We start from the raw sequence: 58,458 nt of genomic DNA on the forward strand, positions 1-58,458 counted from the left end.
CCGTGACGATTTGAAGACGGGAAACAGTTGGAGAGACTTTGATGGCCGGCCGTTCCACCGCTGTTGTTATTGTTACGTCGTCCTATGATTCCGTTTTTGGTGGTGACGGCGTCGTTCTCTGATTCCGTTTTTGGCGATGAAGGCGCCGTTTAATGATTCTACGGCTCCGTTAAGCATAACATTGGTTTGGCTCCGATCTAAGATGGATCTGGATTTCTCTTTATTGGGGAAGAGATCAGGAAAACAAAAAAAGAAACCGGATCCGGATATCCGCGATTATCCGGGATTTTGGACGGATATTCGATACCCGGATATCCGAGGTGGTCGGAGGCGGATTCGGATATTAAAACTCCATATCCGCCGGATACGGAGCTGGATCCGGATACCTCCAAAAACACCGGATATCCGGATCCGTCTCAGGGCTAGTATAAATGTTAATTTTTTTTTTTTTTTTTTTTTTTTTTTTTTTTTTTTGTAAGATGTCCATTAGATGTTCATGATCCAGGTTAGTTTACATTTTTTTGTAAATAAAATTTTTAAAAATTTTAGTTGAATTATAATTTCTTATACTTTCTGGGTATCAAACATTTTGATAATATATAAAAATATTACAAATGAGCATGGAAATAGAGAGTGCCGAAGAAAAAACCAGACATACTTATGATAACACAAAATCAAATTCTAGAAAGCGTAAGCACGACCAAATGACAAGTCAAGTTAGAAAGAAAAGATCTACTAAAGATAACTTATTTAGTCTTTGATGACTTTCTAATCTGTATATACAAATTTTTAAAAACATAATGTATAACAGTCACTTTTATAGTGATCAGGAATCTGCCAAAAAAAAAAGAAAACGCAAGAAATTTATAAAATTAGTGTTTAACCTAAAGAAGAGAACATCAAAAGGTGAGATATTATTATCACCTGTTTCACCACATCGACTTCGTTTTCGCTGTTGTTTATTGAAGAACATGATGGTACCGATTCATAGACATAAGTGGGAAATCAAATAGAGGGGGATGCAGCCTGGAAGGAGAGCAGCCGACACGGTGGAATGGGATAGATTGGGAGAGACCAACATAAAATCCTCTGTTCTATATTTTATTAATTTTCTGAACTTTTTGTAGTTTAATTGAATTGCTTTGATTGAATAGCTGATGAGTGTACAAGTTTTTGTCTATATGCATTCTTAGTCTGTTACGTTTTGATTTTTTTTTTCTTTTCCAAAGAGGAATATGTGATTTGAAGCAAATGTTACAAATCCATGTATCAAATGTGTTAGTAGGAAATAAGGCAATCAAGATTAACCCATTAAAAGGGAGGAAAGAAGGGGGTCTTTTGAGGGAAAACGTGAGACCAACATGCATGTAACTGTGAAAAACATTATAGCCAAATATATATCTCTAAAAGTTGTAGCTGAAGAATGTGAGTTACTCTATACTAACCAATTAGGTTTGATTGGTTGGTCATATAAAACTTGGTTTTGTACATATCTAAAAGTGAGAGAAAAAAACATACACAAGCATAAGTGAAATTTTATATATGGTTAAAAGTAATGTTCATAGTAAATCATTTGTATACAAACTTCACTTGCTACAGCATCGGAATATTGATTTTGATTTGTGAATCAATAATCTATGGAAAGAGAAATCGCATATCAAAGTAAAGGGGAAACGAAACTCAGTCCAGCCATTTACTCCGATCCCAATCTTCGACCTTCTTTCGACAAGTGGCATTTAGTATTTTCTCGATACAGTAAATAAACCAAGAGAGAAGCAGCCTCGTATGTATTTCGATTGATAATGATCAACAACAAAGACAATTTCTAATAGCGAATTAAGAAAAGATACCAATATATATCACCATATGGTTGGAGACAAACATAAGTGAAATGTTATATATGGTTAAAAGTAATGTTCATAATAAATCAAGCTCTAAAAAAGACTCACTTTTGTGTGTGACAACATAAAATATAATAACATTGAAATGAATCTTTGGCTTTTTAATCAGCAGAAAGCAATAGCAAGAAGTGAAAATAATCAAATTGATTGAGAAAAAAATAATTTAGGATGAATTACAAATGTTAAATTTCAATTTAGGATTTCACCTTCCCGTGCGACAACGCACAGGTCCCTTTCCTAGTTCATATAAAAGAAAAAAAAAATACAAAAAGACTAAAAACCTTTAAGTCAACAAAATTTATAGGGATAAACAAAAGTCTATATTTAATTTTTAATTTTTAAATGGTGGCCTTGTCAAATAATTTATTGTTTGCTCGGGTTATAATTGAGTTGACTCGTTTCTAGCAGTGTTTGCATCTCTAAGGTGAAAACCAAACCAAACTTTGCCATAAACTGAGAACCAGAGGTAGGAACCAGTTCCAGTTGGCTGATACGCAACCCAAAACAAAAAAAAAACAGAAAGATGGGGGAGGCAATACCGAAGGCAGTGAAAGATATGTGGGACAAATGGAACATCCGTGGTCTTGTCATATTCAGTCTTGTACTTCAGGCAATCCTTGTTCTTCTCTCACCAAATCGAAAACGAACACAAAGGGGACTTATTCAATTTCTCATCTGGTCTGCTTACCTTTTAGCCAATTGGTCGGCTGATTATGCTGTGGGTCAAATCTCAGATAGTTCAGGAGACAAGCCTGAACCACAGGAGTCGCCCAAGACAAACGAGCTCGTAGCGTTCTGGACAATGTTCCTTCTGTTGCACCTTGGTGGTCCTGACACAATCACAGCTCTTGCTCTGGAGGATAATGAGCTCTGGCTCAGGAGTTTGTTTGGTCTGATGTGCCAATTCATTGCTACTCTATACATATTCTTGCTATCAATACCCAACCGCCTCTGGGAACCAACAACACTCATGCTTGTGGCTGGAGTCCTCAAGTATGTTGAGAGGATAGGAGGAATGCGTGCAGCTAGTCTCGAGAGGTTCAAGAAATTGATGCCTGGGGAGCCCGAACCTGGAGTCGACTACTCGAGTTTCATGGAGGAATACAAGATCAGGGAGATTTCAAGAGAGCATAGCGAGTTTGTCAGGGTCGAGGAGCCAGAGGAAAGGCAACGTGAAGTAAGGCCACATGTTTTAACACAGCTCCATGCTATTCAATATGGTTATAAGTACTTCAATATCTACAAAGGTCTTGTAGTTGATTTTCTGTATAGCTCTGAGCACTGGATAGAGAGCAAGGAATTTTTTCAGTCACTGGAGGCGGTTGAAGCTTTGAGTATTCTGGAGGTAGAGCTCAGCTTCATCTATGGCACTCTATTCACCAAAGTTGACATCCTTCACACTTGGACTGGAGTTACTTTCCGCTTTATATCCTTGGGATGCCTATTTTCATCCCTCTCCATCTTCAAGACATCTAGGAAAGATGAATATGATGGTTTTGATGTGGGCCTTACTTATGCTTTGATCCTTGGTGGAATCGCCTTTGATTTCATTTCCATCGCCATGTTCTATGTATCTGACTGGACGTTTGCTAGAATGAGTAAGCCTAAGGAGGAGGTGGACGATCCGAATAACTGGCTCGAAGAATTTCTCACTTGGTTCCTCCGTTTCAAGGAACTGAAGTGGAACAAGTGCATGTGTCACGAGAAAGAATATCCCTCTCACATGATACTTGACCGACTCTTCATATTTCGCAGATGGTCTGAGTACGTATATGGATATAACCTGATTGGCTCCTCTCTAAGGATAAAACCAAAGAGAATCCACCACACCAAGGGTTACATACACAAAACCTTTGACACAATCATTCGAAGCTTATACATAGATCGTGCCATCGGTATCATCATCCGAGAAACAGTTCTCCTTTACATAGCCTTGAATCACATCTATGAGAAGATATATCTATACATCAGTTACATGTTCATCGAGAATCGGGTAATGTATTATGTTCTCGATCCTCCTCTCAGGCTTTTGAATTATTTTAGATTCTGGTTTGTAATACCTTTGATCAAGTATCTCTGGGAGTTCTTTAGCATTACGGACCAGCTGAATGAGATCATCTTTACATCTCGAGAACGCCTCACCACAGAACTTTGGCAAGTCATATTTGAGGAGGTTCAGAATAAATGCCGCTTTGTTCTTGGCTCGGAAAGTTCCAGCTATATATATTCAGCTAGAGGTGGCTGGATTCTGCGAGACATGAAAATCGATGAATACTACGAGAACTTGCTGCCATATATTACTGACGTGGATTACGATCAGAGCATCCTGGTATGGCACATTGCTACTGAGCTCTTACACCAAACAGACGATAACAATGCAAGACATGACGTATACAGAGAGGTCGGCAAAACCCTTTCAGACTACATGATGTACCTCGTAATCGTGAAGCCTTCTCTGATGTCAACAGTTTCAGGAATTGATAAGTTAAGATTCAAAGCGGCAATAGCAGAAATCAAAAGATTACAAGAGGCTAAAAAGCTGTTTGAGAGGACCCCTGTTGAAGGTTCAAGAGATGCAAAGACGGCCTGTAATGCAATTCTAGACTACTATAAGGCGGATGGGCAAGGAAATGAGAATCCCCAAGGGTATCGAAGCAAGTCTGTTCTGTTCCAAGCGAGCATGCTAGCGCAGGAGCTTCAGCGGATAGAAATTCAGATAAGCAATAAGAAAATGTGGGAAGTAGTGAGCAAAGTCTGGGTGGAGATGCTTAGTTATGCAGCAAAGCACTGTGATCCTAAACAACATGCAGCTCAACTCAACATAGGTGGTGAACTGATAAGTTTCGTTTGGCTTTTGATGGCTCATTTTGGTCTCGGACATCAATTCAGGACCACCAAGGAAGATTCTAGAGCCAGACTCGTTTTGGACAAGACCACTACCTCTTGCCTTGTGTAACACCTTTTCCTGGTCTTTTTTGTATGCGACATCTTTCGCTATTATTGTTGAATAAGAATACAGCACTGTAACAATCTGCTAAACCCTTACTCGTTCGGCCTTTCTTGCTCCAATGTCAAACCAGATAATCTGAAAATAGCTTCAAACACGCTTTACTCTTGAATTGTTATTGCTTGCTGAAAGAAAAGGAAAAAAAAAAAAAAAACAGAGGGTTTAGGACTCAGGAGCCAAATCATGAACTTATACAAACAGAGCATTCATTTTTACCAAAAAAAAAAAAAAAAAAAAAAAAAAAAACAGAACATTCATCGACAGTATACAAAAGTGGGATCTCAGAAAACAAATGTCTGGTCATTAGTTCAATGACCACACACGCATAGTGAAGTGAACTGAATAAATAATTTGGTCATACAACGAGGGCCAACAGTTATCATTAATCCTCAATAACATGTGTTAGCAAAATTTCAACCATATAATAAAAAAAAGTTTTATCAGCCATTTTAAATGTGGGAGCGTTCAACTGACTCATTGCCTGATGTGAGTCATACTCATACACTCACAGAAACTGTTGAGCTGAGCTTAAGGAATCTCCGCCCTAAAATCTTGTCAAGATCAGATTTACCTGCAGGGAAATGGGTTTAGTGGTTTGATCTAATCGTGTGAAGTCAACCATCGCATTTTGCTTCTCTCTCCTCCGCAGTCCCCTATTTTATATATAAAGAATGACTTTTTTTTCATTATTTGGTCATTGAAGATATGTAAACAATTAAAGGAGTTGCGTACGCTTATTCAAGGTCTCTATCTCTCTCTCTGGAGCTACAAGAGGCAAAGGTATTATTGCATTATTATTTTTCTTACATGGTTTCTGCAGATTCCAAATCATCGATCTATCTATTTTCGTCTTTTCAATTAGGCTGTTTTCAAGATTTGGAGGCAGGATCGATTCAGTGTGTTTTGCTTTGAGAGCTGGTGAAGAAAAGGGGTTTGATGGCTTCCCAGAACAATCCACATCTGTCGTCTCCTCCAAAACATGATCCAAAGGAAACTGTCCAATTAATGTTGGGCCTCGTGAATGAGTTGCACAAACATGCGTCTGATAAATTGGAACATCGTTTACCTAGAAGCAACAACGAAGAAGGGTCTGAGACTACTATCCGAATAGTTTCATCTCGTGGGGAGGAACAGTTGATTCCGATGCTACAACATCATCTTGGACTGCTCGAACGTAAGCTGATAAGGCTGCAGAAACTTCGTGAAGAAGTCCATGAAGAGGTCTCTGAACATCTTCGTCCTCTTAAGGCAATTCTTAAGCAAGTGAAGTCCTCCACGCCTTTTCCTCGATTGAGCAACGAGGTGAGATTAGGTTTACGTGGCATCACCACGAAGGTGTCTGATTTAGTGGCCAAAGTTCCACAGTTGCCTGACAAGCCGACAAGACAGCTGAAAGCATTGTCATTATATTCTCATTCTCCGGAAAACTTCGGAGATAATAATGGCAACCGCATTATCCACCTTCCAGGCCTCCACGAAAATGCAGAAGCTCTCACCAAGTTGAAGGCTTTTAGACAAGTGGAAAAGGAATTTATGGAGCTTGCGATTGAAAATAAAATGTGCCTTTTGAGTTTCGCTGTCTTCCCGGAGAACAGAGAAGTTCATAGAACGATGTTGATGTATTGGTGGATAGGAGAAGGGTTTATTCCTGTTGAAGGAGCTGAAGAATCTGTGAGAGAAGCTCTTCAAGTATTCACTGACAAAAAGTTGGTTGAACCAGTGGAAGAGAGGCGCAAAGTGGCTCCAAGCAGCTATAAGATGAACCCTTTTGTGCATTCTTCAGTTATTCATCTCTCAAAGGAGATTGGACTTTTTGATATCTATCGTAAAGGGTCTAAGCCACGCATGAAACAATCAGAGATGGGAAAGGTCTGCCTTGTGGAGGGGTCATCAGCCCAGCCAGAGGCCAAAGCTAGGAAAATGGAATCAGCAGATCGAATAGAAACTGTATTAAACGTTTCCGAGAGATATCCAGAATTCGCATTCAAATGGTTCTCGGAGCTTCTACCCAAAATGCTACAAAAGCCTGTGTTCAAGTCACTCCACGTCTTCTATCTGGGGAGATGGGAAAGAACTCAGAAGCGAAACATCGAGGTACCGAATCCTGAGATTATGACATCTTTGAATTTTATGCCCCACCTGAGACTCCTAAGTTTTCAAGGGATCTCAACAATTAGAAAGCTCAACCGTTCAGTTTGTAAGCTACACAAGCTGATCGTCTTGGACCTCAGGGAGTGCTCTGACCTAACGCAACTTCCAGAAAAGATAGAGTCACTCCACAGTTTGGTCTACTTGGATATGACTGGATGCTATATGTTGGAACATATTCCCATGAGGTTGGCTGCACTGAACAATTTAGAGGTTCTCAAGGGGTTTGTGGTTAGCGACACCGCCTATGAGGGTGTTGCGTGCACACTGAGATTGCTGAAGAGGTTGAAGAAGCTAAGAAAGCTCAGCATTGAAATACACAGGGATGATCTCGGTGTGCACCAATTGATGGAGGATCTTGTAAAGCTCAAAGCATTGACAAGTTTGAAGGTGACATGGAGGAAGAATCTAAACACAGTCCGTGCTGGGAAGCCTGATGATTTCAAAAAGATTGAGAGTCTTCCTGATCAGTTAAAAAAGCTGAGTCTGCAGCGGTTTCCGCACGAACAGCTTCCTACTTGGATTCATCCCCACAAACTGCTTCACCTGAAAAAGCTTCATATTGGAGGAGGAAGATTGCTCAAGGGTTTTGGTGCCTTGCCGGAGAAGGCAACAGAATGTTCTGTTGAAACATTACGTCTCACGTCACTCCCAAGGCTAAGGATCGGGTGGATTGAGCTGAAAAAACTCTACTTCCCAAATCTGACCTTTCTTGAGAAGTATGACTGTCCAAAAATTAGTCTCACTCCCTGCGATGGAAATGGAATCTGGAGATCCGACCAAGACGACCAATGATGTGCTCGAACACAGACAGGTCCAACGGTGTACGGGAGCAATCTAATCTAACCGGAGCAACCTGATAGAATGTTCGGTAAATTAATTGATTTGGTATCTATATTTGTGAGAGAATTTGAAGTATTTTATAATTGTGTTGTTTTCTATGCTTTAATTTTGGGGTGTGGGTGTTTTCGGATTGAAAGACAGTAGATCTCCGTATTGTGTTGAATAATCGGATTTGTTAAGGAACAATGAATTTGTATAGCTAAGCGTGTTTCATATAAAATATAGTGGTTTTATGATAAGTGATTTACTCGAAAATAATTCTCAGCAGTCAGCACCATACAATACGAGTAAAAAAAACTAAAAAGTAAAACAGAGTACGAAAGAAACTCATGGTAATATGTGTACGCAGTTTGAATAGTTGACAACAACTCTTTCCAATTTTCTCAAAGTGGTTCGATTAGCCGTTGCAAAGTTCATTATAAAAAAGTTAAAAACGAAATCGAACAAGTACTTTCTATACTAGTATCACTTTGTTTAAGCGAATCTATACTATTAAAAGGAAAGCACTTTTAATAATTAAACATAGATTAAGATATCATTACATGAAAATATGTGGATCTCGGATTGGCCCAGTATATTCCTATTCGGATTGTGAATAATGTGACTAAGAGGATGGGTTCTAAATCCGTATCCAAACATATACAATCATTTAAATTTATTACCATAAGAATCAGACTCTTCAATTTGAAAAAATATATATGTAAACATATTTAATTTCGTAATATATTTTGAGATACTTCTGGAAACAAAAATTTATTTTTAATATAATGATAACTATTTGATTGGGTAAGAATTGGTCAAATCTAATTTGTTATCATAAATTACGTGGTTAATTTAAGGAAACAAATATTGGTTTATTAAAAATGGAAATAGATGACGTTAGATTTTCAAATTTGTTCAAAAAAATTATAATATTTTATGGAAATAAAAAAATAATTATAAACAAGAAAAAAACTAATGAAATATCTTTAAAAGGAATATGCTCTTCAATATTGATTTCAAGTCGATTAATAAGAAAGTACTACAAAAATATATTTAAATTACAGGCAATATATACATATCCGTAAACTATTATTTTAAAACTTATGAAAATATTTTAATGTTTAGTTAAATAACGGATCTACAAAATCCTATTTTTGTGTAAATTCTAATTTTAAAAATATTAAGTTTAATAAAAATAAATAACGATTAAAAGTTGAAATTAAAATCTGTAATAAATTTTTATCGACTGTGGTTTGAAATTAATTGTAGATAATTTAAAGAATTAATAATTGATATTATATTTCCGATATCCTGAAAATTTTAATAAGATTTGTTGTTATACTTATAAATTAAAGATATTCTTTTAGTCATGTAACAAATATTAAAACAAAATATGGGTAAATATATGATGACGAAATTTGTGGAAACCATCAACGAACAATTAGGAAATTTATGCAATATTTATGGCAAAAAATATCTTAACAATAAATGAAAAATTTCAAACAGATATCTAACTTTTTCCCATACCATTTTCCTATATATATAACGTAATATTTGTGTTTAAGCCTTGAATATATACATATTTTTTTGTTTCAATTTTGATAGCACATATTTTTTTTGTTCTTTTTGCTAATTGTAGTAGAATCTAATTTGAGTTTTTATGCTGATTTCAGCGTTCAAATGGAGCATGAGACGGTTGTTTCTCCACTTGTGTGTCACTATCTCTTCAAACCAATGGTACTTTAATCTATTAATTCTTAAGTTTTCTTATTTTTTTTGGTGGATTTTATATTATGGTGAGTTGATCTTTATTTTACCTAACACACCTTTTGAATGGAAAAACTTAAAAATCGAGCTCTTATTAAATCATCAAAAATATTAATCATGATATATAGAAGATCTGGAAGAGTTGTTGATAGAAAATGGATCCTCAAACCGACTCATCGAGCTAAATGATAATTTTTGTACTTTCCTGAATTTTAAAATTCTTGGTTGAATTGTCTATTAAACCAAAGAAAAAACCAGGATACAGTTTATACTTTGATGTAGGGAGATGTTATTGCAGGGAAGATTTGGGCAGGTCGCAACATATTGATGTTTGATTGTGCAAGGGAAAGAGAATTATTGCAGAGATTGGATGTTAACCATCCGAGCCAAAAGGTGCCATCGATTATTTGGATTGCTGGTGATATGAATTAGTACAAACAACTAAACATTTCAAAATGTTAATATTTTCATGAGCGGAATGTTAAATGATGTAATTTTGTCTCTTTGATTTTGTTTAAAGGTGATTTTGTATATTATTAATTTGTGTGTTTTGTTATTGAAGATGGAAAACTTTGCCTCGATATTTTGGACTCGGAATCTAACTCATGTGAATGTGATACACATAAATATTAAGAATTTAATTGTTTGGTATATTTCTATTTTTTATTTAAGATAGATAATAATAAGGGTGTGTTTATGCATGGTTTTAGCCATGGAAAATGTTGGATCACACAAGAATCAAGTACAAAAAAGATATAACTAAACTATACTAATTAATCTTATTACGACAAATAGAAAAAAAAACAAAAAAAAAAGAAGAGAATTTTTAGATTATATTGACTTTTTCAATTATGAAAATAGTTATTATATTTGTAATATATAATCTAACCACAATATACTATTTTGAAAATAGCATATTCTTTATATTTTTTTTTTCTGATTTTAGATTCATTCACTATCTAAAAAAATGGAAATATTATCAGTTTTCAAAAATATTAATTTAAATTATATATTTTATATACTATGTTCATAGGTGAAAATAATTTATTTATACTATTATTTTTAATTATAGTTGTCTTTACATATAATAAATACAAATATGATCATTCTTTTTGTATAAATGGAATTTAAAACAAATCGAATATTAAACTGATATGGATCTGGATTATGAACGTTAATATTCTTTAAAATTTTTTAATATGTTTACAGACATTATCCCACACATATATAAAATATAATAATTCTAATAGCAAACTAAGTTTTTGAAATCAATTCTGCACGTACGTGCGGATCCGAATCTAGTTGACTTTGCGTTTCGATACAGTTAATATATTGGATGAGGATATGATATTTCTTTTTGTCTTTTCTTATGGGAAATTTGATATTGTCGCCGTCGGCAAAACGTGGCCAGCTTGCTTTTTTTTTTTTTTTTTTACAAATAACATCTCAAATTGCCAACTAGAATTTCACATCATTATAGACGACTTTCATATTTTCTTTTCTAGTCCTAGAAGACAAACATCATACTAGTATATGTTTTAATATTATAAAAATATTACAAATTGCTAAAAACGACAAAGCATTTACGTTTTTTTTTCTAAGAAAAAATCAACTACTCGTAACTCGTGTTATATTTAATTCTAGATCAAGTTGATTTGAGTACAACTCATGCATTTGTGTGAGAAAAACTTATTAAAGTTTCTATTCTTCTGACTTTGTATTGCTTTAGCTCTACATTTCATTTACTTTCCAAATACCTACGACACAAAAACGTCATTTTTACCAAAGAAAAACTTCAAATTTGAAACTTTTTAATAAATACAAAGAATTCGTGTATACTGTATACTGTTAAATCAATCGGTTCTTCAAATCACAAAGAGAGCATTATTATTAATGGTAAGCATTTTGAATTTAAGCATGAGGAGGTTGGAAAAGAAAGATACCAGGTTTGACAGATTTCTCAATTGGCTCCTCAGTTTCAGGGAACTGAAGTGGCAGAAGTGCATATGTCACGAGCAAGAACAACTCTGTCAGACGGTGACTATATTTCAGCGATTGTCTGAGCTAGTACATATATGCATGCATACCAAATACAACCTGATTGGCTCCTCGTCCCTGAAGATAATTAACACCTAATAGAATCCACCACCACACGTACGGATTACAAACACAGTTCCTTTTGCCATCCGAGAGATAGATAGTCTTAGTTTCCATAACCAGACATTAATATATCCGGGTCGAGGCTGCGAGATATGCAGATCAGATCGAGGATCCTTACGAGAAACTCCTGATGAGTGCCATTATGCCAAAGAGATGAATTACGATCAACTGAGCCTCGCACCAAACAGAAGCATGACAATTCAGCAAGAAATGTCAGATGCAAAACCATTCCAGACTACATGATATACCTCTTAGTCACACAGCCCTCACTGATGTCAACAGTTGCCGAATAAGCTGCTGTTTTCAGAGGACGCATATTGAGGATACAATAGATGCAAAGATGGCATGTGTAGCAAGTTGCTACTAGCAACTAAGAATTCCTATAAGGAAGTCGAGCAAACAAATGAGAACACCAAAAGATATTAACGAGGCTAATGTGGAAAGTAGTGGAGCAAAATGTGGGTGGAAATGCTTTGCTACGCAGCAACTCACTGAGACTCTAAACAACATGCAGCTTCAACTCAACAAAGATGGTGGATTGATCAACTCATTCTGGACACGGATCGAGCAATCCATGACAACCAAGGAAGAACCTATCGCCACACTGATTCTTACCAAAACCACCTCTTGCCTCCCTTGTGTTACATATTGTTTTTCTCGTCTTTTGTCTTGAACATCTTTTGGCTGTTGTCCACTAATCACAAACCAACTTCTAGAACTCTTCTCAGTTCTTCTAATCCCTAATTTTCTCGTAAACAATTCCTTTACTGGCTAGTGGCTACGCATTTTTCGTGCTCCTGCTCCATATTCAAAACAGACAGAGGATCCGAAGTAGCTTTTGCTAACCTTTGTAGCTCTAATTCAAACCAAAGAATCCGAATTGAACATCCGATTAGTCATGAATTGTTTTAGGGCTTAACCTGAATCGTCACTATCACCAGACAGTATCGTGTGCTACCACTTTCTTTGAGATTTCGCGAACTTGGTTCCAGCCTTCCAGATTCGAGTATAAATGGTGGTGACGAATCTGAACAACTTTTAGGGTTTAGAACGCCGGACTCCGAGAGAACTCACACATCGAACGCCGGCGAAGGATTACAATATACAGTAGTGAGATCGATTATATGCTGCCGTACTTTGGTTTAGTAAACCGAGTTCATATTATACCGGTTATGTCTGTCCGGTCCGGTTCTTATTTTTTTTTTTAATCTGGAACGATGAGTGGTTCATACTTCATACTTCATACATAGTGTTCGTCTGGGGAAAAAAGAAATCGAACGAAGAGTGTTTGTTTGCACTTGGGGGATCGAATTGAAATAGCAAATCCATTTTAATTAATGGTACAAATTTACAAGTTTTGTTCTTTTTGTAGGTATTGTTCTGTTTCTTTGGTTTATCCAAGATTTTTTCCCTAGGTTTCAGCTGGAATTGGTTTATTGATTACTACTTAGTTGGATGGTTCCTCATCCTGACAAGATTTCGAATTTTTATGCGGCTTTTGAGAGAATAGGTTGGAAAAATTGGAGCTTTATCTTTTTGTTGGTGATGATGGTGATAATGTTGAATATCCAAATTGGTTCAGCTTCTAAATTCAGTGTGCATTTGGATTTGTTTTAATTTCAGTGGGTATTGAAAGATTCTGTTTTTTCAAATCTTTAATTACGTTTTTCAGGTCTTGATGATCATTAAAGGTATATTTAGGAGATATGAGAAATGGAATCCTGTTCATCCTACTTATGGAGCTTTTTGGGGTATGGGGATTGGGATTGGTTGTGGCGTCGGATGGGGACCTGGTTTTGGCCCTGAGGTCATTGGCTATGTAGGTGCAGGCTGTGGTGTTGGTTTTAGTGTTGGCATTACACTTGCTGGTCTTGGCATTGGTCTCCCCACAAATCTTCTTCTTGCTGCTCCTTATAACTGTATATACTACCTACTCTCTTTCTCGCACACACGCATTTCTTCAAATATATATATATGTATTCACAGTACCAAGTAATCTTTCATGTCTCAAGTTTCTTAAACTTCAGGTTTTATGCAACACGAATGCACTTGTCATTTTAGTAATGAATATGTCTCCTGAACCTTTTTCATATTTTCTCTTTAGCTGTGGAAGCAACTAGAAAGGGCGCTTTCAAGCTGTTTGGTAAAAATCTCTCAACCTATGATTTCATGCCTCAAATTGGGGGGTTGCAGAGACAAGTTAGCGAGATGTGCTCTGGTTTTAACAAGAAGCCTCACATGGATTATGAGTTTGACATAAAAAGTTTTCCTTTGTTCATTTCACATGATTGTGGAAAATTTGGGAGTCATCTTCTCCATGTGCGCAAAGGTACATATAACTAGTCTTAACATTCTTCTCTATCCGTTTTCGTTGTCATTGATTAGATAAGTTAGTCTTAGTATATCAAAATAGAAGCTGGAATCAGGCCTTCTAGTCTGAGCATTTGCTTGCCTCTATGTTAGATATAACTAACTTGCACTCCAACACTCTTCAGTCGCATGCTAATGCATCTCTAAATTGGAAATGTTTCTGTTATTCACTACAAATCCCTATATTATTTAGAACAAAGTGTATAAAGAACATTTAGATTTATCATTTTTCTTTGCAGGTTCGGAGGACAATAAATCACCACGACGATCTTAAGCATCTGAGACAGACACTTCTAGATTGTTATTATGATTGGCATATGTGATTGTGACTATGAAATATTCAGCATAAATCAGAACCTTGTGTCTTACAGTTACAGGGAGATATGTATAAGAGGTTAAGGATTTGAACAGTGGCATTCATAGACAGTTCAGAGTAGTTGTTACACAAAAGGATAAAAAAAGACCAGAGGTGTAGTTAATGTTACACCACAGGTTTATGCTTTGCCCTTAATCAAATAATATCTTTTCTCTTTTGTTCTTTCCATTTGCTTTATTCCTTACTTCTGGAGATAAATAATTTGCAGACAAAGATAATTCTTCTGAATATATACAATTTTGACATGTATACTTATATATGTGTCACCCCAAAGTGAAAGCTGCAGACTTTGGAAGCCTGAGATTCCTCCCATTTTAGTTTTTCTTTTCTCAGATCACAGGACGAGCCTATGGATCAAGCTAAGAAGTCTACATCTGAAATTGATGAGAAGCTCGACACAATCAAGTTATCTTTTGATACAGAATATGCGAAATGGTTGTCTAGAAATCAGAGTGGATCTTTCTCTAAGCATGGAAACCTGTCCATAGATGGCGATTCATCACCAACTCGCAACAGTAGCAGCAGCACCACCATTAAAAAAAGGCGGCCTAAGGCGAACCGCGTGGAGACAAGCTCTGAGCTTCCGGATCACAAAATTTATGGCTTCGTAAACGAGACCTTGTTCTTGAAGAACTTCTTGCTGAAGCAAAAGGAATCCAAAGAGTTCAAAACTCTAGCGATTGTGGGGAAATACGGAGTTGGGAAGACGACGTTGTGTCAGGATGTGTTCAACAACGAAGAAGTGAAACAAGCTTATTCCCCGAGGATATGGGTGTCTATGTACAGCAAAGAAACAAAAGAAGAAGAAGATCCCAAGATAGATGTTGTGACGAGGATCTTGAGATCACTTGGAGTTGAAGATGAGATGTTAGAACACATCAAAACAGAAGCAGAAGAAGAGAAGAGAATCAAAGATGAAGCTGGGGAAACAGAGGAAGAGACAGTTAAAGAGAAGGAGCTATCTCGATTATTGTATGCTCTTTACTCAAATCTGTTAGGGAAGAAGTATCTGATCGTGTTAGACGATGTTTGGGAAGACAACGAGTGGGATCAAAGGCTCGATGATGAGAAGAATCAACAGGAAAAATCACATCTTTCTTGTGGGTTTCCTAAAGGGTCTGGTGGGAGAGTTATTATGACTAGCAGAGACGAGAGATTGGCGAAGGAGATAGTTGGAGAAGAAGAGAATCTGCAGCATTTGTTTCCGAGATCTGATGCAGAGAGCGTGTGGGAGATGTACAAAGATGCAGTAAAAGCAGCATTGAAGATAGAAGTGAAACCGAGGTATCCGGGAAGATTCAAACAAGAGCTTATGGATAAGTCTTGTGGTATTCCTTTAGCTGCTCGAATGCTGGCTAAGATTGAGCCTGTGAAAATGGATGAAACTGGAGATATGGAGAGGAAGAAAAGCTTCTAACTTCTAAAGCAATGTATCTACAAATTGTTCTGTAATCTAAGGATACATTTGAAGATTACTATTTAAAATTGTTTTATTGTCCTGAAAAAACTGTTATGTAGTTGTGACTTATGGGAGTGTAAAACTTTGACATTTGAAAATAAAGAATGTAAAATAGTTTCAGTATAAATGTGTCAAATTCTAAGATAACACTTTTCACATATGTTACGTACGTACCCTTATAATCATAATTTATATAGTGTCAATGCCTCTCTAGAATAAATAACGATATATAAGAGTAATAGGTGCGTCTGTGGTGATTAGAAATCTCATAACAAAACTGAGCTCACTCTCTGTCGATTAGAATTCTACTATAATCAAATTATGCGTCTAAAAACCAATCACTAATTTCGATGTCCAGTTAAAACAAGAGAAACTTAATTGAACCATACACAAACAAATTTACTTCCATCGTTACCATACCTTTTTGAAAAGATATCTGAACATATTGTAAGGCAGAACAACAACAACACGACATTTGTTGTTTCGGTCCAGCAGAAGAAAGTGGGCTTGGACAACATTAGGCCCATCAAGATTTTGAGTATTGAAAACTTTCCCAACGGTAACAGAGCACTCTCCTTGTCACCATGTGAGTCAGTTCGTACAGTCAAGCCAGCTCACACAACGATCCAAATACACAACAGATATGCTCCCCTTGGATCAACAACTCTCTGCAGATGATGACATGTGTTGGGGACAATCAGTCTTGTAAAACCTAGAGCTTGTCATATATATAAGGCAATGTGATGTAACAAGTTTCTTAAGCAATAAAGTTATAATCTTGAGCCGCTTCACTCTCACCTACTAGGGTTTATCACCCTCTGCTTTCATGGTATCAGAGCGTCGGTAATACGGTCATGGCTCCTGAAGATTCGTTTTCCTCATCTCCTCTTTCTATCTCTCAAGTGGTGACTCTGAAGCTAACAGAGTCCAACTACCTCCAATGGAAAACTCAGTTCGAGTCCTTCTTGTCTCCTCAAATGCTGCTTGGTTACGTTAATAGGTCGATACCTCGTCCAGCGTCAACAAGATCGGTTACTAGTACCGACGGTGTTACAGAAGAACCCAACCCGGAGTTTTCGAAATGGATTCGCAATGACCAACTGGTCATAGCTTGGATATTGGGATCTCTCTCTGAAGCAGCCATTAGAGTTGTTTATGGTCTGCAGTCTGCTCAAGAGGTATGGTCTGCTCTTGCTAAGAAGTTTAATAGGGTGTCTACCTCTAGAAAGTTTGAACTGCAGAACAAGTTACGTGCCTGTCTTAAGTCTGGTAGATTTATGGAGGATTATCTTAGTGAACTCAAACAAGTGTTTGACCAGCTTGACTCAATAGGCTTCCCAATGAGTGATCTTGAGAAAATCCATGGCTTACTCTTTGGTCTTGGTAAAGAATACGAAACTGTAGCCATTGTGATTGAACACTCTATGGATTCGATTCCTCCTCCCTGTTATGAAGATGTTGTCTTCAAAGTCATTGTCTTTGATGACAAACTAAAGGCTTACTCATCAGTTCCTGCTGTCGTGCCACACCTTGCGTTCCAAGCTGAGAAACAACAACACTATGATAGAGGTGGGGGTTCGAACAACAACAACAGAGGTGGACGTGGTGGATACAGAGGTAGAGGAAACTATTCAACAAGAGGTCGTGGTTTTCACCAGCATAACAACAAATGCCGTGTTGTTGTTGTTCTGCCTTACACATATCACAAACTTTCAGTTTTTAGAGACTACAAATTTAATAAGAGTTCATAAATCATGTAATTTCGTTTCTAAATTTTTAGAAACTCTTCATATACCTACAAGTTGTAGTAGTAATTTTCAAAAAATTTGGATTTAAATGATGGGATTTTGGTCAATTATGCCACTTTCATTCAAAAATTTCTCCTAAATGCCATTTTCTTATTTTCTCTTCTAAAATGCCATTATTGTGGAGTAAGGAGAGGACGAAAAGACCATTTTATCCTCTCGTTAAATCTCGTAAAATTGAGGAAAAGTAGTGGCGGGGGAATTCAAAATCGGCGACATTAATGATGAAAAGACCTGCATTAATTGCAAGATGGACAGAAATTTTACGAGATTATATTGTAGTAAAAGGAGTTTTCTGTAGTTAATGCTGCCTTTCTCTTTCTAAAACTAAGCTTTCCACTTTCCTAATCTCAAACAGATCTGAAGAAGAGGGTAGGTGAAAGAAGGTGGAATTGGTTGTCGGAAAAGTGTCGGTATGTAACCTTCTTGCATTTAATATGGTCGGTTATCCTAAAATGGTGTTCTTGCATTAAATCTGGCCAACTGCAAATTAACTTGCATTGATTGTGTTAAAACATGATTCTCTTTCCATTAATGATGCAGATGTACGAGAGAGTGTGTCTCCTGCTGGGTGAGTGGACATGTTCAGACATTGGTGTGTGGAAGTTTTCTGTCCGTCATGGACAAATGGCAAGATATTTGTCTATCGAGAAAGATACAACGTTTGCGGGGATCAAGGCCAAGATTGCAGAGGTTTTGGGTGTCGAAGAAGAGGAAAGCAACATTGAGTTAAGCTTTTGGCACCCAGGAGACACAATTGTCTTTACACAAGGTAAGATGCCTCCAGTTTCAGTAGACAGTGATGTTGAGTTTCAACAGTGTAAAGTGAAGAATGAAGAGTGTGGTGGACTGTATTTGTATGTTTCCCTGAAGAAGAACGAGACCGACGAGGGAGGACATAATATTTTGTCCACCGGTCCGAAGATAAACACGACTGGAATGTTGGTAGAACCAGATGGACAAGACGATATGGCATCTGCTGGAGATCTTTTTTTGTCTACTGACTGTGGACATAATGGAGATGCTAATGGGTTGTCTACCCCAGCCTTTGAAAACAGTGTATGTCCATCTCGCGGAGAAGTCCCCGATGAATTGTTGTTAGAATGTCTGAAAAATTTTGAAGATAGCCATCATGCGGAGATGGGGCACAAGGAATCAGAAGCAGGTGATAAGCATGGGAAGAGAAAAGTCGTTGCAGTCGAGAAAGGATACGGAGCGGGAAGTGGTCCATCGGGTACCTTCGAAGAATTGCCATGTATCGAAGACTCGGAAGACTATGATTTTGACGAGTGGTCAGAACGGATTAACAAAGAATATCCACCAGAATGGGATCCTTACAAGGGTAGGGTGGAGAGGACAATGGATCCCATTGGTTTTGGGTTAGGAATAGAGCTAGATGAGGAGTTGCCGAACGAGGGCGTTAAACGTAATGATGTGATTCATACTACCGGGATGGAAATAGTGCCACACAATCCAGCGGTGATAGATTACGGACCACCAGTGCCTTTTGAGGACATTTTACGTGGTGTTACTACAGGGATGGATGATGCACCACCAGTGCGTGACAATGCTGTAGGGCAACCTTCTGAATTTATCGGCAGTGGCTTGGAGGAGATGGACTCTGGGTTGGGCGTTAGTGAACGGAGGATCATGGAGATGGACTATTTACGGAGTAATAGAGCAATAATAAGGGAAGACGATCCTCATCTACTGAATGATGCTCCTCCAGTGCATGACAATATGAGAGGAGCCCCAGAGGAAGAAAGGAATATGGATCTTAAAATGGCGAGGGACGGTCTTTATGTGGGGCGAATATTTGCAAACAAAAAGGAGATGCATAAAATGCTGTCCCTATATGCGATAACAAGGCTGTTTAGTTTCCGGATAAGTAAGTCTGATCCAGGCAGAGTTATAGCGAATTGCGTAGACAAGAACTGTGGCTGGAGAGTGTATGCAACAACCCATGCCAATTCGTCTAACTTGGAAATAAAGACATTAACATTGAAGCACAGTTGTGATGTCGGGGCAAGGTCGAGATATGGAGAGAAAGCAACTGCTAAAATATTGGCAGATTTGCTAAAGGCCAAATTCGCAAATGGCAAGAAAGGACCAAGAGCATGCGAGCTCCCTAATATTGTTTTGTCTGAATTACACGTGACAATTTCGTATACGAAGGCTTGGAATGCGAAAGAGCTGGCCATGGAGCAAGCCAGAGGGAATGAAGAAGACAATTATCGGTTTCTATCGACATACTTGCACCTACTGAAGTCAACGAACCCAGGGACGTTGACTGCAATGCACAATACGGTGGACAAAAAAGGGAACGCATTGTTCAAGTACCTGTTTTTTGCTTTCGGTGCTTGCGTAGCTGGTTATCAATATTTGAGGAAAGTGGTTGTAATTGATGGCACTGCAATGAAAGGGAAGTATAAAGGTTGCTTGGTTGCAGCGAGTGGACAAGATGGAAATATGCAAATTTTCCCCTTGGCATTTGGAGTTGTTGATGGGGAAAATGAAGGAGGATGGGTTTGGTTCTTTGAAAATCTGAAAAAATTTGTACTAGATGAAGAAGGCTTAGTCTTTGTCTCTGACAGACATGCATCAATATATGCAGGCCTACGTAGAGTGTATCCTTTGGCGCAGCATGGGGCATGTTCTGTTCATTTATTTAGAAATGTGAAGCACAACTTTCATTGTGAAGGTTTGGCTACAGTTGTTTCTAAAGCTTCAAGGGCATATACAGTTGGCGATTTCCGTTACTGGTGGAGAGAAATAGAGAATCGTAGACCTGCGTGTGCTACGTATCTCACAGAAATTGGACTACCACACTGGACACTTTCTCACTTCCCCGGAGATCGTTACAATATAATGAGTAGCAACATTTCTGAGTCGCTGAATGCAGTAATGCAAACTACTGTTGATTACCCGATTGTATCGATGGTGGAGTTCATACGAGCTATGTTGATGAGGTGGTTTTATTGTAGGAGGACAATGAAAAATAAAACCAAAACACGATGCACCCCGGAAATAGAAGAAATACTGATTGATCACCTGGAAAAAGCGGTCGACTGCCGGGTGCTATCAGCCAGCGAGTGGATTTACCAAGTCAATGATGGACGCGGCCTTGCTTTCACGGTGGACTTGCAGAATAAAACTTGCACTTGTCGTGTCTTTGATGTATTAAAGGTGTCTTGTTGTCACGCTTTAGCTGCGAGAGGAGTGCTGCAAATTGATATTTACAGCCTCACTGGGGAATTCTACTTTGTTGAGCCGTGGAGGAAAAAATATTCACAAATAATTATGCCAGTACCAAAAGAAAGGGATAGTGATATTCCAGAGGCTGTAACTGAAGAGGCTGTTGATCAACCTCGAACAAAACGCAGTGGTGGGAGGCCGAAGAAGAAAAGGATATCGTCACAAGGTGAAAAACATAAAGTAAGTTTCTGATGAGTGATAACTTTGTCTGTGTTTTTTTTTTAAGTGATCTAATGACAACATTTTTTATGTAAATAGAGGAAAAAGAGGAAGACACCAAGCAAGTGTGGAAGATGTTTTGGAGTGGGACAAAATAGGAAAACCTGCTCGCAGTTGATTTGAAGGAAAGGTTCCAAAGTAGGGATGTTTTTTGTAGATGGTATCTCGTGTTTGTGTTTGGGATGGGTATTACCTTTTAGAGACTGAAACATTGTTGATTGTTCAACAGAGGCTACTCAACTATTTTGCAGGTGGGCTTCTATGAATGTAAGCTGGCATTACTCCTTTTTGTATCTTAGGTTGGAAGGGTCTGTTTGTTATTGTCTATCGGTTGTATTATGTCTACTTTTAGCCTCGGTAGACAAGTCGAACTATTAATTGCTATTCCATTTGTAATGTCTTTATTATGTCTATCGTTAGTAATGTCTTTTGGTTTTATGTCTTCCATCGGAATTATATTGTAATGTCTATTGACTTTGTAATGTCTATCGGGTTTATTATGTCTATCGGTATTGTAATGTCTTTATGATGTCTATCGTTAGTAATATCTTTTGAATTTATGTCTTCCATCGGAAAATTATTGTAATGTCTATCGGGTTTATTATGTCTATTGGTATTGTAAGTTAGTCGGTTTTATTCCTAAGTGACTTTGTCTCGTTTTTTTGTGTCTATCGGCATAGAATGTCTATTGGATTAGAATGTCTACCACCATTAACTTGTGTAAAAATCCCACAGATAAAAGAGCTAAACACCTACATTAGTTGCAACCAGATTACAAATAGACAATTAAAAACTCGAATACATGTCCCTCGAGTACTAAAACCGCTCAGCAATACAATATTGCGAGTAAAACAAAAGGATAGACATAGTCGGGGGAGACAACAAAAGACATAGTTTCATGTCCACCGCATTGGATGGACATATTCGCCAGAGATACTCAGTTTCCAAATTTGTTAATGGAAAACTAAACTGCGAGGGAAAGGACAAGGACATAAATGAAAGTGTAGAAGACAAAAGCATATGTTGGCCGGTTGCGTTTTGGGTGTGTGGTAGGAGGTGGGAATCACTGAACATGAGACCTGAAGTCCATGTACCCAGCACTTAACTCTGCTACCATCTCCTGGAGGATGTCAATCTGTTCGGCATTAGCCTTGACACGAGTCAGGACTGAGCGAGGGTCACATCTTTCACCCTCATCTATGTAAGTTATGAACCGCAGCATACGGTCATCTATCTCCGAGAAGCTTGCCTTGATGTCGTGTATCTCCTCCATAATAGCCTTGTCCCACCACTTGCTGTAATGATGTCCACCAGTCTTGCGAGAAGAAGAAGTTGGATTAGGGTTCATAAAGTGGGAATGGACAAAATTAAGAGTGAGAGATGGAGATCTCAAGTATAATATTTGAAAAAGTTAAAAACTTACACCACTCCTTTTGCATTCATAGACAATACGTCCAATGCCTGGTTCCTCGGTTCTAGTTCCCGTTTTAAGATGACTACCACAAATGCACTTCTTAGGTATGCCATAGGTAGGATCTCCATAACTTCGAGACCGAATAGACGAAGCAGATGAAGGAGATGGAGGAGACCGAATAGCCGAGGGTTGAAACTGAAACCCATTAGATGACTCGGAAGAAGATGAAGGTTGAGAATAACTATACTGACCCATTTTTTTCTAATCAATTTTGGTGAGTTTCAAGAAAAGAAGGCGAAAGAATTCGTAAAAGGGTCATGGTGGTATAGAAGGGAGATGTTCCCCTTTTAATGACAATTATTAAGGGTATATTGGACAAAATAATATTCGTTTGATTTTTAAATATTAAAAAGGGACTGTCAGATGTTAAACTGTGAACACGCAACAAACACTTCAGTGATGTGCCGCAACTGTAGAAAGCATAGAGAAGAGATAAAATAGGTATCACCCCCACGTGAACATAAAGAAAGAGACACGCCTACATTGGGTTTCCACCTACTTGTTCACATAAATATCCGGGTCCTAATTAAAATAAGTAACAAAAGGACAATGAAGTACGAATAGTACAAAAGGTAGGGAAAGGTAATAGATATTATCATTAGGAAAGGAAACAAAAGATTTGTTGTCTTATAAGGAGACAACAAACTCCTGGTAGACATCTACAGCGTAAGACATCCGAATTTGGTCCACCAGTTCTTCGGTAAGGGAATCCGGATCCGGCAGTACTCCTTGGGCATGTAGCTCGATGAACTTACAGGTGAGAGGACTACAGTCGCCGGTCCTTTCATTCTGGTAAACATTCTCTAACCTCGACATACTAAAGACGTGTGGTAGAGGGATGTCCGTCGTCTCTTGGTCGACCAAAGTCTTGACAATGACTGGGAGCAAATCCATGAAAGGCTTCATAAGGCGAGGGACCTTCTTCGGACCATTGTTGACAATTAACGGATCAAGGACATAGACATGGGACTTTTTCAGGTTAATAGCTACTGCGACCCAGTGGCGTTTCCCCCAATTCATAGGTACGTAGACTGTATCCACGTCAGTGTACCATGCCAGTCTGTCCGATCGGTTATGGACATCCCCTCTAACATAATTTTTAATAATGCTGCTCCAGGCGAAGATATCCTTATGTTTGCAATTCTGGTAACGCCTTAAGTCAGTGGTTAACATGCTGGAGATCCATGTGTCAAGGACAGCTACTCTGGACTCCCGAAACTTATCCCCGTCACGCCTCCAGATAAGGCTGAGCATTGCTTCCATGTGCTGTAATAATCACTTATTTCTCCATTACTAATATAAATATAAATGATCCCAAACTCTTTGAAAGGTCGGAAGTAACTTACAGGTGTATCCACCCAGTGTTTTGGCGTGTATAACTCTTTGAAGAAACTGCGCTTGACATTGATACCATCAATATTGTACTCTCTGCAAAATATGATCATGTCCATATTTAGAATTTGTCTAATATAGACATATGGGAAAGGTAGACAAATAAGGAACGAGGGTGGACAGTACTTTTTGGCGTATGCTTTTAGCTGAGCGAAAAACTTCCGCTGTACTGATGGTCTGACGGGTTTAAGAGGAAGGACAACATCCTCATCTGAGCTTGATTTTGATGCTTGCTGTCCCCTCGGGGTAGTAGAACACTGTCCATAACGCCTAGGAACTGTCCTACTTCTTTTCGGCGGGAGTGGAGTAAGATATTGGTCGGCAATAGGGTTACGACGTTTCCTACTAGCTTTGGTGGGTACCTGTAAAATTCCATTGCCATCAGGAAGGCAGCAAGGTAAATATGATACACATTAATAATTTAATGTCCATCAATCATACCTCAACAACAGATGCATTGGTTTCATTATGACATACATGTAAAGCCTGTCCATCTCCATCTGCATCTTCATCTGCATGTCCATCTGTATCTCCACTAGCATCTCCATCTGCATCTCCATCTACATGTCCATTAGCTGCATTAATGTCCTCCTGCTGAGAGACAATCTCTTCCTCAGCTTCAGAATGGTCACCGCGGGACATGTGTGTTTCCTCGTCCCCGGAAGAGTCAATCGTATCATGCTCCTTAAAACCCGGTGGACATAAGTACATGAGTGGACAAGTTTTGTTTAACAGCAATATTTGTCCATTTAATATTTACCTGATTCACTATGTCGATGTGTGGTGGCTCATGTGTATCACCGGGTTGGTTAGAAAGTACCTGCTTCTCAGGCTGATCATCAGGTGTCCAATCAGGTGTCCAGTCAGAGTCCTGTCGAAAACGAGGAAGAAATGCAACATTTCTAAACTCGTCCATCAGGTCAAAGAAAGAACAAGAGAACAACTACCTCATATTGATCCGGAACTAGTGATTCCGTTGCGTTGTCCTCCTCATCAGCTGATGCAGCTTTCTCCTGATGAGTAGATAATTGTACTGGATTTAGGGTGTAAATATGTTAAATAAGAAAGATAATGCATTTGTTATTATGTTAAACCTCATCCGTAGAGGAGTTGCCCAGATCAACATTATCTTGAATGTGAGCGTCTTCATTTAGTCCATCATTTCCCTCCTAATTAACGATGGCAGAGCATGTTAATACAAGTTAGGCATGGAGAGTAAAAAGCGGTAAGAACATATAGTTACTAGATGTACTATATCCCTATTTGCTAACCTCTGCGTCTTCGTTCTTGTTGTTGATATTTGTGATAATGTTTTAGATGTCCATCCCGTAACTATCCCATCTTGAGTGGTTGAACTTGTCCACCGAGTTTGGATCATTGGTAGGTGGTGAGTTACAGAAAACCCCTTTTCTTTGCAAAGTACTGAGTATATCATCATAAATCTCGACCTTTAAGAGACTTTTCTCAACAGCCCACATCTGCTGAATTTTGGATAAGTGTTCATTGTTTCTCCGGTCAACCTCAAGTAGAAGTTCATTTGCAGTGTAAGAATGAAGAGGAACATTTTCTTCTCCCACAGACGCACTCGGTTTCCGTTTGCCTTTGTTTTCGGAATAGTAGACTTAGTTGCCGCTTTTGAAGGTAGTTGCACCGGCTGGCTAGGTCCATCGTGTACTATACCCATAAGTGGGAGAGTCACCAGTCCTCCGTGCCAGACATCCAGCTTAAACTCGTGGCCGTGCTTGATTTTTTGGCAAATGTAATCAACTCGCTGATCTTCCACCTCGTCATTCCAAGAAATTGCCATTTTGTCTACTGCGTCGTTTGAGTGCATAATCCATTCAACTTCAAGCTGTTTATGAAAAAGTAAAAATGAGATGACATAAATCCAGGATCTAACTTTTTGTTCTGTGTGTAAAAAATACAGTAGAACTTACAGTTGTTGCCATTTCTGTTTTGAGGATGTTAGAATTGTGGAATGACCTCAGCTTTGTAAGATGTTGAACAGAGCGGTCCGTAAAATTGAGCTCATCATCAGCGTCAGGAAGATAAGTCTCCAACATGGGGATAGCATTTAAGATCAACAACTGGAAAGAAAGGGTGAAGCCATGTGTGGCAGTATGGGACCGCATCAGCTTTTTGAGTAAGACATCAGGAGTGCGGTTGAATTTGCCAACCATAACCGTCTCTATCGTCCGTTCAAAGGATTTTCTTCCCCATGGGTAGTTGACAAAGGCCTGCAAGTCTTTCAGCATCTCTGCTACTTCCTTTGATGCTCTAACCTTTGAGGAGTCGCAAACAAGTATACCTTCTACTATAACAATGAGTGCAAGCCATATCCTACGTTGGCCGTCCATTCTTTTTTCTTGCGGCAGCAACTTATCCCGCTTCAACATGTAAACAATGTCACGGATTGAGTACGAGTCTTTTGGACCAACCAGAGTATACCAGTAAGGCTGACAGCCTTCGTCTGGTGTTTGCAACTTTTTCATCTCTAACTCAGAAGGGTAAGGTACATTTCAGGCCTGTGAGGAGACCAAACTCACGGAGGGAAAACCGAATAGGTTGTCCGCCAAAAACAAACCACATTTCGTGTAGCTTACGGGTTACAAGGGACCGACAGAGAATCTGGTGGACAAGTTTACCAGACAGTGAGCTCTTGTGGACCGGTAGTTGAAACAGATGTCCAAAGGGAGATGCTTTCAGCCATTGAAACTCCGGAGTTCCCTGGAAAACTTCAACAATGTCCAGCAGATACTCTGGCTTTGAGTATGAATTGATGCGACCTCTAGCAGGATAGCGATTAGTCGCAAATAACCTAGGAGGGAGTAAGGAGACGTCAATATCTTGAGTAGCTTCCGCAGGCAAGGGATTACTATTGTCCCCGAACACTTCACCCATCCTGTTAAGCGAGGTAGAGACAACAATGTTCATCAAACATTTGGTGGAAAGTTAACGGTAGACATCAAGATAATAAAGTTGGAATGGTCCATCTTAGAGTGGACATCTACCTTGTCTGTCTGGTCTGGTCCACCATTGGCCCGTCAGTGTCACCACAAGGTACAAACTGCTCCTCCGGAGGCATTACAGACCCAGTTCCATCGTAGGCATCAGACCTGCATTGGAGGCATAAGAAGGACCAACGTAAGTAAATTTGGTGGACAGTTAACGGTAGACAGAAAGGTTAGAAGATTGGAGATGGTCCATCTTATAGTGGACATCTACCTTGTCTGTTTGGTCTGGTCCACCATTGGCACATCAGTGGCGACACCAGGTACAAACTGCGCCTCCGGAGGCATAACATACCCAGTTCCATCGTGGTCATCAGACCTGCATTGGAGGCATAATAAGGAGGAACGTAAGTAAATTTGGGGGACAGGTAACAGTAGATGTTCATGGCATAGAAGATTGGAGATGGTCCATCTTAAAGTGGACATCTACCTTGTCTGTCTGGTCTAGTCCACCATTGGCACATCAGTGACGACATCAGGTACAAACTGCACCTCAGGAGGCATAACAGACCCAGTTCCATCGTGGTCATCAGACCTGCATTGGAGGCATAATAAGGAGAAACGTAAGTAAATTTGGTGGACAGTTAACGGTGGACAGAAAGATAAGAAAGTTGGAAATGGTCCATCTTATAGTGGACATCTACCTTGTCTGTCTGGTCTGGTCCACCATATGTATTACACGTTCGGCGCTTTCGTTGTCAGCAGACCTGCATAATGTAAACAATGTGAGGTTTACCACGAGTAGACCGAAACGACAAAGAGGAAAATACGGTTAGACAAAGAACAGGAAGACGGATCTGCCGAGACGACAAAGAGGACCATGGTCTATCATGATAAAAACAGTGGGGTGACAAAAGAAGACGGATAGACCAAAGGTCAGAAGACGGATTGATGTAAAAAAGCGAAGGTGGACAATGGTCTATCTTGATGAAAACAGTTGGTGGACAAGATTAAACGGATCTACAAATAGGTCTCTCAAATATTTGGTCTATCGGGCGAATTTCAAACTTTGGTGGACAAGATTAAACGGATCTACAAATAGGTCTCCCGAACATTTGGTCCATCGTCCGAATTTCTAACTTTGGTGGACAATATTAAACGGATCTACAATTAGGTCTCTCAACAATTTGGTCTATCGTCCAAATTTTAACGAAATAGGCGGCTATGAGAATTCGAAACAATAAACACAAACAAACCTGGAAGAGGCGGTATCGGCCATTGTCTCTACCTCGCTTAAATTCACGGAATCTGGTCCACGCAGACTAAAACGAGAAAGACGAGAACTTAGGTTTTTGGATTTTCTTTAAAAGTAAAATAAAAAACGCAAAAGTTATCTCAAATACCAAGGGTCGGGTTCGGAAGGATGTTCCTCTGTCTCGCCGACTTCGGCGGCTGGAGGTGGAAGCGGCGGAGGATTCGGCCGTAGGAGTGACTGTATTAAGTTCATCATGACATTGGGTGTTCGGCGACAAAGAGGAGACGAAGAAGAAAGATAATTCTATGAAGTGGTGTAGATGATGTTCTGAGAAGAGAAGACGAAGGGGTGGGTGTAGTCTACGAAGTGATTAAAATATTGTTTTGTTTAATTAAAATTGTTTTCTTTATTTTTTAACGAGAGATCAATCGGAGGGTAAACTAGTCTTTCTGTAGCGACCGTGTGGCAGGCGGGAGAAGTAAAAATTGGAAGTGGCATCGAGGAGAAAGTTGGTCACTGTTCATGGCATTTTTGATAAATTTCTTTTAAATGATAATTAAAAAAAAGTTATGAAATGTGATCATTGCTCTAAGAATATAGTGATCTTTCAAAAAAATACTTCACTTTTAAAAGAAGTAATGAATCAGTATTATAATATTAATTTCCTTTCAGCTTAAGAGAAGTTGCACCTATATTCTCCCCAATATGTTAAGTTAAACATCTATACCCTCACTTTCCTAGACGTGTATCACAAAATCACTACTAGAGAGCAATATATGGACCGTAGCAAAGAGTATCAAATAAATGTAGTGATTATGTAACTTTTTTTGTGTGTGTGATAGACGCATAAGAAAAGTTTTACTTGTGTAGTAAACAATTCCAAAAGTCATTGTTACTTCACACAGATCCAAAAAGAAACAAAAGTGAGTATACTTGTTACTCTGAAATAGATAAGGGTGAAATTTTAGGAAGAAATATAGTACATAATTATACTTAGCGTTTCCTGTTGACAGAATATAATCTAAACTGAAAAAGAAAACAAATTATTCTTTTATAGATTGATATAGAAGTTATCGAGTATGGATAGAGTAGTATAAATACGTGAATCATCAACGAAGGATGACAAGACAAAACAAAGAAAAACTAGAAAGAAAGAAGCAAAAAAAAACAAAAACAGTGGAGATACCAATCTATTTTTATAGAGATGGACAATCGAGAGAAGAAAGATCAAATAAGCAGAGAAGAGATTCTTAAGAAGATAATGGAATCATTGGGACCAGACGGTGTCGCTTCAAGAACTCTCCTCGTCGGTGAAGCTGGTATAGGGAAGACATGGCTTGCAAAAGAAGTAAGCAAACGTGTAACCCAAGAAAGATCTTCTAATTACAATGTCCTTTGGTTGCATCTGAACAAAAGGATTGAAGACGTGAAGTCCCTTTACGAGAACTTAGCTGCTCAGTTATCGATAATTTACGAGTTTGAAGAAGGCGAAGAACCTGATGAGCTTGATTACTCTTTAGAGAGCTTGAAAGAGAAGGTTACGCATGTGATGAGCAATAACAAGAAGAAGAATCTTCTATTGATTTTGGATGATGAAGGAAGTATGACAACTGAAAACCATGTAATGGAAGACCTAAATCTCCGGGAGTTTCTTAATGAACACTCAACTCTTAAGCTTCTAATCACAAGAAGAGACGAAAGAGAGGAGAAAGAATCGATAACGATCAAAGTCACTCCGCTTACCGAAGACGAGTCACGAAACTTACTCCGCGGTTCTCAAAACTTACTTAAAATGTTTACGATCAACAAACCTAGTTTGATGTCTTGCATATTGAGCAAGAGCAAGGGCTTACCAGCTGCGATCGTTGTTTTAGCCAAGTCCTTACACAACATCAAGTCATTTTCTGCGAAACAGAGAAGGATCATTGAAGAACTGATTCTATCGTCCGAGTCATTAGACGCAGCTGCTGCTTCAAAGAACGCTATAGAACGCAACCGCTACAATCCCGTTTTGCGATTGAGTTACGAGCTGTTAAAGCTTGAGGAGACGAGCACACGTCCAGTCATTGCTTGCTTTTGGCATATCTTGGACTTCTACAAGTACTCTGGATGCGCTTACTACCGCGACCTAATCGTGCACTGGATGCTTGAAGGGTATTTTGATCCAGTTAAGTCGGTTGAAAAAGCTTACCAGGAAGGACATTCCATTTTAATGGAGTTTATGAATAGAGGAATCTTGAAGATACAAGAAGACAACATGGTGGTTCCAGAGTTTTCTATGAGCAATCTATTAGACCTTCAAGATTGTGGATTCTTTGGAAGATCTTGTCTTGGATTCGACAGAGTTTACGGAGGAGACAAGAGAAAAGGTCTTGGAAAAATCATCTTAATCGATGATATGATACAAACAATTCAATCTAAGCAGAAGAACATCACGACGATTATCGCTTGCGGAAATCGTTTACGTAGAGAAGTTTCCGGAAAGTTCTTTGAGAGACCAGAGATGCAAGATCTTGAAGTTGTTGTACTCTTTGAGCCAACGTTCCAAGATCTTGTTTTGTCTTTATCTAAGCTTAATAAACTCCGAGTACTCGTGATCAGGGACTGCGATCTTATCCAAAACATCAATGAGCTTACGGATCTTAAAGGCCTACATGTTCTTGAAGTCTCTGGTGCAAGTTCTCTGAATAGTATTCCTGATGATTTCTTCAAGAAAATGAGTCAGCTTCAAAGTCTTAACCTTTCAGGTCTTGCTATCAAATCTTCGCCTTCCACAATCGAAAACCTAAAAATGCTCCGTTGCTTCATCCTAAGAAACTGCTCTGAACTACAAGATCTGCCTAACTTCAACGTAGCTACAAAAAAGCTAGAAGTTATCGACATACGTGGAGCTCGAAAACTCGAGTCTTACTTCGATAGAGTTAAAGATTGGAAAGACTATAAAGGAAAGAACAAGAACTTCGCTCATCTTCGGAAGCTCGAACACTTGGACTTCTCAGAGACTCAGATCATCCGCTTACCGATATTTCATATGAAAGACTTCAGCACGATGCCATCCTTGACACGACTCTTGCTACGTAACTGCACAAGGCTTAAGAGATTGCCACAGCTTAAGCCCTTGACTAATCTTCAGATTCTTGATGCCTCTGGTGCTACAAGCTTAGTGGAGATGCTTGAAGTGTGTTTAGAGGAGAAGAAAGAGCTTAGGATCCTTGATCTTTCAAAGACAGTACTTCCAGAGTTAGCTGACACGATCGCAGATGTTGTTAATCTCAATCAGCTTATACTAAGGAACTGTTCTCAGATTGAAGAGCTTCCAAGCATTGAGAATCTGACGCACCTTGAGGTTTTCGACGTTTGTGGATGCAATAAGTTGAAGAAGATAAATGGATCCTTTGGGAAGATGTCTTACCTCCACAAAGTCAATCTTTCGGAAACAAATCTTGGTGAGTTACCTGACAAAATCTCAGAGCTATCTAACCTCAAGGAGCTCATCATAAGAAACTGTTGCAAGTTAAAGGCTCTTCCAAATCTTGGAAAGATGACATATCTTGAGATCCTCGATGTTTCGGGCTGCACCGAACTGGAGAAAATCGAAGGATCATTCGAGGATATGATTTATCTTCTCGAGATCAATCTCTCAGGGACTAAACTAAAGACGTTTCCAGAGTTGCCAAAACAGAGCATCTACAATTCTTCAAAACGCATTGTTCTCGCGAATTCATTTTGTTTAGAGCGAAAAGAGTGGAGCGATATAAAGGAATGTTTAGAAACAAATTCAGATGGCTCTATGTTCTCAAATGTAGCTGAAGACATTCACGAAAAAGGAGAGAAACTTGTTCATCAAGGCGATAGATACAGAGTTCTTGATCCTGAAGTTCCTTTGGGTATAGATATCGTTGATGTCAACAAACCAATGAATCTTGGTACAGAGTATATAGCCAAAGCAGAGTATGTCTCTATAACAGAGAATGGATCTAGAAGCGTATCTTCCATCTTCGACGAGTTTCAGATGAGCTTAGTCAAAGGTTGTTGGGTAGAGAGGTGCAAGAACATGAATGTTCTCTTCGAATCAGATGAACAACAAGAGAAAGAGAAATCATCATCATCATCATCATTGGAGAATCTTTGGATATCAAATCTTCCACTACTAAAAAGCTTGTACAGTAACAAAGGAGGATTCATCTTCAAGAACCTTAAGAAGCTAAGCATAGATTGTTGTCCAAGCATCACATCGCTATTCTCCGAGATTCCTGATAACCTTGAGATTCTACGAGTGAAGTTCTGTGATAAGCTGGAGAGGTTGTTTGAAGTAGAAGTAGGAGAATTATCGAAGCTTCACAAGCTTCAGCTTCTTGAGTTGCCTGTTTTATCCACCGTTGGAGCTAAACTCCCGAATCTGGTGAAATGCACGATTGTGAATTGTCCGAATTTGAAAGTTGGAGAAGATGAACAAAAGCTAGGAACAAGTGTAAAAGAAGAAATTACAGAGGAATAGCTTCACAAGTAAGTGAACCATCCAACTAACAAAATTGAATTTTTTTTTTTTCTCACTAATTGAACGTGTTTTCTTTATGAGCAGGTCTATTGATCTGAAACCCAAACTCCTACTCAGCCCACAGAAGAAGTTATAAGAAAAGTGTAAACATCATTTTTCTCTGTTTTTTCTTCATACGACGTGGATGAAGAATCAAACTTTCCAGTGGAAACTAATAATTTATTACCGTAAATGTTGAAATAATAATGATCAAAGTCTTGAACTTTGACAGAACATGTAATACGAAAACTTTTAAAAATGTTAACTTCGTGTTGTGTCTTGTGTAGTTGTGTTTAGTATACTCTAAAAATAATGAATAAATGAACCCCGTTATTTATTTATTTATAGTTTTTTTCATGTTTTGATCTGCGATAGTGATATATGTATATGCAGATAAAGAGACAAAGGGAACAATGTCATATTTATTCTTTCCTCAAAAAAATTTCAAATCGATTTGAGTTCGTTTCAAGCAATGAGTCTGTTCTGGCTAGGAAGGTATTTTTCTAAGAAATTTTATCTCAGTTCTAAATTGGGTTATGGTTTTTGTCTTTTTGAGTTCCAGAAAATCGTTAGTCTCAAAGAGGAGCTCACCTCAACACTTGCTTCAAACACCTGTAAACCTAGAAAAGAAAAAGAAAAAAACAAATCTTCTGTCCAATTCAAGACTTTCAGATTTTTATTTTTTTTACCATAAAGTTTTACCTATAGTAATAAGTTTTAATTCCAACTGTAGATATCTTTCCACAGCATGGAGGGGTAAGGAATCGGCCTACAAGGGAAACGGGTGAAACTTCAGCCAAACCCTGCAGGTCCAACAACTCGGTGCAGCCCAATGATCACCGATACAGAGCTAAAACTACAAACACGGTTGATCCGCAAGTGGGTGTGACTCAGGTGGAGGAGCTGGAACAGGGACAAATCCCGAATCAGGTTGAGCAAGTGGCGGTCCAGACTGCAACTTTCGGGGTTCCACCATTGAAGCGGGTCCGGAGACCCCTTTTTCAGGAACCAGAGATAGCTTCACACTCTAGTCTTGTTGATGAAGCAACTCTTGTAGGTGCAGAGTCACCAGCTGTGGATACTGGTTTGGCCTCACAGACCACGGATCCCGATGCTGTGCCATTGGCTTCAACCGAAGCAGCCCATGAGGATCATTCGGTTCCAGCGGATGAGACAGGTTCGATACTGCGTCCGCAGGTCTCGGCAGCAGCAGGGATATTGGACAAGAACATTGATCAGATGATGGAAGAAGCTGAGGCAGAGGCTGAAGACGTAACGGTTAGTGATCCTGAGCAACAGGCTGATGGACACATGGATGAACGGGTCGAAGAGCCAACATCGGAACCCACCATAGTCACTGCGACTTCTGGTGGTGAGGCAACGGTTTCAGAGTCTGGTCCTACGGCTACGCTAATTAACACAGGTATCGCTCCTGCTGTGGCTCCTCAGGTGGAGAAGGTTAACAAGGTGAAGCCTCCTTTGGCTAATAAAGGCGTTGCTTCCAGGAAGTTGAATGTGTACTTGCGTACAACACCAAGGAAACGCCCTGTCCCTAAAGAAGCTGGGGAAGGTGCAAACCCGAGGAACCAGGATCAGGAGAAGGGTCCAGCAGGTGGTGCAAAACCACCCAAACCAACCATGGATAAATGAAGATTTTGAGCTGGAATTGTCAGGGGCTCGGAAATAAAGCGACTATCGGGTATCTCAGGGATTTATGGGGAAAACATAGACCTGATTTTTTATTTTTGTCTGAAACAAGACAGCCTTTATCTGTTTTAGAACCTTTTGTTGGTCATTTTGGTTATTCAAATTTAACAACGGTTGATCCTATCGGTTGTAGTGGCGGTTTAGCCTTATTTTATAATAATACCTATGATGTTTCTATTTTATTTGAATCCAATCGTTTGATTGATCTGGAACTCATTTATAAAGGTCATGTTATTTATTTTACCTTCATTTATGGTGACCCGGTCCCAAAGAACCGGGACTTTGTGTGGGAACGGTTAACACGGATTGGTTTATCTCGGGATTCTCCTTGGTTTCTTATAGGTGATTTTAATGAGTTAAAAGGAAACCACGAAAAGCGAGGTGGTAAACTTCGTCATGCATCTTCATTTGTGAATTTTAACACGATGATTCGCCATTGTGGATTACTAGAGTTTCCCGCGATTGGGGATAGTTTGTCTTGGCGCGGTTGGCGAGATAAGAAGCCCATTCGCTGTCGGCTTGACAGAGCCTTAGCCAATGAGAAGCTCCATGACTTGTTCCGGGATGCGGTTACAGAATATTTACCGATGATAGCCTCGGACCATAAACCGGTTTTAGCTTCTCTAGAGGATAAGGTCCGGCGAGGAAGGAGTGTATTCCGGTTTGATCGACGATGGCTTGAGAAAGAGGGTTTCTTTGGTGCAATCTCAGAGGGTTGGGCCTCTGGGGAGACAGGGGTAGACGGGAATTTAATGGACAAAATAATAAAGTGTCGCCAAGCAATCTCTCGATGGCGGAAGGCGCAGGCCCCGTTTGGTCGAGAAACGATTGAGGACCTCAAATCCCACTTAGCAGCGGCTCAATCAGATGACTGAGTTTCTGTGGAGGTTATTTCGGAATTGACTTGGAAGCTGCAGGAAGCTTATCGAGATGAAGAGATTTACTGGTATCAGAAGAGTCGGAGCAGATGGATGCGTTTCGGGGATCAAAATACAAGTTATTTTCATGCTCAGACGAAGATAAGGAGAGCTAAAAATCGGATTGTTGGGATGCATGATGAGTCCGGGCTTTGGACCACGGAGGAAACTCAGGTGCAGGATATTGCAATCTCTTATTTTCAGGAGATGTTCACGTCTACAGATCCCTCAGACATCGAGGATTTTTTGGGAGAAATAAATATGTCTATTACGGGTGAGATTAATGAGTCACTGATTCGATCAGTCACAGAACAGGAAATTAAAGAGGCTCTGTTTATGATGCATCCTGATAAAGCCCCGGGACCGGACGGTATGACAGCCCTCTTTTATCAGCGGGCTTGGGACACGGTTAAGGCTGATTTAAAACTTTCAGTAGACTCCTTCTTTCAGGGTGGAAGTTTTGACAAACGCTTAAATAGGACAAATATATGCCTTATTCCAAAAGTGGAAAAGCCAACTCGGATGTCGGAATGGCGCCCAATTAGTTTATGTAATGTTGGATACAAGATTATCTCGAAGATCTTGTGCCAGCGACTACGTAAATTCCTGCCAGCATTGGTTTCTGAGACACAATCGGCGTTTGTAGAAGGACGTCTGATTTCAGATAATATTTTGATCGCCCAGGAGATGTTTCATGGACTCCGCACCAACCCTTCATGCAAGGGTAAGTTCATGGCCATCAAAACGGATATGAGTAAGGCCTACGATCGAGTTGAATGGCCCTTTCTCGAACATTTAATGCGGAAATTCGGTTTTTGTGACAAATGGATTTCATGGATCATGTGGTGCGTCACATCAGTTGAATATAGTGTTCTCTTAAATGGTCAATCCAAGGGATCCATAGTTCCATCTAGAGGGCTCCGACAGGGAGATCCATTGTCACCTTATCTTTTTATCTTGTGTACTGAGGTTCTGATTGCAAATCTACAAAAAGCGGAAAGGTCTAAACTTATTACGGGTATTAAGGTTTCCACTGCTTGCCCAGCGATTTCTCACTTATTGTTTGCGGACGACAGTCTGTTCTTCTGTCGGGCTACAAAGGAACAATGTGAGGTTATCCTGGGGATTCTCCGCCAATATGAACGGGTTTCTGGACAGCGGATAAATTTTCAGAAATCTTCGGTTCAATTTGGGCATACAGTAGCTATAGATGTGCGAGAGGATTTAAAAGGCATTCTGGGTATTACCACTCTAGGAGGGATGAACTCATACTTGGGTATCCCGGAAAGTCTGGGCGGATCAAAAACCAAGATATTTTCCTTTGTCCAGGATCGATTACAGAAACGGGCTGGTGGATGGCCAGCCAGGTTGCTGTCTCGGGGAGGGAAAGAGGTCATGATCAAATCAGTTGCGACCGCTGTTCCCACCTTTGTTATGTCCTGTTTTCGAATCCCGAAAACAGTCACACAGAAACTTACTAGTGCAATCTCCAATTTCTGGTGGAGCTCTACAGGGGAAACACGGGGTCTACATTGGATAGCGTGGGACAAGTTGTGTACCGATAAAAGGGAGGGAGGTTTGGGTTTTAGGTGCCTGGATGATTTCAATACCGCTCTGCTGGCTAAGCAACTATGGCGATTGATTTCAGCCCCAGATTCTTTATTTGCAAAGGTTTTCAAAGGAAGATATTACAGACATTTGGATCCTTTGGACCCGATTAAATCTTACTCTCCGTCTTACGGATGGCGAAGTATGATTTCTGCTCGCTCTCTGGTGAACAAAGGACTCATTAAACGGGTCGGATCTGGGGCTTCCATCCTGGTATGGACTGACCCCTGGATTCCTGCCCAATCCCCGAGACCAGCATTGCGTTCAGGATCGCCAATCGATTCAACGCTTAGAGCTGAAACTTTCATTGACAGGACTTCACAGTCCTGGGATTTGGCGTTGCTTTCGGCTTCTTTCGAGCCGGAGGATGTAGCCCTTATTTCTGCCATACCCCTTGGTAATCTTTTTACCCCCGATAGCTTGGGTTGGCATTTGACAAAAACTGGTGTTTATACGGTTAAATCAGGATATCAGGCTCTGCGCCAGAAATCAGGGAGTGTTTTACCTGTTTCCGGCCCTAATATTATCCCCTTACAGGCACATGTCTGGCAGATTCGGTGCCCACCGAAACTCAGACACTTTTTGTGGCAAGCAGTTACGGGCTGTATGGCGACAACAGCTAATTTGCGACGCCGTGGACTTGGTTGTGACATTGAATGTGCAATCTGTGGAGGTGAGGAGGAGACAATTAACCACGCTCTCTTCTTATGCCCCCCGGCTAGGCAGGTTTGGGGTTTGTCCCACTTCCCTACTTCTTCGGGTTGCTTCCCCTCGAATTCTGTCTATGATAATATGGATTCATTATTCTGGAGATTTCAGGACATTCCTTCGGTTGATGTTTTCCCGTGGATCCTATGGTATATTTGGAAGGCCCGCAATGATAAATTATTTAGCAATTTGGATTCCAATCCGGTCGCAATTTTACAGATAGCGGAAGAGGAATCAAAGCTCTGGAGCTCGGCTCAGGAAGAACCCCCAGGAACTTTCCCTCAGAGCGATCCTCGATCTCTATCCAGATCTAGGGTTCCTACCAGTAACGTGGTTCGCGAGTATGGATCTAGTCATCGATGCTTTGTGGATGGCTCATGGAAGGTAACTGACCAGTTTATGGGCAGAGGATGGTATTGCATTTCTCCTGATGGAGAATCTCCCACTATGGGTGCATCCAATTCCCGCCGTAGCTTGTCACCTCTCCATGCAGAAGTGGAAGCCCTTATCTGGGCAATGAGATGTATGATAGGTGCGGATAAGGAGAAAGTTGTTTTTCTCACAGACTGTTCTGATTTGGTGAAGATGGTGTCTTCACCCTCCGAGTGGCCTGCTTTCAAGACATATCTGGATGCGATTGAAGAGGATAAGGAGGATTTTATCTCATTCGCTGTAGTTCAGATACCCAGATCACAAAATGGTAGAGCGGACAAGCTGGCGCGTAGAGCTAGAGTGGAGTCGCTTCCAATTACTTATGTGAATAATTTTCCTTCTAATTGGCTCGTTTGAGCTAATTCTGTTATGTGGCTGGCAAAAAAAAAAAAAAAAAAAAAAAAAAAACATTTTTGGTTTGTTAATTAAAAAAAAGAAAAAAGCCAAATGCAGTACTCCAAGATTTGGATTTATTAAAATGGTTCCAATATAATTTTCACAAGATATATACATACATATTTAAATTTAGAGGGGGTATTGAACTTATATTTTAGAAGATTTTTAAGGATTCTTAAAATCACTTGTTATTCAATTAATGATTTTAACAAATCTTTTAAAATTCTATGTTATTCAACTTAGAATTTCTGTAAAATCATTTAAAATAATTTAAAATCTCTTGTTATTCAATCAATAATTTATAAACTTATTTGAAATCTGATGTTATTCAAAATATCATAATTTTTTAAAAAAATTTATTTTGAATGATTCTGTAAGACTTTGTTTTGTTTTTTACTTGAAAAATATGAGTCACAAAATCATAGCTATTGAGGTAGAATTTTAAAGGATTTTAGAAGAAAAAAAAAATCAGTCGACAACCGATAAACTCCTCGATCAACTCCGACGACAGTAAGCCAAAAATCCATGTCGATCACCAGCCATCTTCTCCACCGGTGAACATGAAGCTTCGTTTGTTTTGAATCTCCGTTCAGTAAGCTCTCTTCTCTCTCTTAATTTGAATCTCCGTAGGACTCAGCTTGTCAAAGTGAGTTTGCAGTCTGTGTATTTCTGGAATTGATATTATGTATCTTATCAATTTGTCAAATTAAAAATTAACCTGACATATGTTATCGATTAGTGGGTATCTGAAGGTGTAACTCAGCATCGTTTTGCATAGCTTAATCTTGTTGACTTAGCTTGATCTGAAAGGTAAAATCAGCGATTAACTTAAAAAAATTGACTACCCTTTTCTTTTAAATTATTCTGCTAACATCAGGAATATCGACAACAGAGTTAATGAGCTGAAGGTGAGCGCCTTAAAGAAACAACCAACATCAACAAGTCTCTATCAACATTGGGGTAAGAATACATCTTGCACAAGCTTCACCTCAAGTATTCTAGTTTGGTTTTTGTTATTCAGCTATAGTTTCTAGATTGGTCTTTGTTATATAGTTTTTAATGATGTATTCCCAATTTTTACTTTCCAGGCTTGTGATCATGAACCAAGAGGTTTCCCTTTGCTTGTTCCAGTTGGATGTGAAGTTTCACTTCCTAACGCATTGAATATGTTATTAGACTATCATGAACCAAGAGGTTTCCCTTTGTCTTGATCGGTAAATTTTGAAATTACTTTTGACTTTTTGTGTATTGACTTTTGTATGTGTTTATAAACACATAACGTTGTCTTACTTAAAAACTAAAGAAGACGTCAGCCAATTATCGTGAACCACGTGTATGTGGTTAACACGTCAGCTATTTTGTTGATACGTCGTCGTTACCGAACGGAATAACATCGCCGTCAGCGACCTTCTCAATGGAATTGCTTCGTCAGCTAATTTAATTATATTTATATGATGACTACGACAAAATAAAAAATATAATATATAGTTTTTGAACTGATTTGGCGTGACTATGATAAATTAATTTAAATTAATTAATGGCTACTCAATTAAATTAAAACATTATTTCACCCATTTATGTTAGTTTAACAGACTACTAACTTACTTCTTTGGCGTGTTTAGTTATTAAATTAAATTAAATTAATTTATTTTGTATAGATATTTTTCTCTCTAAATGTTTTTATTATTATTTTAAATTAAAGCATTTGGATTTTTTTCTTATTTCTGTCAAAGTTGAATCTCTTTCTCTTGTATTTTCGTCGAAGTAGAAAATTTCGATTTTATTTTATTTTTCAGAATTTTGAGAAAAATCTGTGAGCTCATAAAATCTTCGCTAGTTCGGCAGAGAGGAATCTGCGAAAATCACCAGATTCCGGCGCCGGAGCGCCGATGAACAATCAGGTCAATTAGTGTATAACTCGAATGATTCTCCCGCGGAAATAAGAGTTAGATTCCGATTTCGATTTCCGTGGGGAAAAGTACTGTTAGCTCTTTTGATTTTTTTATTTGTTTCGTTCGTACTCCCTGGTCGGTCGAGGGACAGAGAGAAATGTCAAAGGTAGTGTACGAAGGGTGGATGGTTAGGTATGGGAGGAGGAAGATCGGAAGATCGTATATTCATATGAGGTATTTCGTGTTGGAGCCTCGTCTTCTGGCGTATTACAAGAAGAAACCTCAGGATTATCAGGTGAACGATTGTTTTTAATCTTGTTTGATTTGTTTGTTGAATTTGTTCTTTGTTTTAGTGGTGTGAGAGAGGATTTAGCTGAAAAAGATGAGTGTTTACAGGTTCCTATCAAGACTATGTTGATTGATGGTAACTGCAGAGTTGAGGATCGAGGCTTGAAAACACATCATGGACATGTGAGTCTTGCTTTTTTACCTTTCTCTGTTATCATCTTGTTACTTGCAGTGTTTATATAGATGTGTATGTGATGTGTTTCATTGAGCTTGCTATGGAGGAAGTTGTTTAGACTTATCTTCTCTTCCATGGGCATATATTTGAACTTTCAATAGTAGGGTGAGAGAGGTGATGAGTAGGAGAAGAAGACTCTCTAGGAAGTAGGACTGGCTGCTAGTTATTCTTAGTTGTGAGGATTATATAATTCTGGGCAGAGTAACTGGGTAGAATAGTTGAGTCAACTAGAAATGGTTAGTAAATCTGCTCCTACTCTCTTGAGGACCAAAATCGAGCACAATATAAAACATTGATGTTCTTATGTTACATATATATTTATGATATACAATTATTGCATTAGAGAGATCATTTGAAGGTTTGTTTTAAGGGCAGCCTCGTACAGCTGTTGCAATCTTTTTGTTGCAAGAGAGATATAATGTTTGTTGCTAATCAGTTGATGGTTTCCCATGAGTCTATGACACCTTGATTTTCTTTTATCATATCCTTGACTGTTATATCACTTATGCCTCTACAAACTCTTTTGGGCTTTTCGGCTCGACTTTGCAGATGGTTTACGTGTTGTCTGTTTATAACAAGAAAGAAAAGAGTCACAGAATTACGGTATGTGTCTATACTTTAAGAATAGCTAACACCAGATTTTCCCTGGTACTTGGCAATTTCACACTTTTGGGTTAGTTAATATGGAGTGTGTTTCTTGCTAGATGGCAGCGTTCAACATCCAGGAAGCACTAATGTGGAAGGAAAAAATTGAGTCTGTGATAGACCAGGTTAGTCATCTGCCTGCCAGTTCCTGAATCACAAAAGCTTACTTCCATTTTATTATTTATATAGTTGTCACTGTTTAAGCATTTGTGGATTGGTAGTTTATCTGATTACCTAACTATGTTTTGCACTTTGTGCAGCATCAAGAGTCCCAAGTTCCAAATGGTCAGCAGTATGTTTCCTTTGAATATAAGTCTGGAATGGATACTGGAAGAACTGCTTCATCCTCAGAACATGAAAGCCAGTAAGTGCTTATTTTAAATGATTTCTATATTACTTCTTCCAAATCGAATTAATTTTCCAACATCTCACTGGCTATAGTTTCTCCAGACTAAATCGGAACAAACTATGTTCTGAATATTATTATCGTTCATAAACTTGATCTCCTTGTTATGGAATGACCATTCACATTGTTCAAATTTAAGTTGTTTGTGGCGATAATTATAAATAAACTCGAAAATTTGTCATTTTATTAGCTAAAACATATAGGAAGTAAACTACCGATCCTAATCTGTGTATGTCTTTTTCCATTAACGGCTGCCTCAGTCATTCTAAGAATCTCAAAATTCACAAAACCAGAAGAGGCTAACAAATTGATGCATGTAGAGAGTACCCATCAGATATCATTCTTTTTGATGTTTGTCACTATGTTGTTTATCTTTTTTTTTCTTTAATATGCATATGTTAATGCAAAAAGTATCTGCAATTTCCTTCAGATATAGTGCGCCAGAGGATGAAGAGGACTCTCGACGTAGCTTAATGAGGAGGACAACTATTGGAAATGGTTTTTTCCGAATTCACTTATCTGTGTTTAAATCTGGTACAGGGATCCGGGCTGATCTAATCACCTCAAAAAAACTTGCAGGTCCTCCAGAATCTGTACTCGACTGGACCAAAGAATTTGATGCAGAGTTGGCCAACCAGAATTCCAACAACCAAGCATTTTCCAGAAAACACTGGCGTCTCCTTCAGTGTCAAAATGGTTAGGAGTTTCTAGATTCTGCTGCTACTTCTGAAATGCAATTTAGTATACTATGTTCTCATTGATAAACAACAATTATGAGATCTTATTTGGAACTTTTGGAATCCAGTGTCTTCATTAGTTATCTTCTCTAGGAACTGGAAGATCGTTTTCAATGCAAAATCAATAGAATCCTCTATTTATGGGTTCCGTCATTCCCATTGCGTCGTGATTAATTGATAGGCCTGAATTCTACAATGGAACTCTTGAATGAATATTATAGATTTTCTAATTGTAATTGGGTGAAATTTTCAAGTTTTCATTGGCTCAAAGCTCTTACTCTTTTTTTTGGGTTCATATTTATTTAGTTATTGCTCTTTAGTATTTGGCCTTAATCAGCTCTTGCTTTTTTACACATTTGGCAGGTCTTAGGATTTTTGAAGAGCTTCTTGAAGTTGATTACCTTGTACGGAAATGTCGAATACCTTGTCATTATTATGGCGTAATTTCTATTTGGTTACATTGTAACTTTATATAGACAAGAACCATCATTATAGTGCTACACGTGCAGCCAAGAAGCTGTAGCAGGGCTATGAAGGCTGTCGGTGTAGTGGAGGCAACGTGTGAGGATATATTCGAGCTTCTGATGAGCATGGATGGCACTCGTTATGAGTAGGTGCTTCTCTGCCTTCTATGTTTTCTACTCATATTCTGATTGTAGAAGATGGCTTGTATTTCTTCAATTTATTGCATTTAGACACTATTATTTGGAAAATTTATTAAATATTTCCTTGTGGTTTTATGCATTTTGTTATTAATGTCGGGTCTATGTATATATGTTTCTTTCCTGAAAAATAGTGTCGTTTGCCCAACACTTTATAGTATGTATCCAGAAGTGTTTATTTGTGTTTATCTATATCTGAAGTTATATGTGTTCCTGTCGTTCCTGTTCTCTGTAGGTGGGACTGCAGCTTTCAGTATGGTAGCTTAGTGGAAGAGGTGGATGGTCACACAGCAGTGCTCTATCATAGACTTCTGCTCGATTGGTTTCCAATGTAAGTTTGCACCTTAAAAAATATTGTCTATTAATAGTCAAGTTAAGAAAATGTGATGATTTTATTCCCAATGAATTAAACCTTATCACCACATCGTTAGGAATATACCAGTATACCACAGAATTGGTTGCCCTCAAGGGCTGTAGGTTTAATGCTAAGGCGGTTTTAATTTTTGTATAAGACTGGGGCAGAAAAACCAGTTCAGGGTTATTATCTTTGTTTTCATTTGTGATCTTTCTGTTTCCCATTTGAATATTTTTTTACTGTTTCCACGAGCTCTGTTTTATCCTGATTATGACATCAAATGGTTTCAGGATTGTGTGGCCTCGTGACCTCTGTTATGTCCGCTATTGGCGCCGTAATGATGATGGGAGTTATGGTATCTTTCTTTCCTCTTTATTCATGTAGAATCTAGAGAGGTATTTTGATATAAGATTGTTGGTTATTTATTTCGCTCTTTCTGTGAAGTTGTGTTGTTCCGTTCTAGGGAGCATGAGAATTGTGGTCCACAACCTGGATGTGTTCGGGCTCATCTTGAGAGTATGTCTGCGAAAATAATTGGCGTTAAGCACTTGATAAAATTCTTCGACTCTTTGATGTTTCACTTATGTTTTTGTTTCACTTAGGTGGAGGATATAATATTTCCCCACTAAAACCTCGGAATGGGAGGCCTAGAACACAAGTGCAACATCTAATACAAATTGATCTAAAAGGGTGGGGTGCAGGCTATCTTCCAGCATTTCAACAACATTGTCTTCTTCAAATGCTGAATAGTGTTGCTGGTAAGTTCTTTCATGCTCTTTTCCACTGGTTTCCTTATGTCCTTTCAGAAAAGGAATTCCATTGGCTATTTAATATCATCCATCTTAATTCATGGTGCTGCTTATCCCAGGTTTGCGGGAATGGTTTTCACAGACAGATGAGAGAGGTCTTCCTACCCGAATCCCTGTCATGGTGAATATGGCATCATCTTCCTTGAGCTTGAGTAAGAGTGGGAAGTCTCTCAATCAGTCTGCCTTTTCTCTTGATCAAACAAATTCTGTTAACAGAAACTCTGTGCTCATGGATGAAGACTCGGATGATGATGATGAATTTCAGATTGCTGAATCAGAACAAGAGGTTTGAATATCGAGCATTTTGATTTTAAAATGTTAAGCAGCATCTGGAATTGAATCGTCACTTTTGTGTATCATTTCAGCCTGAAACTAGTAAAACAGAAAACGATGTCAAGAGACCAGGTGAGCACCCTGTTATTTAGTATGAAAATGATACTTGAGCCAATTAGGATATCTAATAGCAATGGTTGTTTTGTGCGATTTGAAACTTCTGAAGAAGAACCTGCTCACGACATTGATCTGTCATGCTTCTCGGGTAACCTAAAGCGCAATGAAAATGAAAACGCCCGTAACTGCTGGAGGACATCTGACGGGAACAATTTCAAAGTTCGGGGCAAGAATTTCGGTGGAGATAAAAGAAAGGTTGCTAAATTTGTCGTCTTATTAATTTAGATGGTTAGGTTCACATCAAACTAACTTTTGTTTCTATACATTTGACACTATACGGAAGATACCTGCTGGGAAGCATCTTATGGATCTCGTTGCTGTTGATTGGTTCAAAGACAGTAAAAGAATAGATCATGTTGCTAGACGCAAAGGCTGTGCAGCACAAGTAAGATACACAAAGCACCTTAATTTTAGTTACCTAAAGGAGAGATTTTTGCACTAAACCTTCAATATTCTTCCCATGTTATTCATTAGCTTTTGGAATCTTAATCACTTAGAAAGATTATTGAGCCTTTTGATACACATGTTCAGGTTGCTGCAGAAAAAGGTCTATTCTCAATGGTGGTAAATGTTCAAGTAAGCTTTGCCCATCAACTATTATTAAGATTCCGAACATTGGGTACATACCACACAGTCATATTTATATAGGTGTAAAACCGGTATGTAAATAGGTTCCAGGATCAACACACTACAGTATGGTGTTTTATTTCGTGATGAAAGAACTCGTACCCGGGTCCCTCTTGCAACGATTTGTGGATGGTGATGATGAATTCCGAAATAGTAGGCTAAAGCTTATACCATTAGTTCCTAAGGTATGTTTATCTCTTTGTGATTACTGCTGCAAGTACATAGAGATTCTCTAGGAAGTCGATTTCACGTAAAACTCAATTCTATGCCAGGGCTCATGGATAGTAAGACAAAGCGTGGGGAGCACCCCATGTCTCCTTGGGAAAGCAGTGGACTGCAACTACATCCGTGGCCCGACATACTTAGAAGTGAGCAGACCCATCAATGTAGTTTATAAATTTGCCTCTCGAACCAATAATAACTCAAATACTTTATCTTGTGTGATGTAGATTGACATAGATATTGGTTCATCAACCGTTGCAAATGGGGTCCTTGGCCTCGTTATTGGTGTAATCACCTCTCTGGTTGTTGAAATGGCTTTCCTTGTACAGGTAATTTTATCTAGAAACTACTGACCCAAAACTTTTGGATTTGCTCAGGTAGCTTAGGTTATTATTTATTCATACAAATCATGTTGGGTTTTTTGCAGGCAAATACACCGGAAGAACTGCCAGAGAGGCTTATTGGTGCAGTTCGGGTTTCGCATATAGAGCTCTCTTCGGCTATTGTTCCGAATCTGGAGTCAGAATAAAAACCATTCAAAAATTACCCATCAAACTTCATATATAAGTTCTGTCACATTAAGTGTCTGGTGGTTCTTTGGAATAATATTCTTTCTCTGTCTTCTTTTTTTCCATTTGCCTTTGTTTTAATACATCTTTTTTATGTCTTCTCTGTCAAATTATAGTGAAAAAATAGTATGTTATATGTCTTATATACAGTTCGTCAATATTGTAATGCGTTGCCTGAGTCTATACATATATATATATATATATATATTTTTTTTTTCTTTAGTAAAAGGCGAAAGAATATACACATAGATAATTTATCTATCTTTTTTTTCTTCTCGGCAAATCAACATATATTGATATCAGAATGTTTAAGCAAATACAGTAAATTATTACAATTTCGATGAAAGAGTGGAGAGTAACCATGCTATCTTTAGACTTATAGGCTGTATGTCCCCCTTTCACAGCATATAGTTGAGATTCCAAAATGCTTTTGGCATAACTTTAGTTGATAGGAAAAACTGAATTGTTGCTTGAAATGAATCTGGAATCTGTCTTCTGAAGGTTGATAGAGCATGCCATATTTGCCAATCAGAACACCACTGTCTGTACATAGTCACCAAGATTCCTTTGAAATCCTTTGGAAGATGTAGTCCTCTTACCCATGTATGTCTTTGATGCCACCGGAATAAAGTTGAAAAGATTTTTAAAGGAATAAAGCAAAGGTAAGATGTCATCGAATCCCTATATCTCTCATTCTCATCAACAATGTTAATGAGACAAAAGCTAATCTCATCAATTTGGTTTATCCGAATAAAGAGAGAATACCAATCATGTAAGATGAATGGTTCATATCTCAGTTTATACCAGAGATAACAAAAGTGTTGGATTTTTCTCGACAAAGGGAGAGTTTCCGACCGGTAAAAGCAATCACCACCATCATCATCAAGAAGAGTAATTTTCTTTATTTTGAAACCAGTTTCTCTAAAACTCAAATAAATAGACGATGAAGTGGAAGTTTCCGACCAGGGGATGCAAATAATATCACCATCACCAAATTTTGTCAACTTCTTCAATAATTGGAGAAACAAGGTCTTACCCACCGAGAAGAAGAGCAGTCGAGTGTTAGTGATGCAATTTAATCGGGAATTCATCTCGCAATCTTCTATCCCAAAATTTGTTCCGCCTGGATCCCAGATCTGGAACTGAAAGCCATTCCTCGATTTGATTGCGTCGGAGTTAAAAATCTGACGATGGTGATGAGGATCTCTTTCAATCGTTAACCAACGAGAACCGCTTGAAACGAAATTCAGCGGGAAAGCACCGCCACTGCTCCGATGATCTGGCCGGATTGTGGTCGGAAAGAAACTCTCACGACGGGAGAGAAGGACAAGTAATCGGATGATTGAAATCAACCAAATAGTTTTGGAAATCATTGGCGAGTATTATTGAAAATCAAATACTATACAAAGAAGGAAAAGCAAGGAATAAATAGCCGACCGACGCCGGAGAAGCCAGCGCCGGCCGGTAAGGGGAGGAATATGGAAGGTTTCTGAAGAGTTGCTTCCGGAGAGAGAACGGAGAGAAAACGGTTCGTCTTCAGTTATCGAAAACTACTGCAGTTTATAGTTTAAAATCTCATATAATTATCTATCTATCCATTCTAAAAAATGTCGAAGAAGAAACTTGCAACAATTTCATAGTCTAGAAACAAAATACAACAAAAGCATTAAAACTAATGGAAGATCAACGGTGCTAGTGGAGCCACCAAAATCTCCGGCCAAAAAACAACGACGCCTTGAGTTTTCGAGGAGAAAGAAGGGAGGAAACTTCAGAGAAAGGAAAAAAGAGATTAAGAATTTTGAAATTTAATGTTAGGAATATTTTTATTTTATTTTTTTAATTAGGAGATTATATTTATATTATTTAAATTTATATAAAATTGAGAATAAAACTGGTTTTTAATTATTATAAAACCTATATGACCAAACTTATGAAAATAAAGTATATTTAGACAATTTTTTTTTTTTAAATATCCTTTATTTTCAATTCTTCCAAATTAATTTGCTATTTGCTATGCATCAAAGAGATATTCTACTAGATAAAATTCCATATGCCCCCTACTTACCATTCATGCCTATGCCTCTGAATTTCTTGCTTCTATTTGCTTAACACAAAAAAAAAAAAAAAAAAAAAAAAAAATATGAACCTTTTTAAAAAAAAATCTTATTTCCCTTGTAGATAATCTTCTAATTAATTTATTCTAAACAAGATAATGTAATCTTCTGTTTTACGAACTTCCCTTCGGTTTTCTATTTGAATGGGAAAGAAATCCTTAGCAATAAAGGGAAAAAAATAAAACTCATGGTTATAACTTATAACGCATTCGCATTGTCTCAAATCACATAGATATGTGAAATTTGTTCTTCATCTTCTTTTATTCATCGAACATCATCCATTCTCTTGCAATATCTGACATGACTAAATCCTTTCAACTCTCCGTGACCGTTCTATGTATTGTCACCCTTCTATGTATAGGTTTGTATTTAAAGATCATCATAATTTTTATAACAAATCATCTATTCCTGCATTAACAATTCAAGCTTCTTACATCAACTATGAGTCATGATAGTTAGATATCTAGATTCTATATTTTTATTATATTTCTGAATTTCGTAATAACTGTTTCAGTTATTTTATGTTAGAGAATTTGAGGTAATTCTCATGTTTCGTAATTCGTACTACCATTTTTGAAGGTTGTTCATGCGCTAAAAAAACAAAGTCATTACATCTACAATCAAGAACATAGTTTTTTTTTTGTTTTCAGTTTAATATAAGAAACTGAGAATTTATATATGTGTGTTTTAACCATGCACTACTGTAATATAGGGATGGCAATGGGACATAGAATGGTACCGGAACGTTGTCATGACATGCTAACATGGGGAGAGTGTACACCCCTCAACTGTGCCTTTGTATGTATACTCAAGAGACAAGGCAAGGGTGGTTGCATTCAAGCATACGACAATCGCCCAGCTTGCGTCTGCTATTATAATTGCTGACGCCCCTAGCTCTTAATTAATAGTATTATTGTATTTCACTAATGAAAAACCATCATCAACTCATATTTTTATATCTTATATAATAAAAACCAACCTTCGATTAAAGTTGTTAAAAAACTCTTACTAATACAATAGATAAAGTCGGTTTATTTGGAGTACTTTGTCACTCTGATATTTGGAGTCTTCTTCAATGACGACCGATGCATGTGCCAACATCTTCGAAGCATTGGTTGGGACATTGAGAGCCTAAACAAGTCTTATCTGCCGAAATTCGAACCAAAACATAGATCCTGTTTCCGAGTTCTTACTTATATACTAGACAACATTTTGAAGCCTTTCCTGAGAAGGTCCTCATTATCTAAATTTCTTCCGATGATCTTGACGTGCTATCTAATCGAAATTTGCATCCATCCATGGTCGAATATATACATTGGTTGTACAGAGATTTAGCATATCTTGAATGATATAATTACCAAACATGTGATTGAAACTTAAGGATCAAACTCAATAGTAATAAAATTTTAATATTTTAGAATTTTGAAAGATTTAAGTGATGTTTAGGAGATTTTTTTATATTCTTTTTTTAGAAAATAAGATGTAATTCTATGAGATTCTATTACTAAACTTTGTGTGATTTGAAATATTTTACAAAAACAAAAATCTATGCATCGTGAGAAACAACACTTACGATGAGAGAGAGAGAAGCAAACAACATGTGATCTGATATTTCAATGGTTCTTCTCTCTTGGCAAGAACAAAAACAGAGTAAGGAGAGAGAACGATGAGAGAGAGAGAAGCAAACAACATGTGATCTGATATTTCAATGGTTCTTCTCTCTTGGCAAGAACAAAAACAGAGTAAGGAGAGAGAGAGAGAAGCAAATGTGAGAGGGAGAGAAGCAAACATGAATTGTTGAGAGATTATAAACAATTTTGGAAGCTGTTTGTTTTGTAAATGCGGATGAGGCAATAATAAAGTGCAGAAAGTAAAGAACACAAGAACTTTGTTAACGAGGTTCGGTTTTTCTTATTCCTCGGGACCTAGTCCAGATTTCGATTCCACTAGAACAAGAAAGCAAATACAACCTATTCGCAAACGCGTAAATCAAGCACAACCCTCTTAATTCACCGCTCCGTTCTATAACATGAAATCTTAAGGATAAATCTCTACCCTTAACTAAACTCACACCAAGCCTAGATTCAAACCAATATAACCTAACCTTGGGCTAAACTCCCCCTGAGCCTAGACTTCAGATCTTCAACTCTCTTGAGCAACCTTCACACATACGTCACATCGACGAACAAAGAAGCTTGAACAACCTAAGCACCAAACCGCGAAACTAAGCCGCACACAAACACAAAAAGCTCTCTAGGATTTATCTTTATGCCTCAGCTTTCTTGCTTCTCTAGGACGTGCCCAACACCTCCTTATATACCCATCAATACTTCCTAATCACCAAAGGAGAAGATTTCCAAATTTCATAAGAAAAGGATTTTTTCCTTTTTGATATTTTCCTTTTCCTTGTAAAACTCCAATTTAATCAACCAAAGAAATAGTAGTTTTTCTCTTCAATCCATCCTTAAACTGTCCTTCAATATTGCCTTCTCAAACCTTCTAGAAACTTCTTGGACACATCAAACAACAACAATTCTATATCACGTCTTGAATCACACATACACTACTTCAGCCATCCAATACATCTTCATTCTCCCCCTTTTTGACTATGCTTGTGAACTCATCAGTTTAAACACTTAAACAACATCACCAGACACATCTTCATTCTCCCCCTGAATGAGTCACAACATGGTCAAAACTAACAGGAAAATTCTCCCCGCTTTGCAATACGCGGTTGATAGCCTAGTATACCACCTCCATAGAACTCATCTTTTCTAACCCAAATCTTGTTGCGCCTAAGACCTCCATGATTAAACTCTCTAATGAATCTGAAACAATTCCTCTTAATATGTCCTTGAACTCCACAATGATAACATGTAGGACCATGAACCCTTACATCAAAAGCATTCTCCATGTGGTTCCTCTCTCTCAACAATCTGAAACATCTTGGCCTAATATGCCCAACAACACCACAATGATGACAAACAGGTCGAAAAACTTTTCTAGGTGCATTATGCAATTCAGAAATTTTTGTATCACGTTCTTTCACAAACACCATCTCTGAAACAGCCTCTGTAGCAGTCTCTGAAGTACGCTTAGAAGCATACGTAATTTTTTCACTTGAAACAAACACCGGATCCGATTTTGAAACGTTTCCTTCATATCCAAGGCCACAATTATCTGTCTTGCCAATATTCAGAATATGATCCAACATCTCTGTACCATTATTAAGCATCCTCAAATTCTTTTTAGTTTCTTCAAGTTGCACTTTAGCTTGTAATGATTCTTCCTCTTTTTCTGTTGCATGCTTATCTGTTTCAACGACTTTAGCCTCTAACTTAAGCTTTTCCTTAATCAAAACTGAATTATCCTCAACTACCTTAAGCCAATGTGCATACAACTTCTCATAACTCTTACCAAGTTCTTCATAGCTTATACCCTCTGAATCACTATCACTCTCAGATCCATATTCAGACACAGTTGCAGGTTTTGGTGCACACTCAGAAACAGTTGCAGACACTGTTGCAGACGCTGATTCAGAATTATCTTCAAAAGTTGTAAACACCACAAAATTCTTCAGCTCTTTTTCCTCATCTGAATCCGTTTCAGAATCACTAGTAACAACATTCATAGCCTTCTTCTTATGCTTTTGTAGATTGGCACAATTAGACCGTACATGACCATATCCTTTGCATTCAAAACATTGAATATTCTTTAATGAAGTCTTCATATCTTCACTCATTTTATTTTTCTTCTCTTCTCCCTTACGCTTCAGAAATTTAGCAAATTGTCTTTACATAGACGTGCCTTCTCCGTATGAATTCATCACAACTGATTCAAAGCTCTTCCTTACTTCCTGAACTACCCTCACCCTTGATCTACCCGAAACAAGACTGAATCTCTATTGAGAACCCGCTCTGATACCACTTGTAAATGCGGATGTGGCAATAATAAAGTGCAGAAAGTAAAGAACACAAGAAATTTGTTAACGAGGTTCGGTTTTTCCTACTCCTCGGGACCTAGTCCATATTTCGATTCCACTAGAACAAGAAAGCAAATACAACCTATTCGCAAACGCGTAAATCAAGCACAACCCTCTTAATTCACCGCTCCGTTCTATAACATGAAATCTTAAGGCTAAATCTCTACCCTTAACTAAACTCACACCGAGCCTAGATTCAAACCAAGATAACCTAACTTTAGGCTAAACTCCCCCTGAGCCTAGACTTCAGATCTCCAATTCTCTTGAGCAACCTTCACACACACGTCACACCGACGAACAAAGAAGCTTGAACAACCCAAGCACCAAACCGCAAAACTAAGCCGCACACAAACACAAAAAGCTCTCTAGGATTTATCTTTATGCCTCAGCTTTCTTGCTTCTCTAGGACGTGCCCAACACATCCTTATATACCCATCAATACTTCCTAATCACCAAAGGAGAAAATTTCCAAATCTCATAAGAAAAAGACTTTTTCCTTTTTGCTATTTTCCTTTTCCTTGTAAAATTCCAATTTAATCAACCAAAGAAATAGTAGTTTTCCTCTTCAATCCATCCTTAAACCGTCCTTCAATATTGCCTTCTCAAACCTTCTAGAAACTTCTTGGACACATCAAACAACAACAATTTTGTATCACGTCTTGAATCATACAGACACTACTTCAGCCATCCAATACATCTTCATATTTGTTTTTGTTTTTGTTTTTCGCTGGAGTGCTCGGAACTGAATCAAACACAGAAGGTTTTGCAGGGGAAACGTCGTTTGCATTTGCAGGTGTGCTTGGGACGGGATCAGATAATATAGATAACTTAGGAGGGAGGAAGTCATTTGAAATAGTCGAACCAGTTTTTATAGGCTTAATACTGAAGTCATCAAATCCAAATCCAAAGCCAAAACCACTGTCATACTTCTCATGATCCTTGTCCTGCTTAAAACATAACAAAAGTTAATAGCAAAAAAAGTAACGATTCTTTCATGTAGATATACAAAGGTAAAGAGATACATAATATGTACATGTCGAACGCCACAAACCTGAAACTTCGGGGTGTGTAAACTGGTTTACTTTTCCGTTGTCAGGGTTGAAGCTTTAAACTGAATCTGCCTCATTGTGAGAGTCATATTTGCAGTTTTTCCACTAGAAGCAGTAGATTCACCATCATCATGGCCATTTTCACTGGAAAAATAACATAGACAATGTAAATCACCGAGATGAATTCTTCTCTGTAGGGCCATATTATACCCTATTTTAGAGGGTCGAAGCAGTACATTTCACAGAAACACATGAACTCCACAGTTAAGAAGGATGCAATCCAAACCACATCAGGTCGGGTGAGCTATCAGCGTCAATACCATTTCTAACATTAGAGTCATCCACAGATCCGTTTTTATCTATGGCATTAACATCAGATGCTTTACCCTTTGACTGCTCAGATGTTGGTTCCTTCTCAGAAGCCTTTTTTATCTCTGGCATTAACATCCGGCTCATTTGTTTGTTTTTATTTTTAATTGAAATCCTTCAAAATTCTACCTCAAAGGGTATGATTTTGAGAGGAGTACTTTTCAACTAAAAAGAGAAAAAAAAAAAAAAAAGTCTCTGAAAATCATTTAAAGTAACATTCTAAAAAAAGTTGTGATAATTTGAATAACAAGAGATTTAAAGTTGGATTTATAAACTATTGATTGAATAACAAGAGATTCTAAATTATTTTAAAGGACTTTATATAAATCTTAGTTGAATAACATAGGATTTCATGAGATTTTTTAAAATCCTTAATTGAATAACAAATAATTTTAAGAATACTTTAAAATCCTTTAAATTTAAGTTCAATACCCCTCTTCATGTACAATTTGAGGGTCTGATTGGTAACGTATGCAAAACTGTAAGTTGAAACTGTTAGTTTTTAATGAATAGTGCAAAGCTGTAAGAAAAAACTTTAAATGAAAGCTGTACAAAAAAACTAAAAGTAAAGGGTTTGATTGGTAACGTAGCCAAAGCTGTACAGAAAAACTGTAAGCTGAAGCTGTAAGCTGTTACGGAATAGTGCAAAGCTGTAAGAAAGAGCTGTACGTGAAAGCTGTACAAAAAAGCTGAGAATAAAGTTTGTAATAAAGTTTTTGGTAAAGTTTTTGTGATTGGTAAAAATTCAAAGCTGTACCATTTGTGTAACATCCGTGAACCAGAATCCCGGTTTGGGAGTTGCATCGGTCGATGCAAATATTGCATCGGTCGATGCAAGGTGGTTTCTCTGCGTATTGACTTAAGTCAAACGCTGCGTTTTGGGCAAAAAGAGAAAAGAAAACCCTTAGGGTCGTTCCTTTTGTCTCATTAGACGTGTGTGGCCGTTTTTGAGATAAAAGAGAAGGGAGGAAGAGTTCTTGAAAGTTTTTGGTGATTTCTGGAGATTTGAGGCGTTTCTTGGTGAGATCTGTAGCTGGGATCATTGTAGGAGCTTCCTAGAGGCTTGTTCTTGTTTGTTTGAGGCTTAGTTTCTTCTGTGGCAAAGGTAAGTGCATGACCATGGCTTATCTAAGCTAGAGATCTCTCTGATTTGCCTGTTATGTGTTGTTAGGTTGGTTAGATTGTTATTGGGACGTTAGGAAGCTTTCTTGTGGCTTGGGATCGAGTTTCGTGGTTGCAGGAACGAAGATCCGGCGAGAAGCTTCGGAGGAAAACGATGCTCGGCATTGCATCGGTCGATGCACTTTGTGCGTCAGTCGATGTAGATGCGAGGACGGCACGTAAACTCTAGGGTTTTCGTGTTATGTCGAGCATGCGTCGGTCGATGCATATCTTGCATCGGTCGATGCAAGTTAACCTTGCATCGGTCGACGCAGATCTTGCGTCGGTCGACGCAGATCTTGCGTCGGTCGACGCAACCTCCATCTGGTGTCGGTCGATGCATGTTGGTATCGGTCGATGCAGAGTCCTGGTTTGTTATTGTTGATTGTTGAATGTTGTTTGATGGTTAGAGATGTCTCTATTGCTTGTGTGTATAGCCCAGTAGATGGGAGGATTGCCTTACTGAGTGTTTATAAAATACTCATGCATTGCAATATGTGTTTGTGGTGCAGGTAAAGGCAAAGTGTGATCGTGGAATCAAGGCAATGAAGAGGAGGATGTTCTAGGGACTCGGTTTGATGTTGTCTGGCATTGCTAGGTTGCTAGAGTTGGGTCATTAGAACATTGCTAGGTTGCTGGTTCTTTGATTCTTTATGTTTGGATATTGATTATGTTGGAATATGGTTATATTTGATTATTGGATTATTATTGATTATTGGTTGGTTATTCCGCTGTTGAATGTGTTTGTGGTTAGGTGGCTAGTGGGTATGGGACCACTAGTGGTAGTTTTATTTATTATATTGATTATTTATTATTTTTAAAAAAAAGTCGGTCGTTTCATTTTGGTATCAGAGCCGTTACGGTTCTAGGTTTGGGTTCACTAGGTTTCTGTTGTAGATGTTTGGGATTGCATGCTTTGATTGATTATGTGAGTTAGTCAATTGTGTATGGCATGGAGTCCTAGAACATCCTCTTCGAGCCTTCAATGAGATTCCACGGTGAGTTATTGTTATGTTTCTTTGTGTGGTATTGATTTGTTTTATGCTTGTTAGCCTCTGTTCTTGGAAGATCAGTGGTTAAGGTGTTTGAGTTGTTGGTCTTGGACGGGGACGTGGTCGTGGTCATTGTCGGGCGGGTCCCGAGGCTAGCGAGTGTGTGGTCCAGAGTTCCACGAGGAGGTACGTCAGAGAGTTAGCCGGTTAGCGTGCCGGGGGTGCTGGGAACCCAGGTGTGGGGTTGCAGCAGGTGGAGCCTAGGGTCGAGATGATCGTTGGCGGATCTGTTGGCGTGCTGTTGGAGCGGTTACCGAGAGGGGTACCAGTGTAGGCTCCAGTTGTACCGCATGTGGCGGGGTGCAGCCGAGGGCTGCGGATGTTGTGGACTTTCCATCTTATGTTAAGAGGACGGAGCGGTTGTAGATGACCGGTATGAGATTATTCTCAAGAGGTATCGAGCCTAGAGAGGCGGATAGGTGGATTTATGCAGTTAGAGCAGATATTTTTGTAGCTTGGTGGTTAATCCAGTTGGATATTAGAAGTTTAGTGGGCAGGTGTAACATTGCAATGTTATACTCGGACCACAGGAGGTACTTTGTGTCGAGAGATGTTTATAGTCGTTAAGGATTGTTGCTCCTAAGGGGATGGTGATTCCCCTGATTACCGATAGCTCGAGGGGCTGAGGGCTCCGAGAGTGGCAGAGGGGATGATGTTCCCCTGAGGGGATGAGTAGTTCCCCTGATACCGAGATCTTGAGGATTGTGGTCTAAGAGTGAGACGGTATAACTCAAAGACGCTGGTCTGAGAGTGAGATCGGTATGACTCGAAGGTTGCGACCTAAGAGTGGAGGAGTTAGGAGCAAGCAATGCCTATGACGTGAGTATGAACATAGCGAATGAATGTAGACCTCGAGAGAGTGATGGTGGTTTAATCTTGGATTTTAGGATTATGTTGGCCGGTGGGCCAGGGTTTTATGAACCAGAGCGGTTATGAATGTGTGGCTGTAGTGCCAGGATTGAGTGGCCGGTGGTGCTGGAGTCCCGGGAAGGAGAGCTGCAGCAGATATGAGCCGGCAAGGGCATGGTTGCCAGGTACATAAGATTCACGAGAAGCCTTCATGGCAGGATAAACTAATCGTTGCGACGATGGTGGATGAAGTTCATTAGAGATGGACAAGGTTACTAGATTTAAGGTTTTGGTAAGCTTGCTGGGGGGAAACAAGTCAAGTAGATTAAGTTGGCGGTCTGCAAAGCATTTGATACGGTGAATCGGAATATGCGAACGTATGGTATTTGCTGTGGAGAATAGCTAAGCGGAAAGCTAATTTTGGATTAATCTATCTTGTGGAAGTTTTCCCTAAGAGACAAGTTACTAGAGGTTCTTGGACGAACAAGAGGGTTGACATTCAGGTGGCTTCGAGTTGATGTCGGCATACTTGAATGTTTATTTGGCAGAGCTGAAGATGCAGCTAGAGGATTTGTTGAGTAAGAGATTCATCCGTCCTAGTGTATCATTGTGGGGAGCGCCAGTGTTATTTGTCAAGAAGAAGGATGGGAGTTTCAGGTTGTGTATTGATTATCGGGGTTTGAACCGGGTCACTGTGAAGAACAAGTACCCTCTTCCTAGGATCGATGAGTTGTTGGATCAGTTGAGGGGTGCTACTTGGTTCTCCAAGGTAGATCTGGCATCGGGTTATCATCAGATACCGATAGATGAGGCAGATGTGAGGAAGACTGCTTTCAGGACGAGATATGGGCACTATGAGTTTGTGGTGATGCCTTTTGGATTGACTAACGCGCCAGCAACGTTTATGAGATTGATGAACAGTGTGTTTCAGGAGTTTCTGGATGTATTTGTCATCATTTTCATCGACGATATCCTGGTTTATTCTAAGAGTCCTGAGGAGCATGCAGTGCATTTGAGGGCAGTTATGGAGAAGCTGCGGGAGCATAAGTTGTTTGGCAAGTTGAGCAAGTGTTGTTTTTGGCAGCGTGAGATGGGCTTTCTGGGTCACATTGTTTCTGTAGAGGGGGTTTCTGTAGATTCAGGCTATTAGGGATTGGCCTAGATCGCAGAATGCCACAGAGATCAGGAGTTTCCTAGTTTTGGCAGGATATTACAGGAGATTTGTGCAGGGGTTTGCAAGCAGAGCACGTCCTATGCCTAAGTTGACAGGGAAGGATGTTCCTTTTGTCTGGTCAGAAGAGTGTGAGGAAGGCTTT

The 58,458-nt window shown here is 38.8% G+C and overlaps 8 protein-coding genes and 1 pseudogene across 19 annotated transcripts; 8 read left to right on the forward strand and 1 right to left on the reverse strand.

Annotated features, from left to right (window-relative positions):
* The first annotated feature begins 2,204 nt into the window (after positions 1 to 2,204).
* LOC104731663 (uncharacterized) lies at positions 2,205 to 5,005 on the forward strand. Its single transcript, XM_010451113.3, has one exon. It carries the CDS (start codon positions 2,425 to 2,427, stop codon positions 4,855 to 4,857), a length of 2,433 nt encoding a protein of 810 aa, XP_010449415.2. The 5' UTR covers positions 2,205 to 2,424; the 3' UTR covers positions 4,858 to 5,005.
* Positions 5,006 to 5,844: 839 nt separating this feature from the next.
* On the forward strand, positions 5,845 to 8,138 carry LOC104731662 (disease resistance RPP13-like protein 4). The gene has a single exon (XM_010451112.3). The coding sequence runs from the start codon at positions 5,845 to 5,847 to the stop codon at positions 7,849 to 7,851; it is 2,007 nt and encodes a 668-aa protein (XP_010449414.1). The 3' UTR covers positions 7,852 to 8,138.
* A 4,744-nt stretch (positions 8,139 to 12,882) lies between these two features.
* On the forward strand, positions 12,883 to 14,709 carry LOC104731661 (cadmium-induced protein AS8). 5 transcript variants are annotated; one of them, XM_087478688.1, is made up of 5 exons: positions 13,044 to 13,180; positions 13,319 to 13,384; positions 13,481 to 13,727; positions 13,913 to 14,137; positions 14,418 to 14,709. In XM_087478688.1, the coding sequence occupies exons 3-5, from the start codon at positions 13,487 to 13,489 to the stop codon at positions 14,450 to 14,452; spliced, it is 501 nt and encodes a 166-aa protein (XP_087334814.1). In that variant the 5' UTR covers positions 13,044 to 13,180; positions 13,319 to 13,384; positions 13,481 to 13,486; the 3' UTR covers positions 14,453 to 14,709. The 5 variants fall into 5 exon arrangements, with proteins under 5 accessions (XP_010449408.1, XP_010449405.1, XP_087334815.1 ...); XM_010451107.3 differs by lacking the exon at positions 13,319 to 13,384 and adding an exon at positions 13,224 to 13,318 and having other exon boundaries at positions 13,044 to 13,148; XM_010451106.3 differs by lacking the exon at positions 13,319 to 13,384 and having other exon boundaries at positions 12,883 to 13,180.
* On the forward strand, positions 14,532 to 16,140 carry LOC104731664 (putative disease resistance protein At4g19060). 2 transcript variants are annotated; one of them, XM_087478685.1, is made up of 2 exons: positions 14,532 to 14,670; positions 14,888 to 16,140. In XM_087478685.1, exons 1-2 carry the CDS (start codon positions 14,657 to 14,659, stop codon positions 15,969 to 15,971), a joined length of 1,098 nt encoding a protein of 365 aa, XP_087334811.1. In that variant the 5' UTR covers positions 14,532 to 14,656; the 3' UTR covers positions 15,972 to 16,140. The 2 variants fall into 2 exon arrangements, with proteins under 2 accessions (XP_087334811.1, XP_010449416.2); XM_010451114.3 differs by having other exon boundaries at positions 14,533 to 14,670; positions 14,873 to 16,140.
* Positions 16,141 to 18,355: 2,215 nt separating this feature from the next.
* Positions 18,356 to 21,265, forward strand: LOC147930485 (uncharacterized). Its single transcript, XM_087476891.1, has one exon. It carries the CDS (start codon positions 18,356 to 18,358, stop codon positions 21,263 to 21,265), a length of 2,910 nt encoding a protein of 969 aa, XP_087333017.1.
* Positions 21,266 to 29,494: 8,229 nt separating this feature from the next.
* LOC104731665 (putative disease resistance protein At4g19050 pseudogene) lies at positions 29,495 to 33,181 on the forward strand (annotated as a pseudogene). Its single transcript, XR_015575414.1, has 2 exons — positions 29,495 to 32,870; positions 32,947 to 33,181. The product of XR_015575414.1 is annotated as a putative disease resistance protein At4g19050 pseudogene (transcript).
* Positions 33,182 to 40,175: 6,994 nt separating this feature from the next.
* LOC104731666 (protein ENHANCED DISEASE RESISTANCE 2) lies at positions 40,176 to 46,732 on the forward strand. 6 transcript variants are annotated; one of them, XM_010451116.2, is made up of 22 exons: positions 40,176 to 40,856; positions 40,958 to 41,032; positions 41,634 to 41,687; positions 41,789 to 41,854; positions 41,990 to 42,093; positions 42,566 to 42,633; positions 42,715 to 42,831; positions 43,236 to 43,276; positions 43,382 to 43,482; positions 43,770 to 43,865; positions 44,180 to 44,244; positions 44,334 to 44,405; positions 44,492 to 44,647; positions 44,758 to 44,984; positions 45,064 to 45,103; positions 45,198 to 45,343; positions 45,432 to 45,533; positions 45,680 to 45,724; positions 45,820 to 45,960; positions 46,048 to 46,143; positions 46,225 to 46,326; positions 46,425 to 46,732. In XM_010451116.2, the coding sequence occupies exons 1-22, from the start codon at positions 40,719 to 40,721 to the stop codon at positions 46,524 to 46,526; spliced, it is 2,154 nt and encodes a 717-aa protein (XP_010449418.1). In that variant the 5' UTR covers positions 40,176 to 40,718; the 3' UTR covers positions 46,527 to 46,732. The 6 variants fall into 6 exon arrangements, with proteins under 6 accessions (XP_010449418.1, XP_087334395.1, XP_087334393.1 ...); XM_087478269.1 differs by having other exon boundaries at positions 40,182 to 40,856; positions 43,382 to 43,486; XM_087478267.1 differs by having other exon boundaries at positions 40,273 to 40,856; positions 45,201 to 45,343.
* A 2,165-nt stretch (positions 46,733 to 48,897) lies between these two features.
* LOC109127944 (putative defensin-like protein 139) lies at positions 48,898 to 49,670 on the forward strand. The gene is made up of 2 exons (XM_019233559.2): positions 48,898 to 49,041; positions 49,393 to 49,670. The coding sequence occupies exons 1-2, from the start codon at positions 48,981 to 48,983 to the stop codon at positions 49,563 to 49,565; spliced, it is 234 nt and encodes a 77-aa protein (XP_019089104.1). The 5' UTR covers positions 48,898 to 48,980; the 3' UTR covers positions 49,566 to 49,670.
* A 1,708-nt stretch (positions 49,671 to 51,378) lies between these two features.
* LOC147930486 (uncharacterized) lies at positions 51,379 to 52,422 on the reverse strand. Its single transcript, XM_087476892.1, has one exon. It carries the CDS (start codon positions 52,420 to 52,422, stop codon positions 51,379 to 51,381), a length of 1,044 nt encoding a protein of 347 aa, XP_087333018.1.
* Between the last annotated feature and the right edge of the window lie 6,036 nt (positions 52,423 to 58,458).

Source organism: Camelina sativa, chromosome 12, assembly GCF_030686135.1.
Source record: "Camelina sativa cultivar CO46 ecotype springtype chromosome 12, ASM3068613v1".
Taxonomy (NCBI): Eukaryota; Viridiplantae; Streptophyta; class Magnoliopsida; order Brassicales; family Brassicaceae; genus Camelina; species Camelina sativa.

Bases quoted from the DNA above. Each gene is read 5' to 3' on its own strand.
- LOC104731663 (XM_010451113.3), top strand. From the start codon at position 2,425: ATGGGGGAGGCAATACCGAAGGCAGTGAAAGATATGTGGGACAAATGG.
- LOC104731662 (XM_010451112.3), top strand. From the start codon at position 5,845: ATGGCTTCCCAGAACAATCCACATCTGTCGTCTCCTCCAAAACATGAT.
- LOC104731661 (XM_010451103.3), top strand. The intron at 13,728-13,912 runs GTATATACTACC...TTTTCTCTTTAG, and splicing joins TCTTGCTGCTCCTTATAACT to CTGTGGAAGCAACTAGAAAG. The intron at 14,138-14,417 runs GTACATATAACT...TTTTCTTTGCAG, and splicing joins TCTTCTCCATGTGCGCAAAG to GTTCGGAGGACAATAAATCA.
- LOC147930485 (XM_087476891.1), top strand. From the start codon at position 18,356: ATGCAGATGTACGAGAGAGTGTGTCTCCTGCTGGGTGAGTGGACATGT.
- LOC104731666 (XM_010451116.2), top strand. From the start codon at position 40,719: ATGTCAAAGGTAGTGTACGAAGGGTGGATGGTTAGGTATGGGAGGAGG. The intron at 40,857-40,957 runs GTGAACGATTGT...GAGTGTTTACAG, and splicing joins AGAAACCTCAGGATTATCAG to GTTCCTATCAAGACTATGTT. The intron at 41,688-41,788 runs GTATGTGTCTAT...GTTTCTTGCTAG, and splicing joins AAAAGAGTCACAGAATTACG to ATGGCAGCGTTCAACATCCA.
- LOC109127944 (XM_019233559.2), top strand. From the start codon at position 48,981: ATGACTAAATCCTTTCAACTCTCCGTGACCGTTCTATGTATTGTCACC. The intron at 49,042-49,392 runs GTTTGTATTTAA...ACTGTAATATAG, and splicing joins TGTCACCCTTCTATGTATAG to GGATGGCAATGGGACATAGA.
- LOC147930486 (XM_087476892.1), bottom strand. From the start codon at position 52,422: ATGAGTGAAGATATGAAGACTTCATTAAAGAATATTCAATGTTTTGAA.